At 42.2% G+C, this 72,089-nt stretch overlaps 1 protein-coding gene and 2 pseudogenes across 1 annotated transcript; 2 read left to right on the top strand and 1 right to left on the bottom strand.

Annotated features, from left to right (window-relative positions):
* Nucleotides 1–42,287: 42,287 nt before the first annotated feature.
* On the bottom strand, nt 42,288–56,490 carry LOC107012756 (geranylgeranyl diphosphate reductase, chloroplastic-like). Its single transcript, XM_015212680.2, has 2 exons — nt 54,980–56,490; nt 42,288–42,546 (listed from the first exon to the last, which is right to left on the bottom strand). The coding sequence occupies exon 1, from the start codon at nt 56,333–56,335 to the stop codon at nt 54,980–54,982; it is 1,356 nt and encodes a 451-aa protein (XP_015068166.1). The 5' UTR covers nt 56,336–56,490; the 3' UTR covers nt 42,288–42,546.
* A 5,757-nt stretch (nt 56,491–62,247) lies between these two features.
* Nucleotides 62,248–67,962, top strand: LOC107029969 (annotated as a pseudogene).
* A 3,838-nt stretch (nt 67,963–71,800) lies between these two features.
* The window catches only part of LOC107025004, a 5,896-nt pseudogene continuing 5,607 nt past the window's right edge, over nt 71,801–72,089 (top strand).

Here is a 72,089-nt window from a genome sequence, read left to right as displayed (position 1 = left end):
GCCCGCTTCGGGGCTCGTTTGACCTTCAAAATGGGGCGGACATGCCGTGAAGGGCCAACCGGCTGATAGACAAGGGCTTAACAGACGTCCATAAAAACAATTGGCATTTTTGCCGTCGGAATCCGGATCACCCAAAAAATGGTGTGCTATAGTACACGAACAATCGTCGAAATGAAGGGTATGCCCGCTTCGGGGCTCGTTTGACCTTCAAAATGGGGCGGACATGCCGTGAAGGGCCAACCGGCTGATAGACAAGGGCTTAACAGACGTCCATAAAAACAATTGGCATTTTTGCCGTCGGAATCCGGATCACCCAAAAAATGGTGTGCTATAGTACACGAACAATCGTCGAAATGAAGGGTATGCCCGCTTCGGGGCTCGTTTGACCTTCAAAATGGGGCGGACATGCCGTGAAGGGCCAACCGGCTGATAGACAAGGGCTTAACAGACGTCCATAAAAACAATTGGCATTTTTGCCGTCGGAATCCGGATCACCCAAAAAATGGTGTGCTATAGTACACGAACAATCGTCGAAATGAAGGGTATGCCCGCTTCGGGGCTCGTTTGACCTTCAAAATGGGGCGGACATGCCGTGAAGGGCCAACCGGCTGATAGACAAGGGCTTAACAGACGTCCATAAAAACAATTGGCATTTTTGCCGTCGGAATCCGGATCACCCAAAAAATGGTGTGCTATAGTACACGAACAATCGTCGAAATGAAGGGTATGCCCGCTTCGGGGCTCGTTTGACCTTCAAAATGGGGCGGACATGCCGTGAAGGGCCAACCGGCTGATAGACAAGGGCTTAACAGACGTCCATAAAAACAATTGGCATTTTTGCCGTCGGAATCCGGATCACCCAAAAAATGGTGTGCTATAGTACACGAACAATCGTCGAAATGAAGGGTATGCCCGCTTCGGGGCTCGTTTGACCTTCAAAATGGGGCGGACATGCCGTGAAGGGCCAACCGGCTGATAGACAAGGGCTTAACAGACGTCCATAAAAACAATTGGCATTTTTGCCGTCGGAATCCGGATCACCCAAAAAATGGTGTGCTATAGTACACGAACAATCGTCGAAATGAAGGGTATGCCCGCTTCGGGGCTCGTTTGACCTTCAAAATGGGGCGGACATGCCGTGAAGGGCCAACCGGCTGATAGACAAGGGCTTAACAGACGTCCATAAAAACAATTGGCATTTTTGCCGTCGGAATCCGGATCACCCAAAAAATGGTGTGCTATAGTACACGAACAATCGTCGAAATGAAGGGTATGCCCGCTTCGGGGCTCGTTTGACCTTCAAAATGGGGCGGACATGCCGTGAAGGGCCAACCGGCTGATAGACAAGGGCTTAACAGACGTCCACAAAAACAATTGGCATTTTTGACGTCGGAATCCGGATCACCCAAAAAATGGTTTGCTATAGTACACGAACAATCGTCGAAATGAAGGGTATGCCCGCTTCGGGGCTCGTTTGACCTTCTAAATGTTTCGGACGTGCCATGAGGTCCAACCGTCTGCATTGAAAAGGTCTTGACGGACGTCCACAAAAAAATTTGGCATTTTTGACATCGGAATCCGGAATACCCAAAAAATGGTTTGCTATAGCACACGAAAAACGTTGAAATGAGGGGTATGCTCGCTTCAAGGCTCGTTTGACCTTGAAAATGAGTTGGATTGGCCGTGATGGACAACAAGTTGCATAGCCAAGGTCTTGACGGACGTCCAGAAAATTTTTTGGTATTTTTGACATCGGAATCCAGATCACCTAAAAAATGGATTGCTATTGATTACGAAAATCGTCGAAATTAAGGTATGCTCGCTTCGGGGCTCGTTTGACCTTGAAAATGAGTTGTATTGGCCGTGATGGCCAACTGGCTGCATATCCAAGGTATTGACTGACGTCAACAAAAAAAATTGGCATTGTTGACGTCAGAATCCGGATCACCCAAAAAATGGTTTGCTATAGCACACGAAAATCGTCGAAATGAGGCGTATGCTCGCTTCGGGGCTCGTTTGACCTTCAAAATGTGTCGGACGTGCCGTGAGGTCCAACCGTATGCATAGACAAGTTCTTGACGGACGGCCAAAAAAAATTTGGCCTTTTTGACATCGGAATCCGGATCACCCAAAAAATGGTTTGCTATAGCACACGAAAATCGTCGAAATGAGGCGTATGCTCGCTTCGGGGCTCGTTTGACCTTCAAAATGTGTCGGACGTGCCGTGAGGTCCAACCGTATGCATAGACAAGTTCTTGACGGACGGCCAAAAAAAATTTGGCCTTTTTGACATCGGAATCCGGATCACCCAAAAAATGGTTTGCTATAGCACACGAAAATCGTCGAAATGAGGCGTATGCTCGCTTCGGGGCTCGTTTGACCTTCAAAATGTGTCGGACGTGCCGTGAGGTCCAACCGTATGCATAGACAAGTTCTTGACGGACGGCCAAAAAAAATTTGGCCTTTTTGACATCGGAATCCGGATCACCCAAAAAATGGTTTGCTATAGCACACGAAAATCGTCGAAATGAGGCGTATGCTCGCTTCGGGGCTCGTTTGACCTTCAAAATGTGTCGGACGTGCCGTGAGGTCCAACCGTATGCATAGACAAGTTCTTGACGGACGGCCAAAAAAAATTTGGCCTTTTTGACATCGGAATCCGGATCACCCAAAAAATGGTTTGCTATAGCACACGAAAATCGTCGAAATGAGGCGTATGCTCGCTTCGGGGCTCGTTTGACCTTCAAAATGTGTCGGACGTGCCGTGAGGTCCAACCGTATGCATAGACAAGTTCTTGACGGACGGCCAAAAAAAATTTGGCCTTTTTGACATCGGAATCCGGATCACCCAAAAAATGGTTTGCTATAGCACACGAAAATCGTCGAAATGAGGCGTATGCTCGCTTCGGGGCTCGTTTGACCTTCAAAATGTGTCGGACGTGCCGTGAGGTCCAACCGTATGCATAGACAAGTTCTTGACGGACGGCCAAAAAAAATTTGGCCTTTTTGACATCGGAATCCGGATCACCCAAAAAATGGTTTGCTATAGCACACGAAAATCGTCGAAATGAGGCGTATGCTCGCTTCGGGGCTCGTTTGACCTTCAAAATGTGTCGGACGTGCCGTGAGGTCCAACCGTATGCATAGACAAGTTCTTGACGGACGGCCAAAAAAAATTTGGCCTTTTTGACATCGGAATCCGGATCACCCAAAAAATGGTTTGCTATAGCACACGAAAATCGTCGAAATGAGGCGTATGCTCGCTTCGGGGCTCGTTTGACCTTCAAAATGTGTCGGACGTGCCGTGAGGTCCAACCGTATGCATAGACAAGTTCTTGACGGACGGCCAAAAAAAATTTGGCCTTTTTGACATCGGAATCCGGATCACCCAAAAAATGGTTTGCTATAGCACACGAAAATCGTCGAAATGAGGCGTATGCTCGCTTCGGGGCTCGTTTGACCTTCAAAATGTGTCGGACGTGCCGTGAGGTCCAACCGTATGCATAGACAAGTTCTTGACGGACGGCCAAAAAAAATTTGGCCTTTTTGACATCGGAATCCGGATCACCCAAAAAATGGTTTGCTATAGCACACGAAAATCGTCGAAATGAGGCGTATGCTCGCTTCGGGGCTCGTTTGACCTTCAAAATGTGTCGGACGTGCCGTGAGGTCCAACCGTATGCATAGACAAGTTCTTGACGGACGGCCAAAAAAAATTTGGCCTTTTTGACATCGGAATCCGGATCACCCAAAAAATGGTTTGCTATAGCACACGAAAATCGTCGAAATGAGGCGTATGCTCGCTTCGGGGCTCGTTTGACCTTCAAAATGTGTCGGACGTGCCGTGAGGTCCAACCGTATGCATAGACAAGTTCTTGACGGACGGCCAAAAAAAATTTGGCCTTTTTGACATCGGAATCCGGATCACCCAAAAAATGGTTTGCTATAGCACACGAAAATCGTCGAAATGAGGGATATGCTCGCTTCGGGGCTCGTTTGACCTTCAAAATGTGTCGGACGTGCCGTGAGGTCCAACCGTATGCATAGACAAGTTCTTGACGGACGTCCAAAAAAAATTTGGCATTTTTGACATCGGAATCCGGATCACCCAAAAAATGGTTTGCTATAGCAGCACACTAAAATCGGCGAAATGAGGGGTATGCTCGCTTCGGGGCTCGTTTGACCTTCAAAATGGGTCAGACTAGACTTGAGGGCCAACCGGCTGCATAGACAGGGTCTTGACGGATGTCCACAATAAAATTTGGCATTTTTGACGTCGGAATCCGGATCACCCAAAAAATGGTTTGCTATAGCAGCACACTAAAATCGGCGAAATGAGGGGTATGCTCGCTTCGGGGCTCGTTTGACCTTCAAAATGGGTCAGACTAGACTTGAGGGCCAACCGGCTGCATAGACAGGGTCTTGACGGATGTCCACAATAAAATTTGGCATTTTTGACGTCGGAATCCGGATCACCCAAAAAATGGTTTGCTATAGCAGCACACTAAAATCGGCGAAATGAGGGGTATGCTCGCTTCGGGGCTCGTTTGACCTTCAAAATGGGTCAGACTAGACTTGAGGGCCAACCGGCTGCATAGACAGGGTCTTGACGGATGTCCACAATAAAATTTGGCATTTTTGACGTCGGAATCCGGATCACCCAAAAAATGGTTTGCTATAGCAGCACACTAAAATCGGCGAAATGAGGGGTATGCTCGCTTCGGGGCTCGTTTGACCTTCAAAATGGGTCAGACTAGACTTGAGGGCCAACCGGCTGCATAGACAGGGTCTTGACGGATGTCCACAATAAAATTTGGCATTTTTGACGTCGGAATCCGGATCACCCAAAAAATGGTTTGCTATAGCAGCACACTAAAATCGGCGAAATGAGGGGTATGCTCGCTTCGGGGCTCGTTTGACCTTCAAAATGGGTCAGACTAGACTTGAGGGCCAACCGGCTGCATAGACAGGGTCTTGACGGATGTCCACAATAAAATTTGGCATTTTTGACGTCGGAATCCGGATCACCCAAAAAATGGTTTGCTATAGCAGCACACTAAAATCGGCGAAATGAGGGGTATGCTCGCTTCGGGGCTCGTTTGACCTTCAAAATGGGTCAGACTAGACTTGAGGGCCAACCGGCTGCATAGACAGGGTCTTGACGGATGTCCACAATAAAATTTGGCATTTTTGACGTCGGAATCCGGATCACCCAAAAAATGGTTTGCTATAGCAGCACACTAAAATCGGCGAAATGAGGGGTATGCTCGCTTCGGGGCTCGTTTGACCTTCAAAATGGGTCAGACTAGACTTGAGGGCCAACCGGCTGCATAGACAGGGTCTTGACGGATGTCCACAATAAAATTTGGCATTTTTGACGTCGGAATCCGGATCACCCAAAAAATGGTTTGCTATAGCAGCACACTAAAATCGGCGAAATGAGGGGTATGCTCGCTTCGGGGCTCGTTTGACCTTCAAAATGGGTCAGACTAGACTTGAGGGCCAACCGGCTGCATAGACAGGGTCTTGACGGATGTCCACAATAAAATTTGGCATTTTTGACGTCGGAATCCGGATCACCCAAAAAATGGTTTGCTATAGCAGCACACTAAAATCGGCGAAATGAGGGGTATGCTCGCTTCGGGGCTCGTTTGACCTTCAAAATGGGTCAGACTAGACTTGAGGGCCAACCGGCTGCATAGACAGGGTCTTGACGGATGTCCACAATAAAATTTGGCATTTTTGACGTCGGAATCCGGATCACCCAAAAAATGGTTTGCTATAGCAGCACACTAAAATCGGCGAAATGAGGGGTATGCTCGCTTCGGGGCTCGTTTGACCTTCAAAATGGGTCAGACTAGACTTGAGGGCCAACCGGCTGCATAGACAGGGTCTTGACGGATGTCCACAATAAAATTTGGCATTTTTGACGTCGGAATCCGGATCACCCAAAAAATGGTTTGCTATAGCAGCACACTAAAATCGTCGAAATGAGGGGTATGCTCGCTTCGGGGCTCGTTTGACCTTCAAAATGGGTCAGACTAGACTTGAGGGCCAACCGGCTGCATAGACAAGGTCTTGACGGATGTCCACAATAAAATTTGGCATTTTTGACGTCGGAATCCGGATCAACCAAAAAATGGGTTGCTATAGCACACGAAAATCATTAAAATGAGGGGTATGCTGGCTTTGGGGCTCGTTTGACCTTTAAAATGGGTCGGACGTTCCGTGAATGCCAACCGGCTGCATAGACAAGGTCTTGACGGACGTCCACAAAAAAATTTGGTATTTTTAACGTCGGAATCCGGAATACCCAAAAAATGGTTTGCTATAGCACATGAAAATCGTTGAAATGAGGGGTATGCTCACTTCGGGGATCGTTTGACCTTAAAATGGGTCGGACTAGACGTGAGGGCCAACCGGCTGCATAGACAAGGTCTTGACGGACGTCCACAAAAAATTTTTGCATTTTTGACGTCGGAATCTGGATAACCCAAAAAATGGTTTGCTATATCACACGAAAATCGTCGAAATGGGGGGTATGCGCGCTTCCAGGCTCGTTTGACCTTGAAAATGATTTGGATTGGCCGTGATGGCCAACAGGCTACATAGCCAAGGTCTTGACGGACGTCCACAAAATTTTTTGCATTTTTGACATCGGAATCCGGATCACCTAAAAAATGGTTTGCTATTGCTTACGAAAATCGTCAAAATTGGGATATACTCGCTTCGGGGCTCGTTTGACCTTGAAAATGAGTTGGATTGGCCGTGATGGCCAACTGGCTGCCTAGCCAAGGTATTGACAACGTCAACAAAAAGTTTTGGAATTTTTGACGTCTTAATCCGGATCTATCAACAAATGGTTTGCTATAGCACACGAAAATCATCGAAAAGAGAGGTATGCTCGCTTCAGGGCTCGTTTGACGCCGGAATCTGGATAACCCAAAAAAATTTCGCATTTTTGATGTCGGAATCTGGATCACCCAAAAAATGGTTTTCTATAGCACACGAACATCGTCGAAATGAGGTTTATGCTCGCTTCGGGGCTGGTTTGACCTTCAAAATGGTTCGGACTGGCCGTGAGGATCAACCGGACGCATAGACAAGGTCTTGATGGACGTCAACTAAAACAATTGGCATTTTTGACGTCGGAATCCGGATCACCGAAAAAATGGTTTGCTGTAATACACGAAAATGGTCGAAATGAGGGGTATGCTCGCTTTGGGGCTTGTTTGACCTTCAAAAAGGGTCAGACGTGCCGTGAGGGCCAACCGGCTGCAAAGACAAGGTCTTGACGGACGTTCACAAAAAAATTGGCATTTTTAACATTGGAATTCGGATCACCCAAAAAATGGTTTGCTATAGCACACGAAAAATCGTCGAAATAAGGGGTATGCTCGCTTCGGGGCTCGTTAGACCTTCAAAATGGGTCGGAGTGGACGTGAGGGCCAACCGTCTGCATAGACAAGGTATTGACGGATGTTTACAAAAAAATTTGGCATTTTTGACGTCAGAATCCGGATAACCCAAAAAATAATTTGCTATAGCACACGAAAATCGTCGAAATGGGGGGTATGCGCGCTTCGAGGCTCGTTTGACCTTGAAAATGAGTTGGATTGGCCGTGATGGGCAACTGGCTGCATAGCCAAGGTATTAACGGATGTAATCAAAAAATTTTGGAATTTTTTACGTCTTAATTCGGATCACCCAAAAAATGGTTTGCTATAGCACACGAACATCGTCGAAATGAGGGGTATGCTCGCTTCAGGGCTCGTTTGAACTTCAAAATGGGTCGGACGTGCTGTGAGGGCCAAACGTGCATAGACATGGTCTTGACGGACGTCAACAAAAAATTTGGCATTTTCGACGTCGGAATCTGGATAACCCAAAAAATGGTTTGCTATAGCACACGAAAATCGTCGAAATGAGGGGTATGCTCGCTTCGAGGCTCGTTTGACCTTCAAAATGGGTCGGACTGACTGTGAGGGCCAAGTGGCTGCATAGACAAGGTCTTGACGGACGTCCACAAAAAAATTTGGCATTTTTGACGTCGGAATCCGGATCACCCAAAAAATGGTGTGCTATAGCACACGAAAATCGTCGAAATGAGGGGTATGCGCGCTTCGAGGCTCGTTTGACCTTCAAAATGGGTCGGACGGGAAGTGAGGGCCAACCGACTGCATAGACAAGGTCTTGACGGACGTCCACAAAAAAATTTGGCATTTTTGACGTCGGAATCCGGATCACCCAAAAAATGGTGTGCTATAGCACACGAAAATCGTCGAAATGAGGGGTATGCGCGCTTCGAGGCTCGTTTGACCTTCAAAATGGGTCGGACGGGAAGTGAGGGCCAACCGACTGCATAGACAAGGTCTTGACGGACGTCCACAAAAAAATTTGGCATTTTTGACGTCGGAATCCGGATCACCCAAAAAATGGTGTGCTATAGCACACGAAAATCGTCGAAATGAGGGGTATGCGCGCTTCGAGGCTCGTTTGACCTTCAAAATGGGTCGGACGGGAAGTGAGGGCCAACCGACTGCATAGACAAGGTCTTGACGGACGTCCACAAAAAAATTTGGCATTTTTGACGTCGGAATCCGGATCACCCAAAAAATGGTGTGCTATAGCACACGAAAATCGTCGAAATGAGGGGTATGCGCGCTTCGAGGCTCGTTTGACCTTCAAAATGGGTCGGACGGGAAGTGAGGGCCAACCGACTGCATAGACAAGGTCTTGACGGACGTCCACAAAAAAATTTGGCATTTTTGACGTCGGAATCCGGATCACCCAAAAAATGGTGTGCTATAGCACACGAAAATCGTCGAAATGAGGGGTATGCGCGCTTCGAGGCTCGTTTGACCTTCAAAATGGGTCGGACGGGAAGTGAGGGCCAACCGACTGCATAGACAAGGTCTTGACGGACGTCCACAAAAAAATTTGGCATTTTTGACGTCGGAATCCGGATCACCCAAAAAATGGTGTGCTATAGCACACGAAAATCGTCGAAATGAGGGGTATGCGCGCTTCGAGGCTCGTTTGACCTTCAAAATGGGTCGGACGGGAAGTGAGGGCCAACCGACTGCATAGACAAGGTCTTGACGGACGTCCACAAAAAAATTTGGCATTTTTGACGTCGGAATCCGGATCACCCAAAAAATGGTGTGCTATAGCACACGAAAATCGTCGAAATGAGGGGTATGCGCGCTTCGAGGCTCGTTTGACCTTCAAAATGGGTCGGACGGGAAGTGAGGGCCAACCGACTGCATAGACAAGGTCTTGACGGACGTCCACAAAAAAATTTGGCATTTTTGACGTCGGAATCCGGATCACCCAAAAAATGGTGTGCTATAGCACACGAAAATCGTCGAAATGAGGGGTATGCGCGCTTCGAGGCTCGTTTGACCTTCAAAATGGGTCGGACGGGAAGTGAGGGCCAACCGACTGCATAGACAAGGTCTTGACGGACGTCCACAAAAAAATTTGGCATTTTTGACGTCGGAATCCGGATCACCCAAAAAATGGTGTGCTATAGCACACGAAAATCGTCGAAATGAGGGGTATGCGCGCTTCGAGGCTCGTTTGACCTTCAAAATGGGTCGGACGGGAAGTGAGGGCCAACCGACTGCATAGACAAGGTCTTGACGGACGTCCACAAAAAAATTTGGCATTTTTGACGTCGGAATCCGGATCACCCAAAAAATGGTGTGCTATAGCACACGAAAATCGTCGAAATGAGGGGTATGCGCGCTTCGAGGCTCGTTTGACCTTCAAAATGGGTCGGACGGGAAGTGAGGGCCAACCGACTGCATAGACAAGGTCTTGACGGACGTCCACAAAAAAATTTGGCATTTTTGACGTCGGAATCCGGATCACCCAAAAAATGGTGTGCTATAGCACACGAAAATCGTCGAAATGAGGGGTATGCGCGCTTCGAGGCTCGTTTGACCTTCAAAATGGGTCGGACGGGAAGTGAGGGCCAACCGACTGCATAGACAAGGTCTTGACGGACGTCCACAAAAAAATTTGGCATTTTTGACGTCGGAATCCGGATCACCCAAAAAATGGTTTGCTATAGCACAAGAAAATCGTCGAAATGAGGGGTATACTAGCTTCGGGGCTCGTTTGACCTTCAAAATGGGTCGGACTGGAAGTGAGGGCCAACCGACTGCATAGACAAGGTCTTGACGGACGTCCAAAAAAAAATTAGGCATTTTTGACGTCGGAATCTGGATAACCCAAAAAATGGTTTGCTATGGCACACGAAAATCGTCGAAATGAGGGGTATGCTCACTTCGGAGCTCGTTTGACCTTCAAAATGGGTCGGACTGACCGTGAGGGCCAACTAGCTGCATAGACAAGGTCTTGACGGACGTCCATAAAAAAATTAGGCATTTTTGACGTCGGAATCTGGATAACCCAAAAAATGGTTTGCTATAGCACACAAAAATCGTCTAAATGAGGGGTATACTCGCTTCGGGGCTCGTTTGACCTTCAAAATGGGTCGGAATGGCCGTGAGGGACAACTGGCTACATTCACAGGGTCTTGACGGACGTCCACAAAAAAATTTGGCATTTTTGACGTCGGAATCCGGATCACCCAAAAATGGTTTGCTATAGCACACGAAAATCGTAGAAATGAGGGGTATGCTCGCTTTGGGGATCGTTTGACCTTCAAAATAGGTCGTACTGGCCGTGAGGGCCAACTTGATGCATAGACAAGGTCCTGACGGACGTCCACAAAAAAATTTCGCATTTATGACGTCGGAATCCGGATCACCCAAAAAATGGTTTGCTATAGCACACGAAAATCGTCGAAATGAGAGGTATGCTCGCTTCGGAGCTCGTTTGACCTTCAAAATGGGTCGTGCGTGCTGTGAGGGCCAACCGGCTGCATAGAAAAGGTCTTGACGGACGTCCACAAAAATTTTTTGCATTTTTGACGTCGGAATCCAGATAACCTAAAAAATGGTTTGCTATAGCACACGAAAATCATTGAAAGGGAGGGTATGCGCGCTTCGAGGCTCGTTTGACCTTTAAAATGGGTCGGACTGGCCGTGATTGCCAACTGGATGCATAGACAAGGTCTTGACGGACGTCCACAAAAATTTTTGGCATTTTTGACGTCGGAATCAGGATCACCTAAAAAATGGTTTGCTATTGCTTACAAAAATCGTCGAAATTGGGGTCTGCTCGCTTCGGGGCTCGTTTTACCTTGAAAATGAGTTGGATTGGCCGTGATGGCCAACTGGATGCATAGCCAAGGTATTAACGGACGTCCACAAATTTTTTTGGAATTTTTGACGTCTTAATCCGGAACACCCAAAAAATGATTTGCTATAGCACACGAAAATCGTCGAAATAAGGGGTATGCTTGCTTCGGGGCTCGTTTGGCCTTCAAAATGGTTCGGACGTGCCATGAGGGTCAACCGGCTGCATAGACAATGCCTTGACGGACGTCCACAAAATAATTTGGCATTTTTGACGTCGGAATCTGGATCAGAAAAAAATGGTGTGCTAAATAGCACACTAAAATCGTCGAAATGAGGGGTATGCTCGCTTCGAGGCTCGTTTGACCTTCAAAATGAGTTGGATTGGCCGTGAGGGCAAACTGGCTGCATAACCAAGGTATTGACGGACGTCCACAAAAAATTTTGAATTTTCAACGTCTTAATCTGGATCACCCAAAAAATGATTTGCTATAGCACACAAAAATCATCGAAATGAGGGGTATGCTTGCTTCGGGGCTCGTTTGACCTTCAAAATGGGTTGGACTGGACGTGAGGGCCAACCGGATGCATAACCAAGGTCTTGACAAACATCCACAAAAAATTTTAGAATTTTTGACGTCATAATCTGGATCACCCAAAAAATGGTTTGCTATAGCACACGAAAATTGTCAAAATGAGGAATATCCTCGCTTCGGGGCTCTTTTGACCTTGAAAATGAGTAGGATTGACCGTGATGGACAACTGGCTGCATAGCGAAGGCCTCGACGGAATTCCACAAAAAAACTAAGAATTTTGGACGTCTTAATCCGGATCACCCAAAAAATGGTTTGCGATAGCACACGAAAATCATCGAAATGGGGGGTATGCTCGCTTTGGGGCTTGTTTGACCATCAAAAGTAGTTGGATTGGCATGATGGACAACCGGCTTCATAGCCAAGGTATTGACGGACGTCCACAAAAAATTTTGGAATTTTTGACGTCTTAATCCGGATCACCCAAAAAATGGTTTGCTATTGCACACAAAAATCGTCAAAATGGGTGGTATGCATGCTTCGAGGGTCGTTTGACCTTGAAAATTGGTCAGACTGGCCGTGAGGGCCAACCGACTGCATAGACAAGGTATTGACGGATGTCAACAAAATAATTTGACATTTTTGACGTCGTAATCCGGATCACCCAAAAAATGGTTCGGTATAGCACACGAAAATCATCGAAATGAGGGGTATGCTCGCTTCGGGGCTCGTTTGACCTTCAAAATGGGTTAGACTGGCCGTGAGGGCCAACAGGCTGTATAGACAAGGTCATGACAGACGTCCACAAAAAAATTTGGCATTTTAAACGTCGGAATCCGGATAACCCAAAAAATGGTTTGCTATAGCACACGAAAATCGTCGAAATGAGGGGTATGCTCGCTTCGGGGCTTGTTTGATTTTCAAAATGGGTCTGACTGGCCGTGAGGGCCAACCGGCTGCATAGACAAGGTCTTGACGGATGTCCACAAAAAAATTTGACATTTTTGACGTTGGAATCCGGATCACCCAAAAAATGGTTTGCTATAGCACACGAAAATCGTCGAAATGAGGGGTACGCTCGCTTCGGGGCTCGTTTGACCTTTAAAATGGGTCGTACTGGCCGTGAGGGCCAACTGGCTGCATAGACAAGGTATTGACGGACGTCCACAAAAAAATGGCATTTTTGACGTCGGAATCCGGATCACCCAAAAAATGGTTTGCTATAGCACACGAAAATCGTCGAAATGAGGGGTACGCTCGCTTCGGGGCTCGTTTGACCTTTAAAATGGGTCGTACTGGCCGTGAGGGCCAACTGGCTGCATAGACAAGGTATTGACGGACGTCCACAAAAAAATGGCATTTTTGACGTCGGAATCCGGATCACCCAAAAAATGGTTTGCTATAGCACACGAAAATCGTCGAAATGAGGGGTACGCTCGCTTCGGGGCTCGTTTGACCTTTAAAATGGGTCGTACTGGCCGTGAGGGCCAACTGGCTGCATAGACAAGGTATTGACGGACGTCCACAAAAAAATGGCATTTTTGACGTCGGAATCCGGATCACCCAAAAAATGGTTTGCTATAGCACACGAAAATCGTCGAAATGAGGGGTACGCTCGCTTCGGGGCTCGTTTGACCTTTAAAATGGGTCGTACTGGCCGTGAGGGCCAACTGGCTGCATAGACAAGGTATTGACGGACGTCCACAAAAAAATGGCATTTTTGACGTCGGAATCCGGATCACCCAAAAAATGGTTTGCTATAGCACACGAAAATCGTCGAAATGAGGGGTACGCTCGCTTCGGGGCTCGTTTGACCTTTAAAATGGGTCGTACTGGCCGTGAGGGCCAACTGGCTGCATAGACAAGGTATTGACGGACGTCCACAAAAAAATGGCATTTTTGACGTCGGAATCCGGATCACCCAAAAAATGGTTTGCTATAGCACACGAAAATCGTCGAAATGAGGGGTACGCTCGCTTCGGGGCTCGTTTGACCTTTAAAATGGGTCGTACTGGCCGTGAGGGCCAACTGGCTGCATAGACAAGGTATTGACGGACGTCCACAAAAAAATGGCATTTTTGACGTCGGAATCCGGATCACCCAAAAAATGGTTTGCTATAGCACACGAAAATCGTCGAAATGAGGGGTACGCTCGCTTCGGGGCTCGTTTGACCTTTAAAATGGGTCGTACTGGCCGTGAGGGCCAACTGGCTGCATAGACAAGGTATTGACGGACGTCCACAAAAAAATGGCATTTTTGACGTCGGAATCCGGATCACCCAAAAAATGGTTTGCTATAGCACACGAAAATCGTCGAAATGAGGGGTACGCTCGCTTCGGGGCTCGTTTGACCTTTAAAATGGGTCGTACTGGCCGTGAGGGCCAACTGGCTGCATAGACAAGGTATTGACGGACGTCCACAAAAAAATGGCATTTTTGACGTCGGAATCCGGATCACCCAAAAAATGGTTTGCTATAGCACACGAAAATCGTCGAAATGAGGGGTACGCTCGCTTCGGGGCTCGTTTGACCTTTAAAATGGGTCGTACTGGCCGTGAGGGCCAACTGGCTGCATAGACAAGGTATTGACGGACGTCCACAAAAAAATGGCATTTTTGACGTCGGAATCCGGATCACCCAAAAAATGGTTTGCTATAGCACACGAAAATCGTCGAAATGAGGGGTACGCTCGCTTCGGGGCTCGTTTGACCTTTAAAATGGGTCGTACTGGCCGTGAGGGCCAACTGGCTGCATAGACAAGGTCTTGACGGACGTCCACAAAAAAATGGCATTTTTGACGTCGGAATCCGGATCACCCAAAAAATGGTTTGCTATAGCACACGAAAATCGTCGAAATGAGGGGTACGCTCGCTTCGGGGCTCGTTTGACCTTTAAAATGGGTCGTACTGGCCGTGAGGGCCAACTGGCTGCATAGACAAGGTATTGACGGACGTCCACAAAAAAATGGCATTTTTGACGTCGGAATCCGGATCACCCAAAAAATGGTTTGCTATAGCACACGAAAATTGTCGAAATGAGGGGTACGCTCGCTTCGGGGCTCGTTTGACCTTTAAAATGGGTCGTACTGGCCGTGAGGGCCAACTGGCTGCATAGACAAGGTATTGACGGACGTCCACAAAAAAATGGCATTTTTGACGTCGGAATCCGGATCACCCAAAAAATGGTTTGCTATAGCACACGAAAATCGTCGAAATGAGAGGTATGCTCGTTTCGGGGCTTGTTTGACCTTTAAAATGGGTCGGACTGGCCGTGATGGATAACTGGCTGCATATCCAAGGTATTGACGGACGTCCACTAAAAATTTTGGCATTTTTGACGTCGGAATACGGATCACCTAAAAAATGGTTTGCTATTGCTTACGAAAATCGTCGAAATAGAGGTATGCTCGCTATGGGTCTCGTTTTACCTTGAAAATGAGTTGGATTGGCCGTGATGGCCAACTGGATGCATAGCCAAGGTATTGAGGGACGTCAACAAAATTTTTTGGAGTTTTTGACGTCTTAATCCGGATCACCCAAAAAATGGTTTGCAATAGCACACGAAAATCGTCGAAATGAGGGGTATAATCGCTTTGGGGCTCGTTTGACCTTCAAAATGGGTCAGACTGGCCGTGAGGGCCAACTGGATGCATAGACAAGGTCTTGACGGACGTCCACAAAAACATTTGGCATTTGTAACGTCTGAATCCGGATAACCCAAAAAATTGTTAGCTATAGCACACGAAAATCATCGAAATGAGGAGTATGCTCGCTTCGAGGCTTGTTTGCCCTTCAAAATGGGTCGGACTGGCCGTAAGGGCCAACCGGCTGCATAGACAAGGTCTTGACGAACGTCCACAATAAAATTTGGCATTTTTGACGTCAGAATCCGGATCACCCAAAAAATGGTGTGCTATAGCACACGAAAATCGTCGAAATGAGGCGTATGCTCGCTTCGGGGCTCGTTTGACCTTCAAAATGGGTCAGACTGGCCGTGAGGGCCAACTGGATGCATAGACAAGGTCTTGACGGACGTCCACAATAAAATTTGGCATTTTTGACGTCAGAATCCGGATCACCCAAAAAATGGTGTGCTATAGCACACGAAAATCGTCGAAATGAGGCGTATGCTCGCTTCGGGGCTCGTTTGACCTTCAAAATGGGTCAGACTGGCCGTGAGGGCCAACTGGATGCATAGACAAGGTCTTGACGGACGTCCACAATAAAATTTGGCATTTTTGACGTCAGAATCCGGATCACCCAAAAAATGGTGTGCTATAGCACACGAAAATCGTCGAAATGAGGCGTATGCTCGCTTCGGGGCTCGTTTGACCTTCAAAATGGGTCAGACTGGCCGTGAGGGCCAACTGGATGCATAGACAAGGTCTTGACGGACGTCCACAATAAAATTTGGCATTTTTGACGTCAGAATCCGGATCACCCAAAAAATGGTGTGCTATAGCACACGAAAATCGTCGAAATGAGGCGTATGCTCGCTTCGGGGCTCGTTTGACCTTCAAAATGGGTCAGACTGGCCGTGAGGGCCAACTGGATGCATAGACAAGGTCTTGACGGACGTCCACAATAAAATTTGGCATTTTTGACGTCAGAATCCGGATCACCCAAAAAATGGTGTGCTATAGCACACGAAAATCGTCGAAATGAGGCGTATGCTCGCTTCGGGGCTCGTTTGACCTTCAAAATGGGTCAGACTGGCCGTGAGGGCCAACTGGATGCATAGACAAGGTCTTGACGGACGTCCACAATAAAATTTGGCATTTTTGACGTCAGAATCCGGATCACCCAAAAAATGGTGTGCTATAGCACACGAAAATCGTCGAAATGAGGCGTATGCTCGCTTCGGGGCTCGTTTGACCTTCAAAATGGGTCAGACTGGCCGTGAGGGCCAACTGGATGCATAGACAAGGTCTTGACGGACGTCCACAATAAAATTTGGCATTTTTGACGTCAGAATCCGGATCACCCAAAAAATGGTGTGCTATAGCACACGAAAATCGTCGAAATGAGGCGTATGCTCGCTTCGGGGCTCGTTTGACCTTCAAAATGGGTCAGACTGGCCGTGAGGGCCAACTGGATGCATAGACAAGGTCTTGACGGACGTCCACAATAAAATTTGGCATTTTTGACGTCAGAATCCGGATCACCCAAAAAATGGTGTGCTATAGCACACGAAAATCGTCGAAATGAGGCGTATGCTCGCTTCGGGGCTCGTTTGACCTTCAAAATGGGTCAGACTGGCCGTGAGGGCCAACTGGATGCATAGACAAGGTCTTGACGGACGTCCACAATAAAATTTGGCATTTTTGACGTCAGAATCCGGATCACCCAAAAAATGGTGTGCTATAGCACACGAAAATCGTCGAAATGAGGCGTATGCTCGCTTCGGGGCTCGTTTGACCTTCAAAATGGGTCAGACTGGCCGTGAGGGCCAACTGGATGCATAGACAAGGTCTTGACGGACGTCCACAATAAAATTTGGCATTTTTGACGTCAGAATCCGGATCACCCAAAAAATGGTGTGCTATAGCACACGAAAATCGTCGAAATGAGGCGTATGCTCGCTTCGGGGCTCGTTTGACCTTCAAAATGGGTCAGACTGGCCGTGAGGGCCAACTGGATGCATAGACAAGGTCTTGACGGACGTCCACAATAAAATTTGGCATTTTTGACGTCAGAATCCGGATCACCCAAAAAATGGTGTGCTATAGCACACGAAAATCGTCGAAATGAGGCGTATGCTCGCTTCGGGGCTCGTTTGACCTTCAAAATGGGTCAGACTGGCCGTGAGGGCCAACTGGATGCATAGACAAGGTCTTGACGGACGTCCACAATAAAATTTGGCATTTTTGACGTCAGAATCCGGATCACCCAAAAAATGGTGTGCTATAGCACACGAAAATCGTCGAAATGAGGCGTATGCTCGCTTCGGGGCTCGTTTGACCTTCAAAATGGGTCAGACTGGCCGTGAGGGCCAACTGGATGCATAGACAAGGTCTTGACGGACGTCCACAATAAAATTTGGCATTTTTGACGTCAGAATCCGGATCACCCAAAAAATGGTGTGCTATAGCACACGAAAATCGTCGAAATGAGGCGTATGCTCGCTTCGGGGCTCGTTTGACCTTCAAAATGGGTCAGACTGGCCGTGAGGGCCAACTGGATGCATAGACAAGGTCTTGACGGACGTCCACAATAAAATTTGGCATTTTTGACGTCAGAATCCGGATCACCCAAAAAATGGTGTGCTATAGCACACGAAAATCGTCGAAATGAGGCGTATGCTCGCTTCGGGGCTCGTTTGACCTTCAAAATGGGTCAGACTGGCCGTGAGGGCCAACTGGATGCATAGACAAGGTCTTGACGGACGTCCACAATAAAATTTGGCATTTTTGACGTCAGAATCCGGATCACCCAAAAAATGGTGTGCTATAGCACACGAAAATCGTCGAAATGAGGCGTATGCTCGCTTCGGGGCTCGTTTGACCTTCAAAATGGGTCAGACTGGCCGTGAGGGCCAACTGGATGCATAGACAAGGTCTTGACGGACGTCCACAATAAAATTTGGCATTTTTGACGTCAGAATCCGGATCACCCAAAAAATGGTGTGCTATAGCACACGAAAATCGTCGAAATGAGGCGTATGCTCGCTTCGGGGCTCGTTTGACCTTCAAAATGGGTCAGACTGGCCGTGAGGGCCAACTGGATGCATAGACAAGGTCTTGACGGACGTCCACAATAAAATTTGGCATTTTTGACGTCAGAATCCGGATCACCCAAAAAATGGTGTGCTATAGCACACGAAAATCGTCGAAATGAGGCGTATGCTCGCTTCGGGGCTCGTTTGACCTTCAAAATGGGTCGGACTGGCCGTGAGGGCCAACCGGATGCATAGACAAGGTCTTGACGGATGTCTACAAAAAAATTTGGCATTTTTGACACCGGAATCCGGATAACCCAAAAAATGGTTTGCTATTGCACACGAAAATCGTCGAAATGGGGGGTATGCGCGCTTCGAGGCTTGTTTGACCTTGAGAATGAGTTGGATTGGCCATGATGGCCAACCGGCTGCATAGCCAAGGTATTGACGGACTTCTACAAAAATTTTTGGAATTTTGGAGGTCTTAATCCGGATCACCCAAAAAATGGTTTTCTATAGCATACGGAAATCATCGAAATGAGGGGTATGATCGCTTCGGGGCTCGTTTGACCTTCAAAATGGGTCGGACTGGCCGTGAGGGCCAACCGGATGCATAGTAAAGGTCTTGACGGACGTCCACAAAAAAATTTAGCATTTTTGACGGCGAATCGGGATAACCCAAAAAATGGTTTGCTATATAGCACACGAAAATCGTCGAAATGGGGGGTACGCGCGCTTCGAGGCTCATTTGACCTTGAAAATTGGTCGGACTAGCCGTGATGGCCAACTCGATGCATAGCCAAGGTATTGACGTATGTCCACAAAAAATTTTGGAATTTTTGATGTCTTAATCCGGATCACCCAAAAAATGGTTTGCTATAGCACACGAAAATCGTCTAAATGAAGGGTGTGCTAGCTTCGGGACTCGTTTGACCTTCAAAATTGGTCGGACTGGCCGTAAGGGCCAACTGGATGCATAGCCAAGGTCTAAACAAACGTCCACAACAAAAGTTTGGCATTTGTAACGTCTGAATNTTGACGTCGGAATCCAGATAACCCAAAAAATGGTTTGCTATAGCACACTAATATCGTCTAAATAGGGGGGTATGCGCGCTTCGGGGCTCGTTTGACCTTGAAAATGGGTCGGACTGGTCGTGATGGACAACTGGATGCATAGTCAAGGTCTTGACAGACGTCCACAAAAACAATTGGCATTTTTTACGTCGAAATCTGGATAACCCAAAAAGTGGTTTGCTATTGCACACTAAAATCGTCTAAATAGGGGGTATGCGCGCTTCGGGGCTCGTTTGACCTTGAAAATTGGTCGGACTGGCCATTATGTCCAACTGGATGCATAGCCAATGTCTTGGCGGACGTCCACAAAAAATTTTGGCATTTTTGACGTCGGAATCCGGATCACCTAAAAAATAGTTTGCTATTGCTTACGAAAATTGTCGAAATTGGGATATACTCGCTTTGGGGCTCGTTTGACCTTGAAAATGAGTTGGATTATCCGGATAGACAACTGGCTGCATAGCCAAGGTGTTGAAGGACTTACACTAAAAATTTTTGTATTTTTGACGTCGAAATCTGGATCACCTAAAAAATGGTTTGCTATTGCTTACGAAAATCGTAGAAATTGGGGTATGCTCGCTTCGGGGCTCGTTTGACCTTCAAAATGAGTCCGATTTGCCGTGTTGGCCGACCGGCTGCATAGACAAGGTCTTGACGGACGTCCACAAAAAAAATTGGCATTATTAACGTCGGAATCGAGATAACCCAAAAAATAGTTTGCTATAGCACACGAAAATCATCGAAATGGGGTGTATGCGCTTCGAGGCTCGTTTGACCTTAAAAATTGGTCGGACTGGACGTGAGGGCCAAATGGATGCATTGCCAAGGTCTTGACGCATGTCCACAAAAAAGTTTGGCATTTTTGACGTCGGAATCCGGATCACCCTAAAAATTGTTTGCTATAGCACAAGAAAATCGTCTAAATAGGGGGGTATGCGCGCTTCGGAGCTCGTTTGACCTTGAAAATGGGTCGTAGTAGCCGCGATGGCCAAGTGGATGCATAGACAAGGTCTTGACGGACGTCCACAAAAAATTTTAGCATTTTTGACATCGGAATCCGTATCACCTAAAAAATGGTTTGCTATTGCTTATGAAAATAGTCGAAATTGGGGTATGTTCGCTTCGGAGCTCGTTTGACCTTGAAAATGAGTTGGATTGGCCGTGATGGCCAACTGGCTTCATAGCCAAAGTTATTGACGGATGTCCACAAAAATTTTTGGAATTTTTGACATCTTAATCCGGATCACCCAAAAAATAGTTTTCTATAGCACACGAAAATCATCGAAATGAGGGGTATGCTCGCTTTGGGGCTCATTTGACCATCAAAATGGGTCGTACTGGCCATGAGGGCCAACCGGCCGCATAGAAAAGGTCTTAACGGACGTCCACAAAAAATTTTGGCATTTTTGACTTCGGAATCCGGATAACCCAAAAAATGGTTTGCTATAGCACACGAAAAATCGAAATGTGGGGTACCCGCGCTTCGAGCCTCGTTTGACCTTGAAAATTGGTCGGACTGGCCGTGATGGACAACTGGATGCATAGCCAAGGTATTGACGGATTTCCACACAAAATTTTGGAATTTTTGACGTCTTAATCCGGATCACCCAAAAAATGGTTTGCTATAGCACACGAAAATCATTGAAATGAGGGGTATGCTCTCTTCGAGGCTCGTTTGCCCTTCAAAATGGGTCGGACTGGCCGTGAGGCCCAATCGGCTGCATAGACAAGGTCTTGACGGGCGTCTATAATAAAATTTGGCATTTTTGGCATCGGAATCCGGATAACCCTACGCTTCGAGGCTCGTTTGACCTTCAAAATGGGTCGGACTGGCCGTGAGGCCCAATCGGCTGCATAGACAAGGTCTTGACGGGCGTCTATAATAAAATTTGGCATTTTTGGCATCGGAATCCGGATAACCCTACGCTTCGAGGCTCGTTTGACCTTCAAAATGGGTCGGACTGGCCGTGAGGCCCAATCGGCTGCATAGACAAGGTCTTGACGGGCGTCTATAATAAAATTTGGCATTTTTGGCATCGGAATCCGGATAACCCTACGCTTCGAGGCTCGTTTGACCTTCAAAATGGGTCGGACTGGCCGTGAGGCCCAATCGGCTGCATAGACAAGGTCTTGACGGGCGTCTATAATAAAATTTGGCATTTTTGGCATCGGAATCCGGATAACCCTACGCTTCGAGGCTCGTTTGACCTTCAAAATGGGTCGGACTGGCCGTGAGGCCCAATCGGCTGCATAGACAAGGTCTTGACGGGCGTCTATAATAAAATTTGGCATTTTTGGCATCGGAATCCGGATAACCCTACGCTTCGAGGCTCGTTTGACCTTCAAAATGGGTCGGACTGGCCGTGAGGCCCAATCGGCTGCATAGACAAGGTCTTGACGGGCGTCTATAATAAAATTTGGCATTTTTGGCATCGGAATCCGGATAACCCTACGCTTCGAGGCTCGTTTGACCTTCAAAATGGGTCGGACTGGCCGTGAGGCCCAATCGGCTGCATAGACAAGGTCTTGACGGGCGTCTATAATAAAATTTGGCATTTTTGGCATCGGAATCCGGATAACCCTACGCTTCGAGGCTCGTTTGACCTTCAAAATGGGTCGGACTGGCCGTGAGGCCCAATCGGCTGCATAGACAAGGTCTTGACGGGCGTCTATAATAAAATTTGGCATTTTTGGCATCGGAATCCGGATAACCCTACGCTTCGAGGCTCGTTTGACCTTCAAAATGGGTCGGACTGGCCGTGAGGCCCAATCGGCTGCATAGACAAGGTCTTGACGGGCGTCTATAATAAAATTTGGCATTTTTGGCATCGGAATCCGGATAACCCTACGCTTCGAGGCTCGTTTGACCTTCAAAATGGGTCGGACTGGCCGTGAGGCCCAATCGGCTGCATAGACAAGGTCTTGACGGGCGTCTATAATAAAATTTGGCATTTTTGGCATCGGAATCCGGATAACCCTACGCTTCGAGGCTCGTTTGACCTTCAAAATGGGTCGGACTGGCCGTGAGGCCCAATCGGCTGCATAGACAAGGTCTTGACGGGCGTCTATAATAAAATTTGGCATTTTTGGCATCGGAATCCGGATAACCCTACGCTTCGAGGCTCGTTTGACCTTCAAAATGGGTCGGACTGGCCGTGAGGCCCAATCGGCTGCATAGACAAGGTCTTGACGGGCGTCTATAATAAAATTTGGCATTTTTGGCATCGGAATCCGGATAACCCTACGCTTCGAGGCTCGTTTGACCTTCAAAATGGGTCGGACTGGCCGTGAGGCCCAATCGGCTGCATAGACAAGGTCTTGACGGGCGTCTATAATAAAATTTGGCATTTTTGGCATCGGAATCCGGATAACCCTACGCTTCGAGGCTCGTTTGACCTTGAAAATTGGTCGGACTGGCCGTGATGGACAACTGGATGCATAGCCAAGGGATTGACGGATTTCCACACAAAATTTTGGAATTTTTGACGTCTTAATCCGGATCACCCAAAAAATGGTTTGCTATAGCACACGAAAATCATTGAAATGAGGGGTATGCTCTCTTCGAGGCTCGTTTGACCTTCAAAATGGGTCGGACTGGCCGTGAGGGCCAATCGGCTGCATAGACAAGGTCTTGACGGGCGTCTATAATAAAATTTGGCATTTTTGACATCGGAATCCGGATAACCCTACGCTTCGAGGCTCGTTTGACCTTGAAAATTGGTCGTACTGGCCGTGAGGGCCAACTGGATGCATAGCCAAGGTCTTGACGCACGTCCACAAAAAAAGTTTGGCATTTTTGACGTCGGAATCTGGATCACCCTAAATATGGTTTGATATAGCACACCAAAATCGTCTAAATAGGGGGTATGCGCGCTTCGGGGCTCGTTTGACCATGAAAATGGGTCGGACTGGCCATGATGGAAAACTGGCTGCAAAGCCAAGGTCTTGACGGATGTCCACAATAAATTTGGCATTTTTGACGTCGGAATCCGGATAACCTAAAAAATGGTTTGCTATTGCTTACGAAAATCGTCGAAATTGGGGTATGCTCGCTTGGGGGCTTGTTTGACCTTGAAAATGAGTTGGATTGGCCGTGATAGCCAACTGGCTGCATAGCCAAGGTATTGAAGGAAGTCCACTAATAATTTTGGTATTTTTGACGTCGGAATCCGGATCACCTAAAAAATGGTTTGCTATTGCATATGAAAATCGTCGAAATTGGGGTATGCTCGCTTCGGGGCTCGTTTGACCTTCAAAATGAGTTGGATTGTCCGTGATGGACAAATGGATGCATAGCCAAGGTACTGACGGACGTCCACAAAAATTTTTGGAATTTTTGACGTCTTTATCCAAATCACCTAAAAAATGGTTTGCTATAGCACATGAAAATCGTCGAAATGAGGGGTATGCTCGCTTTGGGGCTCGTTTGACCTTTAAAATCGGTCGTGCTGGCCGTGAGGGCCAACCGGCTGCATAGACAAGGTCTTGACGAACGTCCACAAAAAAATTGGCATTTTTGACGTCGAAATCCGGATAACCCAAAAAATGGTTTGCTATAGCACACGAAAATCATCGAAATGGGGGGGTATGCGCACTTCGAGGCTCGTTTTACCTTGAAAATTGGTCGGACTGGCCGTGAGGTCCAACTGGATGCATAGCCAAGGTCTTGATGCATGTCCACAAAATTTTTTTGGCATTTTTGACGTCGGAATCCAGATAACTCAAACTATAGCACACTTAAATCGTCTAAATAGGGGGTATGCGCGCTTTGGGGCTCGTTTGACCTTGAAAATGGGTCGAACTGGCCGTGATGTCCAACTGGCTGCATAGCTAAGGTCTTGACGGACGTCCACAAAAAAATTTGGCATTTTTGACGTCGAAATCCGGATAACCCAAAAAATGGTTTGCTATAGCACACTAATATCGTCTAAATAGGGGGTATGCGCGCTTCGGGGCTTGTTTGAGCTTGAAAATGAGTCGGACTGGCCGTGATGGCCAACTGGATGCATAGACAATGTCTTGACGGACTTCCACAAAAAATTTTGTCATTTTTGACATCGGAATCCGGATCACCTAAAAAATAGTTTGCTATTGCTTACGAAAATCGTCGAAATTGGGGTATGCTCGCTTTAGGGCTCGTTTGACCTTGAAAATGAGTTGGATTGGCCGTGATAGCCAACTGGCTGCATAGAAAAGATATTGAAGGACGTCCACTAAAAATTTTGGTATTTTTGACATCGGAACCCGGATCACCTAAAAATGGTTTGCTATTGCTTACGAAAATCGTTTAAATTGGGGATGCTCGCTTCGGGGCTCGTTTGACCTTCAAAATGAGTCGGACTGGCCGTGAGGGACAACCGGCTGCATGGACAAGGTCTTGACGGACGTCCACAAAACAAATTGGCATTATTGACGTCGGAATCCGGATAACCCAAAAAATGGTTTGCTATAGCACACGAAAATCATCGAAATGGGGGGTATGCAAGCTTCTAGGCTCGTTTGGCCTTGAAATTGGTTGGATTGGCCGTGAGGGCCAACTGGATGCATATCCAAGGTCTTGATGCATGTCCACAAAAAAGTTTGGCATTTTTGACGTCAGAATCCGGATCACCCTAAAAATAGTTTGCTATAGCACACAAAAATCGTCTAAATAGGGGGTATGCTCGTTTCGGGGCTCGTTTGACCTTGAAAATGGGTCGTACTGGCCGATATGGCCAACTGGATACATAGCCAAGGTCTTGACGGACGTCCACAAAAATTTTTGGCATTTTTGCCGTCGAAATTCGGATCTAAAAAATGGTTTGCTATTGCTTACGAAAATCGTCGAAATTGGGGTATGCTCGCTTCGGGCCTCGTTTGACCTTGAAAATGATTTGGATTGGCCGTGATGGCCAACTGGCTGCATAACCAAGGTATTGACAGACGTCCACAAAAAAATATGGAATTTTTGACGTCTTAATCCGGAATACCCAAAAAATGGTTATCTATAGCACACGAAAATCATCGAAATAAGGGGTATGTTCGCTTCGGGGCTTGTTTGACCTTCAAAATGGACTGGCCGTGAGGGACAACCGGCTGCATAGACAAGGTCTTGACAGATGTCCACAAAAAAATTGGCATTTTTGACGTCGGAATCCGGATCACCCAAAAAATGGTTTGCTATAGCACACGAAAATCGTCGAAATGAGGGGTATGCTCGCTTCGGGGCTCGTTTGACCTTCAAAATGGGTCGGACTGGCCCTGAAGGACAACCGGATACTTAGACAGCGTCTTGACGGGCTTCCAAAAAAAATTGGCATTATTGACGTCGGAATCCGGATAACCCAAAAAATGGTTTGCTATAGCATACGAAAATCGTCGAAATGGGGGGTATGCGCGCTTCGAGGCTCGTTTCACCTTGAAAATTGGTTGGACTGGCCGTGAGGTCCAATTGGATAAATATCCAAGGTATTGATGCATGTCCACAAAACAATTTGGCATTTTTTACGTCGGAATCCGGATCACCCTAAAAATTGTTTGCTATAGCACAAGAAAATCGTCTAAATAGGGGGTATGCGTGCTTCAGGGCTCGTTTGACCTTGAAACTGGATCGTACTAGCCGCGATGGCCAAGTGGCTTCATAGACAAGGTCTTGACTGACGTCCACAAAAATTTTTGGCATTTTTGACGTCGGAATCCGGATCACCTAAAAAATGGTTTGCTATTCCTTACGAAAATCGTCGAAATTGGGGTATGCTCGCTTCGGGGCTCGTTTGACCTTGAAAATGAGTTGGATTGGCCGTGATGGCCAACTGGCTGCATAGCCAAGGTATTGATAGACGTCCACAAAAATTTTTGGAATTTTTGACATCTTAATCCGGATCACCCAAAAAATGGTTTGCTATAGCACACAAAAATCGTCGAAATGAGGGGTATGCTCGCTTCGGGGCTCGTTTGACCTTCAAAATGGGTCGGACTGGCCGTGAGGTCCAACCGGATGCATAGATAAGGTCTTGACTGACGTCCACAAAAAAAATTGGCATTTTTGACGTCGAAATCCGGATAACCAAAAAAATGGTTTGCTATAGCACACGAAAATCATCAAAATGGGGGGTACGCGCGCTTCGAGGCTCGTTTGACCTTGAAAATTGGTCGGACTGGCCGTTATGGCCAACTGGCTGCATAGAAAAGGTATTGATAGGCGTCCACAAAAAAATTTGGCATTTTTGACATCTTTATCTGGATCACCCAAAAAATGGTTTGCTATAGCACACGAAAATCGTCGAAATGAGGGGTATGCTCGCTTCGAGGCTCGTTTGACCTTCAAAATGGGTCGGACTGGCTCTGAGGGCCAACCGGCTGCATAGACAAGGTCTTGACGGACGTCCACAAAAAAATTTGCATTTTTTACGTCGAAATCCGGATAACCAAAAAATGGTTTGCTATAGCACACGAAAATCGTCGAAATGGAGGGTATACGCGCTTCGAGGCTCGTTTGACCTTGAAAATGAGTTGAATTGGCCGTGATGGCCAACTGGCTACATATCCAAGGTATTAATGGACGTCCACAAAAAATTTTGGAATTTTGGACGTCTTAATCCGGATCACCAAAAAAATGGTTTGCTATAGCAGACGAAAATCATCGAATGAAGGGTATGCTCGCTTCGAGGCTCGTTTGACCTTCAAAATGGGTCGGACTGGCCGTGAGGGACAACCGGCTGCATAGAGAAGGTCTTGACGGACGTCTACAATAAAATTCAGCATTTTTGACGTCGGAATCCGGATAACCCAAAAAATGGTTTGCAATAGCACACGAAAATCGTCGAAATGGGGGGTATGCACGCTTCAAGGCTTGTTTGACCTTGAAAATTGGTCGGACTGGCCGTGAAGGCCAACTGGATGCATAGCCAAGGTCTTGATGCACGTCCACAAAAAAGTTTGGCATTTTTGACGTCGGAATCTGGATCACCCTAAATATGGTTTGATATAGCACACGAAAATCGTCTAAATAGGGGGGTATGCGCGCTTCGGGGATCGTTTGACCTTGAAAATGGGTCGGACTGGCCGTGATGGCCAAGTGGCTGCATAGCCAAGGTCTTGACGGACGTCCACAAAAAAATTTGGCATTTTTGACGTTGGAATCCGGATCACCAAAAAAATGGTTTGCTATTGTTCACGAAAATTGTCAAAATTTGGGTATGCTCCCTTCGGGGCTTGTTTGACCTTTAAAATGAGTCGAATTGGCCGTGATGGCAAACTGGATGCATAGCCAAGGTATTGACGGACGTCCACAAAAAATTTTGGAATTTTTGACGTCTTAATCAGGATCACCCAAAAAATGGTTTGCTATAGCACACGAAAATCTTCGAAATGAGGGGTATGCTCGCTTCGGGGCTCGTTTGACCTTCAAAATGGGTCGGACTGGCCGTGCGGGCCAACTGGATGCATAGCCAAGGTCCTGACGGACGTCCACAAAAAATATTGGCATTTTTTACGTCGAAATCCGAATCACCTAAAAAATGGTTTGCTATTGCTTACGAAAATCATCGAAATTGGGGTATGCTCGCATCGGGGCTCGTTTGACCTTGAAAATGAGTTGGATTGTCCGTGATGGACAACTGGCTGCATAGCCAAGGTATTGACAGACGTCCACAAAAAAATATGGAATTTTTGACGTCATAATCCGGATCACCCAAAAAATGGTTTGCTATAGCACACGAAAATCGTCGAAATGAGGGGTATGCTCGCTTCGGGGATCGTTTGACCTTTAAAATGAGTTGGATTGGCCGTGATGGCCAATTGGCTGCATAGACAAGGTATTGACCGACGTCCACAAAAAATAATGGAATTTTTGACGTCTTAATCTGGATCACCCGAAAAATGGTATGCTATAGCACACGAAAATCGTCGAAATGAGGGGTTTGCTCGCTTTGGGGCTCGTTTGACCTTCAAAATGGGTCGGACTATCTGTGAGGGCCAACCGGCTGCATAGACAAGGTCTTGACGGACGTCCACAAAAAAATTTGGCATTTTTGACGTTGGAATCCGGATAACCCAAAAAATGGTTTGCTATAACAACACGAAAATCGTCGAAATGGGGGGTATGCACGCTTCGAGGCTCGTTTGACCTTGAAAATTGGTCGGACTGGCCGTGAGGGACAACTGGATGCATAGCCAAAGTCTTGACGCACGTCCACAAAAAAATTTTGGCATTTCTGACGTCGGAATCCGGATCACCCTAAAAATGGTTAGATATAGCACACGAAACTCGTCTAAATAGTGGGGTATGCGCGCTTTGGCGCTCGTTTGACCTTGAAAATGGGTCGGACTGGACGTGATACCCATTTGTCTTCAATGGATAAGGTCCTGACGGACGTCCACAAAAAATTTGGCATTTTTGACGTCGTAATCTGGATCACCTAAAAAATGGTTGGTTATTGCTTACGAAAATCGTCGAAATTGGGGTATGCTCGCTTAGGAGCTCGTTTGACCTTGAAAATGAGTTGGATTGGCCGTGATGGCCAACTGGCTGCATAGCCAAGGTATTGACGGACGCCCACCTAAATTTTTTTGGAATTTTTGACGTCTTACTCCGGATCACCCAAAAAATGGTTTGCTATTGCTTACGAAAATCGTCGAAATTGGGGTATGCTCGCTTCGGGGCTCGTTTGACCTTCAAAATGGGTCGGACTGGTCGTGAGGGCCAACTTGCTCCATAGCCAAGGTCTTGACGGATGTCCACAAAAAATTTTGGCATTTTTGACGTCGGAATCCGGATAACCCAAAAAATGGTTTTCTATAGCACACGAAAATCATCGAAATGGGGGGTATGATCGCTTCGGGGCTCGTTTGACCTTCAAAATGGGTCGCTCTGCCGTGAGGGCCAACCGGCTGCATAGACAATGTCTTGAACAACGTCCCCAAAAACATTTTGCATTTTTGACATCGGAATCCGGATCACCCAAAAAATGGTTTGCTATAGCACACGAAAATCGTCGAAATGAGGGGTATGCTCGCTCCGGGGCTCGTTTGAACTTCAAAATAGGTCGGAATGGCCGTGAGGGACAACCGGATGCATAGACAAGGTCTTGAAGGATGTCCACAAAAAAATTTGGCAGTTTTGACGTCGGAATCCGGATCGCCCAAAAAATGGTTTGCTATAGCACACGAAAATCGTCGAAATGAGGGGTATGATCGCTTCGGGGCTCGTTTGACCTTCAACATGGGTCGGTCTGGCCGTGAGGGACAAACGGTTTCATATCCAAGGTATTGACCGACATCCACAAAAAATATTGGAATTTTTGAAGTCTTAATCTGGATCACCCAAAAAATGGTTTGCTATAGCACAGGAAAATCGTCAAAATGAGGGGTTTGCTCGCTTCGGGGCTCGTTTGACCTTCAAAATGGGTCGGACTAGCTGTGAGGGCCAACCGGCTTCATAGACAAGGTCTTGACGGACGTCCACAAAAAAATTTGGCATTTTTGACGTCAGAATCCGGATAACCCAAAAAATGGTTTGCTATAACACACGAAAATCGTCGAAATGGGGGGTATGCACGCTTCGAGGCTCGTTTGACCTTGAAAATTGGTCGGACTGGCCGTGAGGGACAACTGGATGCATAGCCAAGGTCTTGACGCACGTCCACAAAAAAGTTTGGCATTTTTGATGTCGGAATCCGGATCACCCTAAATATGGTTAGATATAGCACATGAAAATCGTCTAAATAGTGGGGTATGCGCGCTTTGGCGCTCGTTTGACCTTGAAAATGGGTCGGACTGGACGTGATACCCATTTGGCTACAATGGATAAGGTCCTGACGGACGTCCACAAAAAATTTTGGCATTTTTGACGTCGGATACCGGATCACCTAAAAAATGGTTTGTTATTGCTTACGAAAATCGTCGAAATTGGGGTATGCTCGCTTAGGAGCTCGTTTGACCTTGAAAATGAGTTGGATTGTCCGTGATGGCCAACTGGCTGCATAGCCAAGGTATTGACGGACGCCCACCTAAATTTTTTTGGAATTTTTGACGTCTTACTCCGGATCACCCAAAAAATGGTTTGCTATTGCATACGAAAATCGTCGAAATTGGGGTATGCTCGCTTCGGGGCTCTTTTGACCTTTAAAATGGGTCGGACTGGTCGTGAGGGCACACTGGATCCATAGCCAAGGTCTTGACAGATGTCCACAAAAAATTTTGGCATTTTTGACGTCGGAATCCGGATAACCCAAAAAATGGTTTGCTATAGCACACGAAAATCATCGAAATGGGGGGTATGATCGCTTCGGGGCTCGTTTGACCTTCAAAATGGGTCGGTCTGGCCGTGAGGGCCAACCGGCTGCATAGACAATGTCTTGAACGACGTCCCCAAAAACATTTGGCATTTTGACATCGGAATCCGGATCACCCAAAAAATGGTTTGCTATAGCACACGAAAATCGTCGAAATGAGGGGTATGCTCGCTCCGGGGCTCGTTTGACCATCAAAATAGGTCGGACTGGCCGTGAGGGAACACCGGATGCATAGACAAGGTCTTGACGGACGTCCACAAAAAAATTTGGCATTTTTGACGTTGGAATCTGGATAACCCAAAAATGGTTTGCTATAGCACACGAAAATCGTCGAAATGAGGGGTATGCTCGCTTCGGGGCTCGTTTGACCATCAAAATAGGTCGGACTGGCCGTGAGGGAACACCGGATGCATAGACAAGGTCTTGACGGACGTCCACGAAAAAATTTGGCATTTTTGACGTCGGAATCCGGATCACCCAAAAAATGGTTTGCTATAGCACACGAAAATCGTCGAAATGAGGGGTATGCTCGCTTCGGGGCTCGTTTGACCATCAAAATAGGTCGGACTGGCCGTGAGGGAACACCGGATGCATAGACAAGGTCTTGACGGACGTCCACGAAAAAATTTGGCATTTTTGACGTCGGAATCCGGATCACCCAAAAAATGGTTTGCTATAGCACACGAAAATCGTCGAAATGAGGGGTATGCTCGCTTCGGGGCTCGTTTGACCATCAAAATAGGTCGGACTGGCCGTGAGGGAACACCGGATGCATAGACAAGGTCTTGACGGACGTCCACGAAAAAATTTGGCATTTTTGACGTCGGAATCCGGATCACCCAAAAAATGGTTTGCTATAGCACACGAAAATCGTCGAAATGAGGGGTATGCTCGCTTCGGGGCTCGTTTGACCATCAAAATAGGTCGGACTGGCCGTGAGGGAACACCGGATGCATAGACAAGGTCTTGACGGACGTCCACGAAAAAATTTGGCATTTTTGACGTCGGAATCCGGATCACCCAAAAAATGGTTTGCTATAGCACACGAAAATCGTCGAAATGAGGGGTATGCTCGCTTCGGGGCTCGTTTGACCATCAAAATAGGTCGGACTGGCCGTGAGGGAACACCGGATGCATAGACAAGGTCTTGACGGACGTCCACGAAAAAATTTGGCATTTTTGACGTCGGAATCCGGATCACCCAAAAAATGGTTTGCTATAGCACACGAAAATCGTCGAAATGAGGGGTATGCTCGCTTCGGGGCTCGTTTGACCATCAAAATAGGTCGGACTGGCCGTGAGGGAACACCGGATGCATAGACAAGGTCTTGACGGACGTCCACGAAAAAATTTGGCATTTTTGACGTCGGAATCCGGATCACCCAAAAAATGGTTTGCTATAGCACACGAAAATCGTCGAAATGAGGGGTATGCTCGCTTCGGGGCTCGTTTGACCATCAAAATAGGTCGGACTGGCCGTGAGGGAACACCGGATGCATAGACAAGGTCTTGACGGACGTCCACGAAAAAATTTGGCATTTTTGACGTCGGAATCCGGATCACCCAAAAAATGGTTTGCTATAGCACACGAAAATCGTCGAAATGAGGGGTATGCTCGCTTCGGGGCTCGTTTGACCATCAAAATAGGTCGGACTGGCCGTGAGGGAACACCGGATGCATAGACAAGGTCTTGACGGACGTCCACGAAAAAATTTGGCATTTTTGACGTCGGAATCCGGATCACCCAAAAAATGGTTTGCTATAGCACACGAAAATCGTCGAAATGAGGGGTATGCTCGCTTCGGGGCTCGTTTGACCATCAAAATAGGTCGGACTGGCCGTGAGGGAACACCGGATGCATAGACAAGGTCTTGACGGACGTCCACGAAAAAATTTGGCATTTTTGACGTCGGAATCCGGATCACCCAAAAAATGGTTTGCTATAGCACACGAAAATCGTCGAAATGAGGGGTATGCTCGCTTCGGGGCTCGTTTGACCATCAAAATAGGTCGGACTGGCCGTGAGGGAACACCGGATGCATAGACAAGGTCTTGACGGACGTCCACGAAAAAATTTGGCATTTTTGACGTCGGAATCCGGATCACCCAAAAAATGGTTTGCTATAGCACACGAAAATCGTCGAAATGAGGGGTATGCTCGCTTCGGGGCTCGTTTGACCATCAAAATAGGTCGGACTGGCCGTGAGGGAACACCGGATGCATAGACAAGGTCTTGACGGACGTCCACAAAAAAATTTGGCATTTTTGACGTTGGAATCCGGATAACCCAAAAATGGTTTGCTATAGCACACGAAAATCTTCGAAATGAGGGGTATGATCGCTTCGGGGCTCGTTTGACCTTCAAAATGGGTCGGTCTGGCCGTGAGGGACAACCGGCTGCATAGACAAGGTCTTGAACGACGTCCCCAAAAACATTTGGCATTTTTGACGTCGGAATCCGGATCACCCAAAAAATGGTTTGCTATAGCTCACGAAAATCGTCAAAATGAGGGGTATGCTCGCTTCGGGGCTCGTTTGACTTTCAAAATGAGTTGGATTGGCCACGACGGCCAACCGGATGCATAGCCAATGTATTGACGACGTCCACAAAAATTTTGGCATTTTTGACGTCGCAATCCGGGTTACCCTAAAAATTGATTGCTATAGCACATGAAAATCGTCGAAATGGGGGGTATGCTCGTTTCAGGGCTCGTTTGACCTTCAAAATAGGTCGGACTGGCCGTGAGGAACAAACGGATGCATAGACAAGGTCTTGAAGGACGTCCACAAAAAAATTTGGCATTTTTGACGTCGGAATCCGGATAACCCAAAAAAATGGTTTGCTATAGCACACGAAAATCGTCGAAATGGGGGGTATGCGTGCTTCAAGGCTCGTTTGACCATTAAAATTGGTCGGACTAGCCGTGAGGGTCAACTGGATGCATAGACAAGGTCTTGACGCACGTCCACTATAAAGTTTTGCATTTTTGACGTCAGAATCCGGATCACCCTAAAAATGGTTTGCTATAGCACATGAAAATCGTCTAAATAGGGGGGTATGCACGCTTCGTGGCTCGTTTGACCTTGAAAATGGGTCGGACTGGCCGTGATGGACAACTGGATGTATAGACAAGGTCTTGACGGACGCCCACAAAAACTTTTGGAATTTTTGACGTCTTAATCAGGATCACCCAAAAAATGGTTTGCTAATGCTTACGAACATCGAAATTGGGTTATGCTCGCTTCGGGGCTCGTTTGACCTTGAAAATGAGTTGGATTGGCCGTGATAGCCAACTGGCTGCATATCCAAGGTATAGACGGATGTCCACAAAAAAAATTTGTATTTTTGACATCGGAATCCGGATCACCTAAAAAATGGTTTGCTATTGCTTACGAAAATCGTCGAAATTTGGGTATGCTCGCTTCGGGGCTCGTTTGACCTTGAAAATGAGTTGGATTAGCCATGATGGCCAACTGGATGCATAGAAAAGGTCTTGACGGACGTCCACAAAAAATTTTGGAATTTTTGACGTCGGAATCCGGATCACCCTAAAAATGGTTTGCTATAGCACACGAAAATCATGTAAATAGGGGGTATCCGCGCTTTGGGGCTCGTTTGACCTTCAAAATGGGTCAGACTGGCCGTGAGGGCCAACCGGCTGCATAACCAAAATCTTGAAGGACGTCCACAAAAAATTTTGGCATTTTTGACGTCGAAATCCAGATCACCCAAAAAGTGGTTCGCTAGAGCACACGAAAATCGTCTAAATAGGGGGTATGCGCGCTTCGGGGCTCGTTTGAACTTGAAAATAAGTTGTACTGGCCATGAGGACCAACCGGATGCATAGAAAATGTCTAGACGGACTTCCACAAAAAATTTTTGCATTTTTCCGTCGGAATAGGGATCATCCCAAAAATGGTTTGCTATAGCACAGGAAAATCGTCTTAATAAGGGGGTATGTGCGCTTCATGGATCGTTTGTCCTTGAAAATGGGTCGTACTGGCCGTAAGGTCCAACCATCTACATAGACAAGGTCATAAAGGACCTCCACAAAAAAATTTGGCATTTTTGACCTCGGAATCCGGATCACCCAAAAGATGGTTTGCCATAGCACATGAAAATCGTCGAGATGGGGGTATGCCCCTTTCGGGGCTTGTTTGACCTTTAAAATAGATCGGAATGTCCGTAAGGGCCAATCGGATGCATAGGCAAGGTCATGACGAACGTCCACAAAAAATTTTGGCATTTTTGACGTCGGAATCTGGATTACCCAAAAAATGGTTTGCTATATAGCACAGGAAAATAATCAAAATAGAGGGTACGCGCGCTTCGAGGTTTGTTTGATCTTGAAAATGGGTCGGAATGGCCGTGAGGGCCATCCGGTTGCATATCCAAGGTCTTGAAAGACGTCCATAAAAAATTTGGGCATTTTTGACATCGGAATCCAGATCACCCAAAAAAGAGTTTGTTATAGCACACAAAAATCGTTGAAATGGGGGTCTGCGCGCTTCGGGGCTCATTTGACCTCGAAAATGGGTCGGAATGGCCGTGAGGGCCAACTAGATGCATAGACAAGGTCTTGAGAGATGTACACAAAAAATTTGGGCATTTTTGACGTCGAAATCCGGATCACCAAAAAAATGGTTTGCTACACACGAAAATCATCGAAATAAGGGGTACGCGCGCTACGGGGCTCGTTTGACCTTGAAAATGGGTCAGAATGGCTATAAGGGACAACCGGATGCATAGACAATGTCTTGACAGACGTCCACAAAATATTTTTGCATTTTTGATGGCGGAATCCGGATCACCGAAAAAATGGTTTGCTATATAGCACACAAAAATCGTCAAAATGGGGGTCATGCGCTTCGAGGCTCGTTTGACCTTGAAAATGGGTTGAAATGTCCGTGAGGGATAACCGGATGCATAGACAAGGTCTTGACGAACGTCCAGAATATTTTTTTTGCATTTTTTAAGTCAGAATACGGATTACCCCAAAAAATTATGCTATAGCACACAAAAATCATAGAAATAGGGGGTATGCGCGCTTCGTGGCTCGTTTGACCTTGAAAATGGGTTGGAATGGCGGTGAGGGCCAACCAGATGCATAGCCCAAGGTCTCTATGAACGTCCACAAAAAATTTCTTATTTTTGATGTTGGAATCCGGATCACCCAAAAAATGGTTTGCTATAGCATACCAAAATCATCGAAATGGGGGGTATGTGCGCTTAGGGTCTCTTTTGACCTTGAAAATGGTTCGGAACGGCCGTGAAGGACAATGGTATGCATAGACAAGGTCTTTACTGACTTTCACAAAAACTTTTGGCATTTTTGACGCGGAATCTGGATCACCCTAAAAATGGTTTTCTATAACACACGAAAATAATTGAAATGGGGGGTATGCTCTCTTCGGGGCTCGTTTGACCTTTAAAATGGGTCAGAATGGCCGTGTGGGCCAACCGGATGCATATCCAATATCTTTATAGACGTCCACAAAAAATTTAGGCATTTTTGACATTGGAATCGGGATCACCCTACAAATTGTTTGCTATAGTACACAAAAATCATCGAAATGGAGAATATGCATGCTTCGGGGCTCGTTCGACCTTGAAAATGGGTCGGAATGGCCGTGAGGGCCAACTGGATGCATAGCCAAGGTTTTGACGGACGTCCATTAAAAATTTTTGAATTTTTGACATCGAATCCGAGTCACTCAAAAAATGATTTGCAACACAAGAAAATCGTTGAAATGGGGGGAATGCACCCTTCGGGGCTCGTTAGACCTTGAAAATGGGTCGAAATGGTCGCGAGGGCCAACCGGTTGCATAGCCAAGGTCTTGATGGCATCCACAAAAAATTTTGGCATTTTTGATGTCGTAATTCGGATCACCAAAAAAAATGGTTTGTTATAGCACACGAAAATCGTCGAAATATGGGGTATGTGCGCTTTGGGGCTTGTTTGACCTTGAAAATAGGTCCGAATGGCCATGAGGGCAAAACGAATGCATAGCCAAGGCCATGAAGGATGTCCGCAAAAATTTTGGAATTTTGGACGTTAGAATCCGCATCACCCAAAAAATGGTTTGATATAGCACTCAAAAACAGTCGAAAAAGGGGGTATGCGCACTTCGGGGCTTGTGTGATATTGAAAATGGGTCGGAATGTCCGTGAGATCCAACCGGATGGATAGCCAAGGCCTTGATGGACATCCACAGAAAATTTGGCATTTTTTATGTCTGAATCCGATCACCCAAAAAATGATTTGCTAAATCACATGAAAAACATTGAAATGAGGGTATGCGCGCTTCGGGGTTGTTTGTCCTTGAAAATGGGTCGCGATGGCTGTGAGGGACAACCGGATGCATAGAAAAGGTCTTGAAGGACGACCACTAAAATTTTTGGCATATTTGACATCAAAATCCGGATCACCCAAAAAATGCTTTGCAATAGCACACCAAAATCATTGAAATGGGGGGTATGCGCGCTCAGGGCTCGTTTGACCTTTAAAATAGGTCGGAATGGCCATGAGGGCCAACCGGATGCATATCTAAGGTCTTGATAGACGTCCACAAAAAATTTAGGAATTATTGACGTCGGAATCCGGATCACCCAAAAAATGGTTTTCAGCACACGAAAATCGTTGAAATAGGGGGTATGCGCGCTTAAGGGCTCGTTTGACCTTGAGAATGGGCCAATATCGCCGTGAGGGGCAACCGGATGCATAGCAAAGGTCTTGATGGGCGTCCACAAAAAATTTGGCATTTTTTATGTCGGAATGCAGATCAACCAAAAAATGGTTTGCTATAGCACACAAAAATAGTCGAAATGGGGGGTATGCGCGCTTCAGGGCTCTTTTGACCTTGAAGATTAGTCGAAACGGCAGTGAGGGCAAACTGTATGAACAGCCAAGGCCTTGACGGACATCCACAAAAAGTGTTTGCATTTTCGACGTCAGAATTCGGATCACCCAAGAAATGGCTTGCTATAGCACACGAAAATCGTCAAAATGGGGGTTATGCGCGCTTCGGGGCTTGTTTGACCTTGAAAAATGGGTCGGAATGGCCGTGAGGGAAACCAGATGCATAACCAAGGTCTTTAAGGACGACCACAAAAATTTTTGGCATTTTTGATGTCGGAATCCGGATCACCCAAAAAATAGTTTGCTATAGCACAAGAAAATCGTCGACATCGGGGGTATGCGTGCTTCGGGGCTCGTTTGACCTTGATAATGGGTGGGAATGGACGTGAGGGACAATCGGATGCATAGCCTAGGTCTTGAAGTACGTCAACTAAAATTATTGTCATTTTTGACGTCGGAATCCGGATCACCCAAAAAATGGTTTTCTATAGCACACGAAAATTGTCTAAATTGGGGGTATGCGCGCTTCCGGGCTCGCTTGAACTTGAAAATGGGTCGGAATGTCCATGAGGGTCAACCAGATAATATCCAAGGTCTTTACGGACGTTCACAAAAACTTTTAGCATTTTTGACGTCAGAATATGGATCACCCACAAAATGGTTTACTATAGCACACAATATCGTTGAAATGGGGGGTATGCGCGCTTCGGGGCTCGTTTGACCTTTAAAATGGGCCAAAATGGCCGTGAGGGCCAGCCGGATACATAGCCAAGGTCTTGATGGACGTTTACAAAAATATTGGCATTTTTTATGTCGGAATTTAGATCACCCAAAAACTGGTTTGCTATAGCACACGAAAATCGTCGAAATAGGGGGTATGGGCTTCAGGGTTCTTTTAGCCTTGAAAATCGGTCAGAAAGGCTGTGAGGGCCAACCGGATGAATTTTCAAGGCCTTGATGGACGTCCAAAAAATTTTTGGCATTTTTGATATCGGAATACGGATCACCAAAAAAATGGTTTGCTTTAGCACATGAAAATCATCGAAATGGAGGGTATGCGTGCTTCGGGGCTCGTTTAACCTTGAAAATGGGTCGGGATGGCCGTGAGGGCCAAACGTATGCATATCCATGGTCTTGACGGACGACCACAATTTTTTTTTGCATTTTGACGTCGAAATCGAGATCAACCAAAAAATGATTTGCTATAGCACACGAAAATCATCGAAATGGGGGTATGCGCGCTTCAGGGAGCGTTTGACCTTGAAAATTGGTCTGAATGGTCGTGAGGGCCAACCAAATGCATATCCAAGGTATTTATGGATGTCCACAAAAACTTTTGTCATTTTTCACGTAGGAATTCGGATCACCTAAAAAATGGTTTGCTATAGAAGACGAAAATTTTAAAAATGGGGGGTATGCGCGCTTCGGGGCTCTTTTGACATTGAAAATGGGTCGGAACGGACGTGAGGGCCAATCGTATGCATAGATAAGGACTTGAAAAACGTCCACAAAAAATTTGGCATTTATGACGTTAGAATCCGGATCACCCAAAAAATAGTTTGCTATAGCAAATGAAAATCGTCGAAATGGGGGGTATGCGCGCTTTGGGGCTCGTTTGACCTTGAAAAAGGGTCGAAATGGCCGTGAGGTCCAACCGAATGCATAGCCAAGGTTTTGACATACGTCCACAAAAAAATTGGGCATTTTTGACGTAGAAATCCGGATCACCAAAAAAATAGTTTGCAGCACACAAAAATCGTTGAAATAGGGGATATGCGCGCTTTGGGGCTCGTTTGACCTTTAAAATGGGTCGGAATGACCGTGAGGGATAATCAGATTCATAGCCAAGGTCTTAAAGGACGTCCACAAAATTTTTGGCATTTTTGACGGCGGAATATGGATCACCTAAAACATGGTTTTCTATAGCACACGAAAATCGTCGAATTCGGGGGTATGCGCGCTTCGGAGCTCATTTGACCTTGGAAATGGGTCGGAATGGCCATGAGGGATGTATGTGACTTTTTATAGGTAATATTAGGGGTTGTTTAGGCACATCTAGAGAGGGTGTATGGGAGGTCTCTCTTTGTATGACTTAAGTGAATCTTAGGATGACTTTAAGTGAGGGAATCACATGCTAGAAGTTGAGTTTTAAGAGGATTTAGTAATTCTATGTACAGTGAATATAGTTCACTATAAAGTGATCTTTAAATTTGATATTGTTGATTTATTATTATCTTATGTGTTTCTAAATTAATTAATGATGTTATTATGATTAAAATAGGGAAAATGCACAAGTACCCCCTCAATCTATGCACGAAATCCCAGAGACACACTTATACTATATTAAGGTCCTATTACCCCTCTGAACTTATTTTATAAGTAATTTTCTACCCCTTTTTAGCCTACGTGGCACTAGTTTGAAAAAAAAGTCAATCATCGTTGGGCCCACAAAATAGTGCCACGTAGGTCGAAAAGGGGTAAAAAATTATTAATAAAATAAGTTCAGAGGGGTAATAGGACCTTAGTATAGTATAAGTGTGTCTCTGAGATTTCGGGCATAGGTTGAGGGGGTACTTGGGCATTATCCCATTAAAATATAATTTTTAAATGAAAAGATGCATATTTCCAATAAAGTCAGTTTTCATGATTTTTATGCATAATGCCATACTAGTACATGTGATTGTACTAACTCCATGCTTTTATCTATCTATATAGTTCTCGGTAGGTGAGGAGCTTTGAGAAGTGAAGACTTGGACTTAGAAGATCTTTCAAGAGAAGTTGAAGTATCTCCTCACTTGACTCGAGGGCATATATATATTTTATGTTTTTATTCAAAGTTTTGTAATAGACTAAGTATTTCTATATTCGTATTTTGAAGTATGGGCTGTGTCCCACTTTTATCTTAAGATGATGAGATTGAGACTTAGTATTTCCTATTACGTTTATATGAAAGAGATTTTGAAAACTATATTATGTTTTGTGAAAAGTTTTAATCCTGCACTACTTTTCACTATGTTTATGCGATGAATGATATGAAAGAGCTTGTGTTAGACCTCTGAAAGGTTGACGACGCCGGTTACAATCCAAAATTGTACCCTAACTTCTAGGTATGGTTTTGGGATGTGACAATTAGGCTGAACTTTCTCCTTCCCTTTTTTCTTGACCTCTCATATTCGAACAATCCTTCATCATGTGACCCGGTTTGCCACAACTGTAACAAGCGTTAGAGCCCATCCTACACTTTCCTCTATGCAGTTTGCCACACTTCCTACAAGGTGGCCTCTCCTGAGGTGTATCTACTTTATTGTTTCTCTTAACTCTAGGCTCGAAATCCCTATCAGAGAGACCCTTGGATGAACTTGACTCCCCTCGGTGGGAGAGTCCCTTCTTAAACCAGGGCTTATCCTTGATTTCAGTACTACTCTTCCTTGAAAAATTCTCCTCAACTTGCCTTGACCTGTTTACTGCCCTAGCGTGCCTCCTCTTCCTGCTTTCTTCCACTTTCTGAGCATGCACCATCAACCTGCCTAGATCCATGTTATCATGCAACTTGGCTGCCCGACAATCTTACACTAGATCCTCTGACACACCAGTCACAAACCTGCTCATTTCATCCCTGCTATTTACCATCAGAGAAGAAGCATACTTTGAGAGTTTAACGAATTTCAAAGAATACTCCTTGACTAACATACATCCTTGTCTCAGGTTGATGAACTCTTCAACCTTCGCTTCTCGTTTCTCTCTGGGGAAGAATCTCTCCAGAAAGGCAGTCTTGAACATCCCAAGTGATGGGAACATCTCCACGTGCTCGGCTATCAGCCCACATCTGGTACCAAATCTGTGCCACATCCTTGAGTTGATATGCAGACAACTCAGCCTTCGCCTCCTCATCTACTCCCATGGCACAAAGGATCTTGTGGACCTCATCCACGAACTTTTGGGGATCCTCATGGGTCTTGGATCCGTAGTAAACTAGGGGGTTCATTCTGGTGAAGTCCCTCAACCTGCTAGACATGGTGCTAGCATGAGGATTCTCTCTGGGAATACCCTCTCTAGTGGCTTGAGCCGTGATGGCTTGAGCCTGAGTAGTGATGGCATGTGCCATTTGTAGCAAGGCATTCCTTACTTCTCCATCTGTCAACCCAGGCATCTCTATTCCAGCAGCTTTAACTTGGGGAGGAACTTGATTTTGCCCCAGCAGCTGCTCCTTCAATCCCTCTTCCTGTGTTTCTCCTCGTATTCATCTTTCTGAAACACCAGAGTTGATGTTAGATACGCTCTTAATACCAAGTAATCAAAATTTCACAAGGCACGATAAGATTAGAATAAGGGAAAATTTCCTAAGCGTTATGCAGTCTCTAATTCATGATAATGGTGCACTTCACTAACATAACTTAGAAACTACTTAATGTGGTTGACATGAGCCTGATGTCTTGGATATTTAACCTTATGCTCTGATACCAAGTTTTTCACGACCTGGATTCTGGAACCCGTTTCGCAACCGGCGTCGTTGACCTCTCAGAGGTTGCAAACAAGCCTACTTACGTCGCCATTATATTCGTTTGGTTAATTTTAGCGGAAAATTTGAAACATTTTGTTTTGTTTGAAGTGTACATAGACTTCATAGTTATAGCATGCATACACGTATAAAGAAGTTCATTACTCATGTGCATCAACTATCTAATAAAGGATCATTCAATCTTGAAATAATAGTCTAATTGTATAGTAACAATTGCCAAAATGGGACCATTACATAAGTCTGATCAAAACAAAAAAGAAATACTAGTGGAACATGCTCCACAAGCCTAAATTTATTACTAAGCTAGAAACATAACGGCATGCATCCTCGAATGCATGAGGACCTACCAGGTTCGGATGAAAAGCTCTTATGTCCGAAGAGCTGCAATGAATGTCTTCAACGCCCTCCTGAACCTGCACCTAAAATAGTATAATGTATGGGATTAGTACACACTTGTACTAAGTATGGGTGTATGCAAGTATACACCAAGGACATGCATGATTAAGAAAAGCTCTCTCCTAACGATATGAGATATGGAAAGCCAAGTCAGTTGGACTTGCCAAATCAGATTAGGAAAGTCATGCTATGAGAGTAACATGCATCATCATTCTTTTCATATTGCACCCAGCACATAACATATTTCATATAGCACATACATATATCACATATCATTCATTTATATACCATGAGACCTTGGAATCACGGATTCAACATTAGCACTTCCCAAATGAGGGCTCAACATATGGGACTTAAACTTGAGAGCCTTCTTTAGCAAACACAGAGTCTGCTTCTTTCATTCATATGTACGTCACATTATTCATTTAATTCATTCATAGGCTGATATAAACACCAGCTATACCTAGGATGAAGTTTAAGACTGTCATCGGGATCATGAAGTGCAATGACCAAGAATGACCTAATGTCATTACCTGAATCTGGTTTCACCTCCTGATTGTCTTGCACATACATCTTCAGCATCATTCATTTCATTAACATTCATACTTTGAGGAACTTCAAGTTTAACCGACATAGATCATGTGAGCATCATGAAAACTGGTATTTTCCCCACACCGAAAAGCGGTGGAGTCACTGGCCAAGGTGAAACCAAAACATCCCTAGCTCGCTTAGGTGGAAAACAACTGGCTAGTTCCCTATGTTGGCAGCATAGTTCAAAGACTAGGAGATTTAGGGAGACCCATACCCACCTTGGTGGACAGTCTCATCTCATGAGAATTACGTGAACCTCCCTTCCTAAAAAAGGGCATCACCACTCATAGCTAGCCTATCGGTGCTCCGTTTAAAGTTCCTATTTACATTCAACTCATACATCATCGAAGCTTGCTTCTAGCATGAGATAGTCATAGCTCATTAGATGATTTATCATCTCTTCTTTACGTATTAAGTGTGAATTGTCCTTACACTTACATATAGAGTTTTATTGAGACTTGACTCTTAATATTCAACACTCTCTTAGGTGAATACTTTTGGTGACATTATATTGGTGTAGGTACAGCTTGTCTCACTTGCACTAGCCTCATATTGTGGTGTCATCCTATTTTTTCTTAACATCTTTTTATTTCATCTTTACTCACCTTTCATTATTTGCTCACCGTATAACATACATATGCTCTCTTGGAATTTACATTGAGGGACATTGATTCCAGGCGTAGATACAACTTGTCTCACTTGTACTAGCCTATCCTTATGTAGCCACTCTTTCTTTGCTTATTCATCGTTTAGCATAAATATACTCTCTTAGAAATTTCATTTAGTGACATTGATTTTTAGGCGTAGATGCAGCTTGTCTAACTTGCACTAGCCTATAGTCATGTAGTCACTCTTTCTTTGCTTATTCACTATGAATTCATTCTTAACACTTTCTCTTGGAGTATGCTTGAGATTTGACTCTACATCATTCTAAACTCCCATAGGTGAGTACATTTGGTAACATTTTCCTAGGCTTGGTTGAGACTTGCCTGACCATTCATCTTAGCCTCTTATCATGTTGTCACTATTTTCATTAACTTTAGAATATTTGTTCTTCATAATTACTCACCCCATTACGTGAATGTTCATTTCGTCATATGTCAATGCACTTGGCCTTTTAGTGTGTTTCACACTCTTACTTAACCCCCCTGGAGTCACATCAATTCATCACATACATCTTAAGTTCACTTACGTTTAAACGTACGCTGGACTTATGAATCCATACGTACAAGCCATGAGACTTCATTCATAATTCGTCTAAGTGACTTATACTTACCCAAGATTATGCGGTACAAGACTTATGCATCTTGTAAGTATGCCAAAGTCCCGAGTTTGATTCCTATGGGCAGCATTCATTAAATATTTATTCACGTAAGACTTATGTATCAATACGGAATTGGGCAAGGGAACCCGACACTTAGCCTCATATTAAATTTTTTATTTATATTTTTCAGCTTAAAGACTTGAGGTCGAATCCCAACACCTACACTTCTTTTTCCTTTCTTTTTCTTTCCTCTCTTTTTCGATGGAGACCAAGAGGATGTGGGATCGATCCCCCACAACCTCATTTTATTTTTCTTTAATTTTTCTCCTAACTTCCTCACCTATCCGAGAGGTTGTGGGTTTGATTCCCACACCCCTCATTTTATTTTTCTTTCATTTTTCTCCTATCTCCCTCACCTATCCAAGAGGTTGTGGGTTCGATCCCCACACACATCATTTTTTTAATTCTTTTCCTCTTTCATTCCTTCACTTGAGCCTTACCCCATTTTGAATCCCCCTAACCTCATTTTTATTATTGAATTTTTAATAGCTTTCATATGGTGAGATCTTGGGTTCAATCCCTAATGACCTCACATCTTAAAAAAATTTAAAAAATTTCAGCATCTCACTAATTGCTTAGCCCAGACCAAATTTTCAGATTTTTTTTTCTGGAAATTTGGTCTCGATGTTAGTCCATTTTTTTCCATCATTTGTACGTTAGATTCTTAGGTAATTCGCTGGATATTTCGTACATTATTATGTGCATATTTTCCAAGCAATATTATACAAAAAAAACACAAGGCTTTAACATGCCATTTTCATGCTCCAAAACATGCCCAAGAACACGGCTACACCACATTGAACACATTTTCATCATCACATAAATCCAAACATACATACATGAACATAATCATCACGAAAACACATTATATTCCTAATTTCTACCAGCAAACATACACAACCTACAACAATCAATGGGAGCTAGTGACAGGTACATGCAAAGGGGAACATTCCTAGTTTTCGGATTAGAATTCGACTGAATCTTAGGGATCTCTTGGGAAAGGGACCAAGAGAAAGAAAACCCATACCTTTTTTCGTCGTTTAACACCTTTCAAATCTGATCTCAAGTGCTACCAAATCCCACGAAAAACAAATGCTTCTCCAACAAAACTCACGCGCAAACCGTTTGAAAAATATTTTCGCCTTTCGTTTTTAGTTTAGTTTTTCTTTTGAGTTTTTGTGTGCAAGTTCTTCAAGTGATGAACTTTGATTTTTTGTTCCTTTTTGCTGATGATGGACGTGAGAATGCGAGTGAGAGACGTGAGAATGAGAGTGGAGAGAGATGAGAGTAAGTTTAAGAGTAGGAGTTTTAGTTGAAGACTTAGTCAAACTAGGACTCTTTGTTATTTATTTATTTTATTATTAATTTCTTATTAAAAATCTGATTTTCGCTTACTTAAATCAGAAAGTTAAATGCCAATTAATTCAACTTAATTATTAAATACCAATTAATTCAATTTAATCATTGCTTCCACAAATGATCGAACTCAGGTGAAGCCTAACTCACGAAAATGAGTCAATTCGGGTCAACCCTACCCGAATTGTCCACTCCTTATATTAATTAAATAAATAAATAAATAAATATTTAGGGTATTTACAATACTATCCTTAGCCTGGAAAATACCATTTTACCCTTAGACCCTCCAAACTTAAGATTACCCCTTTCAAGTCCAGTTAAAACTCATCCGGGTGAATCTTAATATTTGGGTGTCCTACATGGCTGGACCCAACCTTGCCTAGCTCAACTCACTCACTAAGTTGGTTGGCTTGGCTGATGCATAGGTTCAGAGGTCTAGTTACACGCGCATCAATCCGTGTGAACCCGATCTAATCAAGGCATTCTAGGTACGTTAAGCATTACTTAGCATAGTCAATTTCGGGTTGTTACACTAGCCGTGAGGGCCAACCGGATGCATAGCCAAGGTCTTGACGGACGTCCACAAAAATTTTCGGCCTTTTTGACGTCGTAATCTAGATTACCCAATAAAATGGTGCGCTATAGCACACGAAATAGTTGAAATGGGGGGTATACGCGCTTCAGGGCTCTTTTGACCTTGAAAATGGGCCGGACTAGCCGTGAGGGCCAACCGGATGCATAGCCAAGGTCCTGACGGACGTCCACAAAAATTATCATCATTTTTGACGTCGGAATCCGGATCACCCAAAAATTGGTGTACTATAGCACATAAAAATCGACGAAATACGGGGTATGCGCGCTTCGGGGCTCATTTGACCTTGAAAATGGAATGTCCTGGCCGTGAGGACCAACCTAACTGCATAGTACAGGTCTTCACAGAAGTCCACAAAAAAATTTGGTATTTTTGACATCGTAATCCGGATCACCCAAAAAATGGTATGCTATAGCACACAAAAATCGTCGAAATTAGGGGTATGCGCACTTCGGGGCTTGTTTGACCTTGAAAATGGGTTGGCCAGGTCGTGAGAGCCGACCGGCTGCATAGCCAAAGTCTTGACGGACATTTACAAAAAATTTCAGTATTTTTTCATTGAAATCCTGATCATCGAAAAAATGTTGTGCTATAGCACACGAAAATCGTCGAAATGTGGGGTATGCGCCCTTCAGGGCTCGTTTGACCTTGAAAATGGGTCGGACTGGCCGTGAGGACCAACCGACTGCATAGACAAGGTCATGACGGAAGTGCACATAAAAGTTTGGCATTTTTGACGTCGTCATCCGGATCACCAAAAAAATGGTGTGCTATAGCACACGAAAATTGTCAAAATAGGGGGTATTTACATTCGAGGCTCGTTTGACCTTTAAAATAGGGTTGGAATAGCCGTGAGAGACAATCGGCTGCATAGCCAAGGTCCTGACGGATATCAAAAAAAAATTTCAGCATTTTTGAAGTGGAAATCCGGATCACCAAAAAAATAATGTGTGCATATGAAAATCGTCAAAATGGTGAGTATGCGCGCTTCGGGGCTTGTTTGACCTTGAAAATGGGTCAGACTGGTCGTGAGGGCCAACCGGATACATAGCCAAGGTCTTGAAGGAATTCCACAAAAAATTTCGGCATTTTTAACGTCGGATTCCAGATCACCAAAAAAAAGTTTGCTATAGCACATTAAAATCGTCAAAATGAGAAGTATGCGCGCTTCGTGGCTTGTTTGACCTTGAAAATGGGTCGGACTGGCCGTGAGGGTCAACCGGAAGCATAGCCAAGGTCTTGAGGGACGTCCACAAAATTTTTTGGCATTTTTGACATCGAAATCCTGATCACGAAAAAAATGGTGTGCTATTATAAGCACACAAAAATCGTGCAAATAGGAAGTATGCGCGCTTCGGAGCTCGTTTGACCTTGAATATGGGTCGGACTGGCTGTGAGGGACAACCGACAGCATAACCATGGTCTTAACGAAAGTCCACAAAAGATTTTGGAATTTTTGACGTTGCAATCCGAATCATCAAAAAAATGGTGTACTATAGCATACAAAAATCGTCGAAATGGGGGGGGTATGCACGCTTCGGGACTCAATTTGACCTTGAAAATGGGTCGTACTGGCCGTGAGGACCAACAGCTGCATAGCCAAGGTCTTGACGGAAGTCCACCAAAAAAATCGACATTATTTACGTCAGAATCCAGATCGCCAAAAATGTCGAAATAGGATGTATGCGCGCTTCAGGGCTCGTTTGACCTGGTAAATGGAATGGACTAGCTGTGAGGTCCAACCAGCTACATAGCCATGGTCTTGAAGAATGTCCTACAAAAAATTTTGGCATTTTCAACGTCGGAATCTGGATCCCCAAAACAAATATTGTTCAATAGCACACGAAAAATGTCGAAATGGGGGGTATGCGCGCTTCAGGACTCGTTTGACCGTGAAAAGGGTGGGACTAGCTGTGAGGGCCAACCGTCTGCATAGCCAAGGTCTTGACGGACATCCACAAATAATTTCGGCATTTTTTACATCGGAATCTGGATCACCAAAATAATGGTGTGCTATAGCACACGAAAATTATCGAAATAGGGGTATGCGCGCTTCAGGGCTCGTTTGACCTTGAAAATGGGTCGGACTGGCCGTGAGCGCCAACTGGCTGCATAGCCAAGGTCTTGACGGACGTCCATAAAAAAATTTGACATTTTTAACGTCGGAATCAGGATCACCAAAAAAATAGTGTGCTATAACACACGAAAATCATCGACTTAAATATAGGCCGGACTGACCGTGAGGGCCAACCGGCTGCATAGCCAAGGTCTTGACCCACGTTTACAAAAAAATGGCATTTTTGAAGTCGAAATCCGAATCACCAAAAAAATGGCGTGCTATAACACAAAAAAATCATCGAAATCGGGGGTATGTGTGCTTTGAGCTTGTTTGACCTTGAAAATGGGTCGGACTGGCCATGAGGGCCAACCAACTGCATAGCCAAGGTCTTGACGGACGTCCACAAAACATTTCGGCATTTTTGATGTCGAAATCAGGATCACAAAAAATTGTGTGCTATAGCACACGAAAATTGTCAAAAGTGGGTGTATGCGCGCTTCGGGACTCGTTTGACCTTAAATATGGGTCGGACTAGCGGTAAGGCCCAACCGAATGCATGGCCAAGGTTTTGACAAACGTATACCAAAAATTTGGCATTTTTTATGTTGGAATCAGGTTCACCAAAAAAATGGTGTGCTATAGCACACGAAAATCGTTGAAATGGGGTATGCGCGCTTCGGGGCTCGTTTGACCTTGTAAATGGATGGGACTGGCCGTGAGGGTCAACCGACTACATAGCCAAGGTCTCGACGGACGTTCACAAAAAAATTCGGCATCTTCGACATCAGAATCCGAATCACCAAAAAATGGTGTGCTATAGCTCACGAAAATCATCGAAATAGGAGGTATGCACGCTTCAAAACTCGTTTGACCTTGAAAATGGGTCGTACTAGCCGTGAGGGCCAACCGATTGCATAGCTAAGGTCTTGACGAACGTCCACAAAAAAATCAACACTTTTTACGTCGGAATCTGGATCAACAAAAAAATAGTGTGCTATAGTACACGAAAATCCTCGATATGGGGGTATGCGTGCTTCGGGGCTTTACGGACGTCCACAAAAAAATTCAGCATTTTTGACGTCGAAATTCGGATCACCAAAAAATGGTACTTGAATGATATTGGATAAATAATATAATGAATGTTGTATCTTGATTGGTAGACTTAGGTCCTTCTACTTGATGCATAAGAGTTATGTGAATACATGATCTCTTGACTTGTTAGGTTTAGGCACCCTTGTCAAGTATGTGTATGAAGGAATGAAAGTCTAAGATCGGTAGACCTATAGTACTTGACCTTCTAAGGATGACTATATAGAGCCTTGAATAAGAAAAGAAGGCTAAGAATGTGAAACCTTGAATATGAAAAGAAGGTTAATATTGAAGCCTTGATAGGTAGACCGTAGTGGTGCCCTTCTTGAGCAGAATGATGGACTTAGAGGTAGGTTGGTTGGAACGACATGAAACCATCTCTAAGAAAGTCATAAGAGCTATCCTAATAGATCTTGAGTGGCAGCACTCGTGGACCCATTCTTGTTAGGGGTATTATGAGTTAGTAGGACTAAGAAATGGTACCTTCTTATATACCTTTACGTGAATGAAATTACTCTATGATAACCAAGGCAAAGCACCGAGTGGACATGTTTGTGGTAGTAGTTCTACTTGAGTATGAGACTAGAGTACAAATAAGCCCTTGATATCCCTTAACCATGTGCCAACATGGGATGTGTACTAGTTCTACCTTTAGCAAGTAGAACACCCTCCACGGGGTAGGGTAGACTCCGGATTCCATATCTAGCTAGTATGGTTTATGTCAGTTAATGCCTATTCTCATCATATGGGATGTACACTCTAGTTATTGTATAGGTTCTACAACGTGTAGGTAGTAGAATGGAATGTTATCTATACATTGCACGAGTAGGCTTTGAAGATGCTAGGTGAGTTCCCTCGGTCCTTCAAGACCATTATGTGAAGTCCTCTATTTGATTATGTGTCTCTTAAAATGGTTTCGATGAATAATGTTCACTTAAGAAAGAATATTGAATAGAAAGATCCTTATCTAGGGTAGCTTTGAGGAGTGCTTAGGTGTGTTTGAAGAGGGTGTATGGGCAGTCTCTTCATGTCTTACCTATGTGAGTCTTAGAGTAACCTTAGGTAGAAAGTTTAAATGATGTAAAGGTTTACTTAATGAATATGGACTTAAGTGTTATCTGATGAAAATGAAATATCTTTACTTTAGGTAGTCTTAAGGATCATCTAGGTGTGTGTGAAGGGGTTGTATGGGTGGTCGCTTCATATCTTACTTATGTGGGTCTTAGGATAACTTTAGTAGGGGATATAAATGTTTAAATATATTCTAAGTGATAATGTTCATATGTTGTGGATTATTTGGGTATTGTATTATATGTTATTGTTGAATTGTATTATATGTTATTGTTGAATTGTATTATATCTCTTAAACTCTTAGTATGATGGTTTTTATCAAAATGTTATGAAAGCATGCTTTTATACTAATGTCCCTTTTTCATGATTTTCGCATAGCTTCTATAGTTAGTGCATTCAATGTTTTAACCCCTTATTTTTTCCTTTTTGACTAAAGTGTAGGGATTGGAAGTCTTGATATGTCTTGGATGATGAATAAGTTTATAAGGGTTGAAGATGAAGTTTTGGTGAGTCCTCGTAGATTTAAGGACAAGATCCACATGTTCCTTTTACGTATTTTAGTCTTGTTGGGCTTAGTCCCTATGATGTACTCTAAAGTATTAGATGGTTTATGAGACAAAAGTGTTGTAAAGTTAAATGTTTTTAAAGAAGTCTTCTGCTAGCTAGTTAATAAAAGTATTCTTCGTGTGCGAAGAAAGTTTTAAATTCTTACTTATTTTGAGTATATTATGCAATGAATGATCTAAAAGGCTTGTATGAGACTTTTCAGAGTCTTGTACGCCCGTAACTTCTAAGGGGGTGCTCCCCGATCGTTACAACTAGGTCCATAGCTAAGGTCTTACCGGGCGTCCATGAAAAATTTTGGCAAAAATGACATCGGAATTCTGGATCACCAAAAAAGATGATAAACTATAGCACACGAAAATCGGTAAAATGGGGGGTGTACCTACTCCGAGGTTTTTTTGACCTTGAAAATGGATCGTTTGGGTCATGTGGGCCAACTAAGTCTATAGCTAACGTCTTAATGGGCGTCCATGAAAATTTGGCAAAAAGAACGTCAGAATTCCGAATCACCAAAAAAGATGGTGAACTGTAGCACACAAAAATTGGCAAAACAGGGGGTGTACCTGCTTGGAGGCTTGTTTGACCTTGAAAATGGATCGTTTTGACCGTGTGGGCCAACTAGATCCATAGCTAAGGTCTTATCAGACGACCATGAAAATTTTAGCAAAATGATTTCGGAATTCCAGATCACCATGGCTTGTTTGACCTTAAAAATGAGTCTTTTTGGACGTGTGGGCCATGGAGGTCTCGTGGTCATGACTTGGCTTCATAAAGGCTTGGCAAGTTGAAGGAGGCTATTTCCTAGAGGACCACGGGCACCACCACAGGTCGTGATCCCCCTTCACGAGTCGTGAACTAGGGCGTGGTCCCTGGATGGGACAACCTAGTTAAGGGCTTTTTTCGTAATTTCCTATTTTAATAATTAGTTAATTTGGTTGTTTCTAAACGATATATATCATAAATATAAATAGTTTTAAGCCTTTAAATACTTCGTTATTCCTTTATTCTCCAAAACCCAAATCAAATCAAAAAGTTTTTCTCCGTCTCAAAAATTTCTCTCTCTAGACTCCATTGTAAAACAAAAAAAGAAGGTCAAGATTAGGGTTCAAGCTCCAAGCTATTCACTCTAATTTCGTGGGAAAACATCAATTAAGTTATGGGAACCTTGATTCATGGAATACTTTTCTCCATGAAGCCTTTCAACTCTAATTTCGAAATTTGGGATATTGTTCAAAAACTAGGGTTTTCATTCTAGCCATGGGTTCTTCTTAAAACGAATTTTTATGAGTTAATTGTCCTATATTATGAATGGTTCATTGTTTGATTGTGATTTTTATCGTAAATTCCCCATGAACCCATGTACTCCCCCATGACTCCAATTTCATGGATTGTGATGGGTTTATTGATGCAAGATGAATATTATGAGTGTGTTTATGAATTTAGTTAATTAATCTTATTTTATTCATGCTTAAATTAAAGTAGTAATTCTAAGTGTGATTGTTAGACATGATTTATGACCCTTGAAGGGGTAAATTGCTAGGGTTTGTATATGTTTATGGAAGTTATATATGAATCTATGTTTCACGTAGAAAGTGAAGATCCTATTACTATTGTGTGAATTGTGATATTGTTGAAAGATTTGTCTCACTTACCCTTACACGTGATCTTTTATGAATTGTCTATGATTATGCTAATGATGTTGTGTTAATAGAAAGGTTATTCTCATGAAAACACTATGAATGTAATGTGAAAGGATTTCTTACATGAGTATGATATCTAAGGTTGAGAGGTAGTTCTCACTTTATTGAATCAATGATTCATGATATGAGTTGTATTGAATGAAGGGTAAAGTACCCCTTCACATATGCAAAAACAATTTACACTATCTATGTTTAATTTGGGGAATAATGCTTAGCACCGAGAATATTTGGTAAATGAGGCAGAGGTCTTCCCGTTAATACAATAGGTCGGGTCTTCTTCGTATGTTCTCATAAGATGGAAATTCTCCCGCTAATACAATAGGCCAGGTTTCTAGAAGCAATCTCTCTATCTCATAACTATGTGCCCGTAGATAGTGGATCCACCTTGTAGCTATATATGTCCAGTTCTACCTTAGGCAAGTAGGACACCTTCTTTCTATGTGGTGTTATATGACACCGGATTCCATGTAACTCATATGGTCTATGTTGGTTATTGTTATCCTCCCTATGTAATAAGATAATGAATATGACTTAAACTATACTTGTGATTTCTTGATAAGTTCTACTTAGTGGGAGTGGGGGTAGGGATGTCACTTTTACATTGCACAAGTGGTCTTTGAAATGGGTTACTGGTTGGTTCCTTATGCTACGGTAAGACACGGAGGTATGTAAGTATGTTCAATGGATTGTTGTTAATACATGACTTTCCTTATGTTTAAGTAATGTACATGATTATCTCTCTATTAGTGACTATCGATTATGATGAGGTCTAAAATGATATGTGTTACTAAGGTGACTTTAAAGAGGTACTTAGTATAGTTGGTATCATGGGATGTCAACTATACATTGCACAAGTATACTTTTAGGATTGCCAAGATTTATATATATATATATGTATATATATATGTATATCTATATGTATATATATGTATATCTATATGTATATATATGTATATATATGTATATCTATATATATATATATATATATATATATATATACATATATATATGTATATATATGTATATATATGTATATATATATATGTATATATATATATGTATATATATATGTATATATATGTATATATATGTATATATATATATATGTATATATATATAATGATACCAACTATACTAAGTACCTCTTTAAAGTCATCTTAGTAACACATATCATTTTAGACCTCATCATAATCAGTAGTCACTAATGTTATGTTACACTACTATTATCATATACATACATACATATATATATATATATATATATATATATATATATGATAATAGTAGTGTAACATAACATTAGTAATGTAACAAATTAGTATTTAGATTAATTTTTGAAAAATCATATTTGACAAGTGTAACACAACATTTATTTTTTATATAAATGCAATCAGATACTCTAAAATCCCAATAGACGTGATTTATGCAGAAATCATACAAATCTAAATTGAATATTTGAAAAGGGGATAAGAACGATTGAAAAATGAAATATTTAAAGAAGTTTTATCATATTAATATGAGAAAGAATAATAAGACGTGTTAATATATTTCATTAATATTTTTCAGTTACTTCACAATATAATTCTTAGATACTTGACGCATCAGTTACATGATATATGTCAAATCTCGTCACTGGCGAACCATAATCTCTAGTGTTATCGACCTTTCGAAAAGGTTGACTTGAACACAAAGCCAATCTTCGAGAGTAGTGGATAAGAAAAAAGATACTTCAAAATCATTGATATTTTAATAAAATGTACAAAGTGACATTAAAATCTATTGTTAAATACTTGTTTAGTGCAATATAAATGAAGTAAAAAATTATTAAGAAAATACATCTTGACATATTGATTAAGAATGTACTATCCGTCATTTAATAGATTATAGATACTTAATTTGTGAAGTTTCATTTCAATCGGCATATCAAAACGATCTTCATAATTAATATATAAAATTTGAGAAAGTGATAATATTACGTTCGGACACGAATGTATTAATTAATTGAGAAAAAAATAATTCTTTAACAATTCTTTCAAAAACCGCAGGAAGCGCACCAAATTCACTAGTGACATAATAAACATAAACCAAATTGAAATATTTGACTACTAACCTATACTCTTGAGAGAATTTTTTGTGCAGATGCTTCCACTTCTCTCCCCATAATGTTACACCTAACCAAACTTGAAATTGTGTTCATCGCCATTTTAGCATCTTCCCACCTATTCCCACTAGCTAATTCCTTATACAAATAGCTATCAAATGTCATCCTTTGTACATATTCATCTCCACACAACTCCACCAATGCTTCTCTTGCTGCGTTATTACCATAAAACACTTTTTGTAGCACATCCAAGAACTTGAATGTAGAGAAATACTTGTCATCCCACTTCCTTAAATATTCCCTCTTCAGGTCGTCTTCATTGATCATGCTCTCTCCACCCTCTGAAGCCTTAACTATTGCTTCCCCACATATTCTTCCGCTTTTTGCCGCAAAGTATATTCCTTCGCCCGAACATTTTGTTACGTATCCGGCTGCGTCCCCTACTAGAGCAACCCGTCCGCGGACCCTAACGGGACGCGGATGCTCTGGTATGGGATGAGCCTCTACTTTGATTACTTTCCCTCCTTCGATTTTTGGTTTGACTCGTGCTCTGATAGCGTGTTGAAGTGATTTGATGTTGGACTTTGAGCAGACTGTGCCGGTCCCCACTGCCACGTGGTCACATTTAGGAAAGACCCACGCGTAAAAATCGGGCGACACGTCATTCCCTATGTACATCTCAGCTAAATTTTCGTAATACCCCATTTTGTCCTCGGGTAATTTGATCCTCTCTTGGAAAGCAATGGCAGTAGTGTAATTTCCAGCTTTGATCGATTTAGCTACACGGCTATTTGCTCCGTCGGCGCCGATGATGGCATCGACGGCGAGCTGATGCTGGCAGTTATCCATGGTGTAGTGAATGACGTACGGCTCGCGTGAGGATGTGGGGACCACGAGGTTGGTGACCAGTGCTTTGAGAAGATTGGCGCCGCTAGATTCAGCCCGCTGCCGGAGGAATGAATCGAGCACTTCTCGCCGGAGCATTGCGATGAATTCATGGGGTTTTAGGGTTTTACCGAAATCGACGACAAGATTTGATGGAGAAACGATTCGCATCTGAGTGACACGGCGATCGATGAGATTTAAAGGTATTGAGAATTCGTCGAGCATGCATAGTGGAATGGCACCGCCGCATGGCTTGGCTGTAGCTGGGCTTCGTTCAAAGAGGAAAGTTTCGATTCCGCCGGTGGCTAAAGCTTCTGCAGCTGAAGATCCAGCTGGACCGCCGCCGATTACAGCTACTCGAAGCTTGCAGACGACTGGATTTCGTTTGAAACGATGGGTTTGATTTTGTGGGTTTTGGATCTTGAGTGGAACTGGAAGACATCGAAGAGAGTGAAGATGAAAGTAAGTTTGGGCGGCCATTGCTGATAAAAAGGGGCTTTTTAGGGATTAAAGGTTTCAGATTTGGTAATGGTGATAGGTCAATTATAATGAGACTTTATAAACAAATTAAAGGGTAAAGATGCTAAGATTAGTATAAAGAACTGAACTTTTGTTTATTTTAATCATATTTAATGTTTGGGGTTTAACCTTACTGAGTTTAGTAGGTTCATATGATTTTTCAGTAATCAGATTAAATCAGGGCTCACGATAAGTGTCATTTGATAACTTTGAACTAGGTAGTTTTAGATTTTATTTTATTTGATTTGAAAAAGAGATAATTATTTGAAACATGTTGAACTTATGCAAAATATTAGTTTCGTCTTTCAATATTGATTGTTTCAAGAATATACTTTTACTTGACTAACTAAATTTGGATATAACTTTCAATCTTGCCAATACAAGTGAAATATGTCACGTGGTAGAGTTAAGATGTATCTAAATTCAATTAGCCAAATAAATAAACGTTTTTAAAGTTACTAATAGTTCTAGAATGAACTAATAATTCGCCAGAGTTTAAGGCTGTATAATAGCGCTCCATAGCAAACTTTATGTTTGTTATGTCTATTAATCTGCATATTTCGGTATACATATATATGAAAAATATTTATTTAGGTCTAATTGTATTCGATATACAGATGGGTCCTGCATTTGTATATTTTGGCATACAGATAAGTCCTGCATTTATGTATTTCAATATATTTGTATATTTCGGTATACAAACGGGTCCTACATTTGTATATTTCGGTCTATTTGTATATTTTGGTTATACAAATGGGATAGCAAAAAACATGAAATATTTTGCTGAGAATTACATATAAAAGAAACTATGACTATATTAAATTTGAATTAATAGTTGTTACTTCATACAATTTTTTCCTTTTTAAAAATAATATTTGAATTCGTGGTACTTTATTAACTTCTCGAAATCTAGTGGACTCAAATCAGTCCGGTAGCAATAAAGAAATAACCCAATGCGGGCCAAATTCCAAAACACACATTTTTTAACTCAAAATTCGATATCAATTTCAAAACTCATTCAAATGACTCGAGGTTGATATTGGGAGGGGCAAAATGATAATTTTATGAAAATTTCAAAGAATGAGCAACCGAATTGTTAGAGTTAGTGAAAATGCAATGCCTCTGTTTGGTTGCTTTATAAAGTTTGTGGATGTAAACAACATGTCTAGACTTAACACTCTTAGCATTTCAATTGTTCGTGCCTTGGAACCACATGATCTTCTTGCACTTCACCCGCACCCTCGAGGTACTGAGCTAATAACTATCTTGGAGAGTATTGTTTACGCAGGATTTCTTATCCTCGATCCTACAAACTTCAATAAGAGTTGTCTCTTCTCCAGAATCTTAAATTTTGGTGATGTGTTTTTTATCCCACAAGGTCAAAATTTGCTTCGTGCATAATGTGGAACACAAAAAAGCTACTCCTCGCTAGTTTCAACTGTTGAAATTCTATACCCGTCATGATTCCAAGTTCAGTCCTCGCTTCAGAACCACCTATTATGGACGACATTCTTGCCAAAAACTTCTAACTTAGGTTTAATTTGTTTATATTTATTGGAGGTTTGGATCTAAATGAATCAGAAATTAGACGATTGAGTGAATTTATTTTCATTAAGATTTGCAATACTTAATTGTATAGAGTTGAACTATTAAGATGATCTAGAACGTAGTCTTAATATTACTAAGATGTATTCTTCTGCTTATATTATTCACCACCACTATATTCACAATCACCAGCTACCACCAGTGACAGAGTTAGTAATTCCGCCAAGGGTGTTTAAACTTTAAAAGAGTTGATAAATATGTTTTTAGCAGAGTGTGTGCACAAAATATTTATTTTTACGGATAAGGGGGTGCACCCAAATTTAAAAATTAAATTACAATGTATTTTACGATGTTAGTTAAACTATGAGAATTTTGACTAACATTTTAAGATGTATTTTTCATCATAATGATATGCAAAATTTGCAATTTATAGCACTTTTCGTATAACTTTTGAATATCTATTTTTTTTTAATTGAATATATTGGATTGGTGTTATCTAATTTAACTTTGAAAATCATCAAATTGACTCTTGAAAAATAAAACATGACAATTAAAAGTGGACGGAGGGAGTAATTATTTTTTATTACTTCCATGAATTGTCTAATAAATGTTTGTAACTTTTTAATATTAATTGCTCCTCTGTCTCAATTTATGTGACACAATTCAAATTTCGAGATTCAAACAAATTTTCTTTGATTGTAAATTTTTTATAATTTAAAATATTTTAAAATTATTGATGTGACTTATAGTACTTTTTGCATAGTGTACAAATATATAAATTTCATTTTAAAAATTTGAAAAATTCATAAGCAAGTTCTTGGTCAAACTTAAACTATTTAAATCTCAAAATACGAAATGTAGGAGTAATTACTTTGGCAACACTAGGGAGTGGGGACCATACTAACAGTTTCGTATGCTAATTAAGAAGTAAAACTCAGTAAAAACTTTGAGGAATCGACATAAGAATTAACCTAAGGAAGAAGAGAAGCTTCACTTGCACTTTACAGGAACTCTTCCCAACCATTATTAATCTTAGAATTAATACAAAGGAAGGATTCACGAATTTAGTCTAAGGCTAGAAAAACAATCTCTCTGCCTTAAACGAAATTTCCACCTTTAAAATTTCTGCACATGACAGTTACATGTGACGGTTACAAACGGCAGGTACAAGCAACACTTGTCATCGCAAGATTTAAACTAATGTTTCCAACAAATATATTTCCAATAGATAGAATATAATTCAAATTACATCCTTATCCAAATGAAATAGTAATATTCTAACACTTAGAATATTTCAGCCTACATTCTAACACTTAGAATATCTCAGTCAGCTTCCAACACTTAGAATATTTCAGCCTACATTCTTATTGGTCTATCTATCTATCTTTCTCTCTCTCTCTCTCTCTGTTTATATATATATATATATATATACTGCGTGCTGCTCACTCTATCTGCCCCTCAAAGTATGAAGAAGATGGTTCAAGAAAATTCGGAAGAAAGAAGTATACCTTTGATTAAAAGTCAAATCAAAATCTTCTTTTAGGGAAATTCAGTAGTCAGAATTCTGAGATATCAACAACGTTACGACGTCATAAAAACTCAATAAGTTCTCACAACTTTAGGTTGGGAATCATGTTAAGACGTCATAAAAACTCAACAAGTTCTCACAACTTAAGGGTAGGAATTCAAGAGTCCCATCAAATGATCAAAAGATATTTCAAGGACACGTAGTGTATTAAATCACGAAAGACATTAGCTAACGATAGAAAATAAACATAAATGGTTAAAGACATACTCCCTCCGTTTTAGTTTGTTTGTCCTACTTTCCTTAAATTCAACTTTCCACATGACATGTTTAAGACCACTAGATTAAATGACATTTTGGTACATTCTACGTATCTTTTTGATTTAAGACCACAAAATTCAAAAGTACTCTATACTTTCTTAAACTCCATGTCAAGTTAAAACATGACAATCAAATAGAAACGGAGGGAGTCGTTCATTTAGTGGGCAATGCATGTGTAATATGCTGGTAGAAAAGGTCCAGATCTGGAACCCCCGTAAAAACGAATTTGAAGATCATAAACAAAGTTAGTCCATTTTTAAGCATTTGCAAACACCTTTTTAACTTCATTCCACATGTCTTTTGCTGTAATACCCTGGGNAAAACTCTCTTGCATCTATGAATTACCTTTAATGTATCATATTTTATGTTATTCTTTAGAAATACAATAACTTAAATTTATGAATAAATGTGATTGCATGTTTGGAGCTACAAGCTTTAAAAAAAAAGTATATTCAAGGTTTTAATATGTATCTATTTAGTGTTGGAATTTTACACTCTTCAATCAAGTGGCTATTAGTTAAACATTGAAGTAGCTACATAAGTTGTGCAACCTTTGGGACTCAGACTTTGGGCCTCAGACGTGGGACTTAAATGAAAGTACTGGGCTTCAGAATATACTCTCTTCTAGAAATCAATTAAGACATATATCTATATTTTCTGTATTTATCCCATATCCCTTAGTTTGTTATAGATAGACCAATAAGAATTTGCCAGCTGTGCAGTTAGGTAGCAAGACGCTTGTATAAATATAGGTAGATTGTACGAAGCATTATTCATTCAGAAAGGAATTTTTCACAATTCAGTCTTCTATTTTAAATCTATACTATTAGATAAATAGAATATCTTAAACTAAAGTAATTAAAAATTAAATAAATTCTATCAAATTGAATGTCAACATAAAGTTTAAAGACATTTTTTATTCTTCGATCAAATTCCTTTTTTTTTTTGATATTTTGGTGGTAGTTTACCCCCGAGTGATATTGATTAGTAAAGTTGTTATTTCTTGATGCTATTAAGCTTTAATTTGGGTTACACTTAAGAATGTGTAATTGCATGAATTACTATAGATAATTTTTATTATATATGAGATGATATATTGTAGATGAACTTGTATTTTAGAGGATTAATTTATTGTTTGAAGTTCTCTGTCTAATTTGATGTGGCATCGCATGAAGCATGTTAATCTTAATAGCTTGTCATGTTAAATTTGATATTATACATTTTAACTAATTATTTCTTTTAAATTCGATTATGAAAGGACTCTGAAGTTTAATTCAGCCAAGATAACCTATCCCTTTCAAAAGTTCTAACCTATCCCTTTCAAAAGTTCATATAACTTATCACACATTAATTCTAATATTATTTTAATAAACTATTACTTAGCCTGAAATACACGTGCAACGCACGTGCTCGAAAACTAGTTATTAAAAAAATGAAGAAGGGACTTAAATTTCATCCACCTTTCAACTTCCAAATACCTCTTATGTCAATATTTTGATTCAAAAAATAGCCTCGATATTAATCTTTTGGTTCATATTTGCTCTTAATTTTAATAGTACTAGTAAAGTAAAATCATTGAATATTTATTTATTATGTTGCCTTATCCGATTGGTCCAAATTTAAATTCTTATCAAATAAATAATAAAATCTCCTGTGGTTCATATTTTGACGTGATTATACTTGAAAATAATATTCAAAAATTTATTAATTTCATGTTATCTTTCTATTGGTCTATTTTAAATCAACCTTCAATTTATTTATAACTAAACTCATAACTAGAAATTCGATTAAAATTCATACTCGTCACGTTCAATTGTTCATCTGTTTTTTTTGTTTATATAAAGTTTCAATCAGTTATTTAATTATCATGTTCATTCTCTCTTTTATTCTTTTTGTAATCTCTTATCTTTAATTAAGATATCAGTGACTCATACTTAAAATGAACTTATGCGTTCTTATTCTTTTGATTTGTATTATTATCATGATTGGAGTGGGAAAAGGAGAAAAAATTATTTTCATTCTTTAATTTTAAATTTTGGTTACACTCAAAGGAAAAATGTAGGTACACGTGTACACAATTGCTTGATTAAATCATCTCCTATTGAATTAATTATTTTTATAAGGATAAGACATAAATATCTCCTTAAATGATAATCGAAATTTTAAAGACACGTCTTATTAAGTATAAATGACACATTTATACACTATATTATGGCTTTCTAAACCTGAAATGCTTTTTTATGTGAGTATCTTCTTGCCAAATGAACTAGTTTCTTCTATCTATTGGTCCCTCAACACCCAACCTATTATTTTCTAACCTAAAATTACCCCTCTTCCTAACTGAAAGATCTGTGAATCTCTACATAATTTTGTGACACCACATACCTTACCAAATTTACTCGACGCTGAATTTTCAGCACCTTTTGTTTTTTTCTTAGTATAATAGTCACACCTTTCTTGTTTGTTTGAAAAAAAAAACATAACAATCCAAAGAAAACAGAACTTTGTTATAACAATGAGCATGTTGTGGTTCATAACAATTTTAGTCATCACTGTTTTCATTTCTTATTCCTGAAGGAATATTGATTGTATTAAAGTGTTAACCTAATAAGGGAATACATGAGATATATATAGGAGATATAGAAAGGAGTACTAATCCTAATAGGACTAGGATTAAGGAGTACTAATCCTAATAGGACTAGGATTAGTACACAGTAAATACTAATATTATTTAATACTATTTATTTAATACTATCTGTTATTATCCCCCCTCAAGCTGAGCTGAGCGGAAGCGAACGGAAGCTTGGAACTGAGGTAATCGTGCTGTCGGCTCGGAAGAGGCTTGGTGAGAATATCAGCCGGTTGTTCTTCAGTGGGTACATACTGCACAGTCATGGTGCCGGCCTGAACTTCATCGCGAACAAAGAGACAATCGGTATCAACATGCTTCATTCTGGTGTGTAGGACGGAATTCTTGGCCACACAGATGGTTGATTTGTTGTCACAATAGAGAGCAGGAACAGTGTGAGTGGCGCGGAGTTCGCGAAGAATATATGTGACCCACATGGTCTCAGCAGCAAGAAGAGCAAGGGCGCGGTATTCAGCTTCAGTCGAGGACCGAGAGACCTTGGGTTGTTTTTTTGTACACCAGGAGATCAGGTTCGGCCCCAAAAAAACGAGAAACCCCGATGTAGATTTTCTGTCATTTTTATCATTCGCCCAATCTGAATCTGAGAAACCCCGAAGCTCCAAGTCCCCGGGTCGAATGAGTAAACCACGACCAAGAGTGCCAAAAATGTACCTGAGAATGCGTTTTAGACAATGGTAATCATGTTCACTTGGTTGATGCATGCGCTGAGCAACTCGGTTGACAGCAAACTGGATGTCAGGACGGGTAATGGCCAGATACTGTAGAGCCCCAATGAGGCTGCGGAAGTGGGTGATATCGGCAAAGGGGGTGTCGGCTCCATTCGTAGACGAAGAGACTGCCATCGGTGTTGGTTGACTGGTGCATTTTTCCAGTCCAGCTTTCTGCAACAGATCTCGAGCATATTTTGACTGATGAAGAAACAAGCCGCTGCCTGTCCGAGAAACCTCCATTCCCAGAAAATAATGTAACGGGCCAAGGTCCTTCATTTTGAAGGTAGTATGCATAGCTCGAGTGACATCCTGAATGAGAGCTGCAGTAGAGCCTGTAATAATGATATCATCTACATAGACAAGAAGAATGACTGTACCGTGTGCTGAATGTCGAGTAAACAGACTCGTGTCGTGTACGCAACACGTGAAGCCGAGTCCCTGGAGGAACGTTTTCAGACGTGTGTACCAAGCACGGGGGGCTTGCTTGAGCCCATACAGAGACTTCTGGAGTTTGCAAACATGTTGAGGGAAGCGGGGATCAACATAGCCCGGTGGTTGCGTCATGTAGATAGTTTCATCAAGCATGCCATGAAGAAAAGCATTGGAAACATCCAACTGATTGATGAGCCAATTGTTGCGCACGGCGAGTGACAGTACCAGGCGAATGGTTTCCTGCCGAATAACAGGACTGAATGTCTCGGAGTAATCAAGCCCATACTCCTGATTGTAGCCTTTAGCAACCAAACGAGCCTTGTACCTGGAAATACTGCCATCTGCATTGTGTTTAATTTTGTACACCCATTTACAGCCCACTGGGTGCCGCCCATGGGGCTTAGGTACAAGAACCCAAGTTTTCTGATCAGTCAAAGCCTTAAACTCGTCATCCATAGCATGACGCCAATAAGCATTTTTTGAGGCAACAGAGTAGGTTGTTAGTTCACTATCGGGAAGGGGTGTATTTGGTAGTATGGTAGCCTGAAAGGTTTTGGGTTTAAAGATACCGGCTTTGCCACGGGTTAACATGGGATGAGTATTGGGGGGTGGCACGGGCGGTGGTGATTCGGGGGTGGCCGGGAAGGACCCAAAACGGATCGGGCTGGAGATGTTGTGGGTATGGGGTGGTTCGGGTTGGTTGTGAGTGTGGGTGGTGGTTGCGGGTGTATTGTGGGTGACGGTCGAAGGGGTGATGAGGGGTGGTTGGGTAGTGGGTGGAGGTGTGGGGGAAGGTGGTGAGGGACCCTGTGAGTATGTTGGAAAAAGGGGAAGGACGCCAATGAATGATGTATTTGTGGAGGAGGAAATAGACTCGTAGGGAAACTCATTTTCGACAAATTTGACATGACGAGATATGTAGACTTTATGAGTTTGTGGGTCAAGACAGCGATAACCCTTGGAGGTAGGATGATAGCCCAAAAAAATACAAGGACGGGATCGGGGTTGTAATTTGTGAGTAATATGAGGGCGTAGCCAAGGGTAGGCAAGACACCCAAAGACGCGGAGGTTGGTATAATTGGGAAGTTCTTGGTAAAGGAGTTGATAGGGTGATTTGTTGGAGAGAGTGTGACTGGGCATTCTGTTAATGAGGTAGTTTGCGGTGGCTAGAGCTTCTACCCAAAAGGAGACAGGGAGATGAGATTGATGTAGAAGAGTAACCACCGTTTCAATGAGATGGCGATGCTTACGCTCAGCCACCCCATTCTGTTCGGGAGTGTATGGACAGGAGGTTTGATGTATAATTCCCAGGGATTGCAGAAACTGGCCAAAGATGTTATTGACATATTCCTTTCCATTGTCACTTCGAAAAAGTTTAACATGAGAATTGAATTGTGTTTTGACCATTTTTTCAAAAGTGACAAAGGTGGTGTATGCCTGTGATTTGTGTTTTAGTGGGTACAACCAAGTGTATTTTGTAAAATCATCCACAAAACAAATATAATAGCGAAAACCAGCAAATGAAGGAACAGCAGTAGGACCCCATAGGTCAGAATGAATAAGTTGAAAAGGTGCAGTTGTACGCTTCTCAGATAAAGTAAAAGGTAATTTATGAGATTTAGCAATTGAACAGGAGTCACAATTGTTTACATGAATGGAAGAAAAACCTAATTGAGACATTAAAGAATTTATTATTTGAGTAGACGGGTGACCCAGACGACTGTGCCACAACAGACTGTGGCCATCAGCCGAAAGAGCCACCGGAGCCACAGGAACGCTTTCTGAAACTGGGTGGGCAGACGAACTTGTGCCAGGAAGAACGTACAGACCATGCTCACAGGGGCCCTGAAAAATCACCCTCTTGGTAGTATTGTCTAGGATCTGAAAATCATTAGAGGTGAACAAGAGTGAGCAATTATTGTCTTTTGTGAATTGGTGAACTGAAAGGAGATTGGATTTAATAGAAGGGACGTGGGTAAGGTTACCTAGGTGAAAGATAGCGGTGGGGGTTTTAATGGTACCCGTGCCAGTGTGAGAAATATTAAGGGACTCACCGTTGCCAACAGTAATACCATTGGAGCCATGATATGGATTTGGAGCGTTAAGCTTGGATAGATCAGAAGTAACGTGCATGTTGGCCCCAGTATCCAACAGCCATTCAGAGGAAGGGCCGGCTTGAGATGCATAATTGGCACGGTTATCACTATTTCGGCTCTCCTCATACCGAAACCAGCAACGAACAGCGGTGTGTCCTGTTTTCTGACAGATTTGACAAGTTGGACGATCCCGCTCGTAAGTGCCCTGCCCGCCGCTGGAAGATGACTGCCCGCCGCTGCCGAAGGAGTGCAGGCTGTTGTTGCTGCCGTGCTGCTGACCGTCGTACGGCGGACGACTGCCCTGCCGACCGCCGCGCCCGCGGCCTCCGCTGTTTCTGCCGTAGCCGCCGCGGCTCCCCTGCCGGCCGCCACCACGCCCCCCGCGATAGTTCTGGCTTGCGGTGAGGGCGGTGGCCGGCTCCATAACAGCGGCTTCTCGGAGAAGAAGTTTGCTCTCCAGATCCACGTTGATTTCTTCACTTTTTAGCCACGAGGAGAGAGTAGCCAGGTCAACGGGCGTTGGACTGATGCGAACCGCCTGTTTAATGGAGGAGTAAGCTGATGGGAGCCCCCGAACGACGCACATGACGAGATCTTTTTCGGGAATGATTTCGTTCACGGTGTCGAGGGCTGTGATGATGGTGGAGACCTCGTCTAAATACTCCGCCATAGTTTTCGTGCCTTTGGTAATTGTGTGGAGACGATCACGCAATTGAAAAATATGAGAGTGGGAAATTGATGCATAGCGTGTTGCGAGGGCCGTCCACAGGGCTGAAGCAGTTGTGTAGGATCGGACGTGTTTCTGAACCGTGGGAGAGATGACCGCAATCAAACATGATCGGATCTGGCCATCCACGGCTTTCCAGGCGGCATGGGCCGGATTGGTTTTTTCTGATTTGTCCGTGGCGGTGATGACTGCCGGCGGCGGTTCTGTGCTTCCATTGACGTATTTGAGAAGGTAATTGGCCTCAAGGGCTGTAAGAACGGTGATTTTCCATGTAGGGTAATTTATGTCTGATAATTTTTCGGGAATCAGGGCATGAAGATGCCTGAGAAGGAGTTTAACGCCAGAAGAAAGTGAATCGAGAGGATCCACCTCGGTTGTCATGGCTGCCGCCGCCCAAGAGAAAGAGAGGGAACGATCGGTGCCCTAAAGAGAGAAAAAAAAACCTAGAGAAAAGAAGATCTAGGTTTTCTGGCTCTTGATACCATGAAGGAATATTGATTGTATTAAAGTGTTAACCTAATAAGGGAATACATGAGATATATATAGGAGATATAGGAAGGAGTACTAATCCTAATAGGACTAGGATTAAGGAGTACTAATTCTAATAGGACTAGGATTAGTACACAGTAAATACTAATATTATTTGATACTATTTATTTAATACTATCTGTTATTAATTCCCCTGCTTATGCTTATGATAACAACCCTCTACAGGACATATGTGTTGCTGTTAACGACTCTCAGGCTGCAGGTAAATCATCCTTCTATAACACACATTTGTTTCGGAATGAGGCGTAGTTTTTGTATATATGTTGTATAATATGAATAATATGCTTAACTTAATTTTATTTCGCATGTGCAGTTTTCGTGAATGGAAAGATTTGCAAAGACCCAAAGTTTACAACAGCAAATGATTTCTTTGCTTCAGGTGTTAATGTTAGTGGCACTGCAGCACCCGGGTCTGGTGGTGCTGCTAAGTTTTTGACTGTCGACAACATACCTGGACTTAACACTCTTGGTATTTTTATTGGTCGTATTGACTTGGAACCTCAAGGTCTTGCACCACTTCACACGCACCCTCGAGCTACTGAGCTGATAACTGTCCTGGACGGTATTCTGTATGTGGGATTCCTTGTCCTGATGCTGCAAACTTCTTTAAGAGTCGTCTCTTCTCCAAAATCTTGTATCCTGGCGATGTGTTTTGTTCCCAATAGGTCTTATTCACTTCCAGTATAATGTCGGACACAAAAAAGCTACTTATCTTGCTGCTTTCAACAGTCAAAATCCTGGATTTATCTTTGTTCCTAATTCAATCTTTGGTTCAAATCCACCCATAACGGATGACGTTCTTACCCAAGGCTTCCAACTTAGTAAGACACAGATTGCAGAACTTCGAAGGAAATTCTCTTAGGCTATATTATATGTGTCTAAAAATGTGATTCTGTGTTTTTCTTTTTTTCTGAAAGTTGTTTGCAGCACTTTAGCTGAGCACCAACGTCTTATGAAAACGTTGGAATAATACTTTACTCCGAATAAAATCAAGTGACAATGTATGTAACTATGCTGTTTATTTGCAATATATACTAATCATATCATATTATTATAAGTGGAAGCTCCCAACTTAAAAGTTGAATTACTATTTTGCCCTTATTTTATCTCTAAACTAAATAAATATTAATATATAATTAATTTAATATTAAATAATATTTTTTTATTTTTTTTCATGCCTCTAGACACAATGGTTCAAATTCTTGGGAAATAGTTACAATGAAGAGGAAAGACCAAAAGTTGTATTTTCCTTAATAAATGTGTATATCAATTCTTCTTTATCAAAAATCAATTTAATTTTGGCTTGGGACTGTGTCAGTGATTATTTCTTATCACCTTTTGTTGTTAATAGAGAAAAGATATACAAGAAGTAGTATAGACACTAAAGGTAATTTCTTTCATATTGAATCTTTATGTTTTTTCTTTTTTATTATTTTATTTATTTAATCTTGATTTTGTTTATTGTATTTTAATATATTTTCTTTAAGTTTTTGATCTTGTTTTCATCAAATTGTGCTAAGAATCTGTAATACAATATGTTAATTTTGTGTGATCTTTGTAGTGTTATGTGCTTTTGATTCTTCTTTCTCAATATTAGATTTTGATGTATTCTTTGAATATCAATTTTTTATTGGTTTTATGGTATTTGATATGTGTAGCATCATTGTGGTTTCAATTTAGACTAGATTTTATACGTTATGTGATATTTTTCTATTTTTTATCTTGAAATTTCAATTTTTGTTGGTTCTTTGACGAACTTTTTCATCCAGAAATGTAGTTATTACTGTCAACACATAGTATAGGATCATAAAGACATTAACTTTCAGAAAGTCATCATAGTAATGCCACTTTTATGGTAACAATTAAACTAATAAGGTTGAACCTCACTTTTATGTTACCAATTAAATTAAAAAATCAAAAAGTCATACATATATATATAATACAAGTGTATGTAATACAAATGACAGTGAATTAATATATGGTTCTCATATCTATATTTGATAATAGGGTAATATTACTTGACGTTTCAATTTAATTCACAAAATTTGGAGTATACATATCACCCTTCTTTCTTTTAAGTTTATGAGTATTTTTCTAAAAATTCTACTTTATGCCTCATTTATATATTTTATACTTGTGTCATTTAAAAAAATGGAATATTAATTAATAGGGTACACGTGCGTTGCACGTGAGCAAAGACTAGTTAATGAATAAACACCTTGTATAATATGAGAGTGGAATTAACATACTTCATAGCTATGTATAATTTCTGAAATAAATCAACAACTTGATTAATCAAGTGATGCACATTGCTAAACCCAACAGCACATGTCTTATGTTACAAATTCAGCTGGATCCAAATTGGTACCTCTCTTTATATGTTTGAGTCAGGGTACGTTAATTAGATGTACATATTGAAACTTGAAACAATCATTTCCTGCATCTGAAAAGAATACCTGTGGAATAAGACATTTGTTTCAGCAAGCAATTCATCTGAAACTAGTAACTTTTATGTGTGCATTCACCCTGCTACCATTCAATTTATAGAGAAAAAACACGTTTAGAACTGATCATCGGTCAACATTAGTAGGTCTAATAATCATTCCTTACGCAAGAAGGTGATAGTCTCAATCTAGCTAGTGGCATGGTCCAAAACAAGCATTTATTGATTCAAGGATTTCTTGTTTTTATTACAAGAAGTGCTTCTTTATCCGCTCGCAACACTGACTTGAATTAGATTTCATTCAAATTGCATTCCAAGCTTTTGATATAGGTGTCCCGTGAGGGAATGTCATATCAATCAAAGATCATACTCGGAGAGGGGAGAACAAATCATTTTTAAAAAATTTCATTTTGTTTCAAGGCCCCATTATAGGCATAACACATAATTGTGATCTTTGACTTGAGCTCATTTCACATTTATGTCCTCCAATTTATGATGTGCATAAGTAGACACTTGAAATTGTATAAAGTTGAACAAGTAGAGATTCGAGTTCTATGTGACATAATACACGTAAGACATCAGGTAAGACACAAAATGTCATGTAGGATGTGTGTATTTTTGCTCAACTTTATACAAATTTAAGTATCTACTTATGCACATTCAAAATTGAAGAACATAAATATAAAATAATACATAAACAACATATTTATGTATTATGCCCTATTATATATATATATATTAGTGAAAAGGTCCAAATTTTTCCTGGTGGTTTGCAAAAAGGTTTGATTTTGCCCTCTGTTAAAGCTTAGGTCATTGTGGCCCTGCTGTTAATAGGTGGGCACAGATTTGCCCTTATTTTTCAACTTAGCCAAAAAAATTATTAAAAAGGATTAAATTTAAAAAAATGGAGATGGGCCTAAATGCCTCTCAACTACTCTCTCTGTCCGGAATTGTTTGCCATGTTGCGCTTATTAAAAGTTAATTTGACTAATTTTTAAAGGTGAATTAGATCATATTAATTCGATATTTTTTTAAAAAAAATTAAATATTCTAAAACTATATGAAAAGTACTATAAATTACAATTTTTTGCATATTAATATGATGAAAAAATACATCTTAAAATATTAGTCAATGTTTTTATAATTTGACTCTAAAAATAGAAACCATGACATGTAATACCGGACGGATAAAATATTTGAATTGGTACAAATTGAACAACCTTAACCATTGAGCTATCTTTCTTTAGTATGTCAAAATTGTTCAACAATTAGTTTATATCCAAAAATGTTGATATTTTTGACATATATGCTCATAAAAATATTCGACGAAGATCGTTCATCTGACCACTCATACTAAGTTATAGCTCCAACCCTGCCCTATACACCCTTGATGTAAATTTTTTGGCTCACATTTGATTTTATTTTTAATAGTACTCGTAAAGTAAAATCATTAAATATTTATTTATTATGTTTCCTAATATGATTGGTTTAAATTTAAATTCTTGTCAAATAAATAACAAAAATCCAATACGATTTATATTTTAAACCCGCTTAAAAATAATATTCAAAAAAATATTATTTTTATGTTATTTTTCTATTAGCCTATTTTAAATCAACTATCTTGTCCATCTATTTTTTTTCATTAATATTAATTTCTATCAAATTATCTTGTTCATTTCCTCTTTCCTTCTTTTTTGAACTCTTATTTTTAATTAAGAGATATCATAGACTCAAACTTGAAATAAACTTAACTTTGTGATTTTAGCCAAATATTGACTTTGGAGTATTTGGGGGAGGGGGGGGAGGAGGACAAAGGAAAATCTTGAGTACTGATCCATGATTTATTATATCGAGAATGGTCAAAGTCAAACCTATTGTATTTCAGTATGTTTTACTTTTACGCTTTTCAAAAGGGCATTATACATAAATATTGCATTTTAACTTGACTTCAGCGGACAATTATATGTGTTTTTCAACTTTGCATAATTTTGTGACACCATATATGGTAAATCCAGCTACTTAAGCTTTGCGATCACTATTAATGGTGATACTTGACTCCGTTGATAGTTAACACAGAAAGGAAAGAGAGGAAACTGCCTCAGATTTCCATATTCTGGAAAAAAGTGGTTAAGAATGCCATCTATTTATTATACATAGAGAAGAGAAAAATATGTATCCTAACTAACTTGATTTTTGCCGTTATACCGCTGGCAACAATAAGATAAAATATCTAACTAACTTGGAACTATAGTTTCAATAGTATATAATTGTCTCATGTACAACTCTATTCTAGACCTACCTAAGACACATGAATCGCTGAATTTTCAATACCTTTTTGTTTGTTTCTTGGTATAAATAGTCACACCTTTCGGGTTGTTTGGAAAATAAATCACAACAAATCCAAAGAAAACTAAACTTTGATATAATAATGAGCATGTGGTGGTTTATAATAACTTTAGCCATTACTGCTTTTTGGAGTAATAACAAGTTTTTGGATATACGTTGTATAATTTATGTCTGCTCTTAGTATCTGAGTAATATATATGCTCAGTTTCATTTTATTTCACCTGTGCAGTTTTCGTGAATGGAAAGATTTGCAAAGAGTCAAAGCTAGCAACAGCGAATGATTTCTATTTTTCAGGCCTTAATGTTTGTGGAAATGTAGTGCCTGGGCTTGGTTTTGCTTCAACTCGTGTGGATGTAAGCAACATGCCTGG

The sequence above is a fragment of the Solanum pennellii genome, chromosome 1 (assembly GCF_001406875.1).
Source record: "Solanum pennellii chromosome 1, SPENNV200".
NCBI classification, from domain to species: domain Eukaryota; kingdom Viridiplantae; phylum Streptophyta; class Magnoliopsida; order Solanales; family Solanaceae; genus Solanum; species Solanum pennellii.
Note: the sequence above shows the minus strand (reverse complement) of the source record. Positions and strands in the feature narration are given on the sequence as shown.

Coding starts and splice junctions, on each gene's coding strand:
- LOC107012756 (XM_015212680.2), bottom strand. CDS start 56,335: ATGGCCGCCCAAACTTACTTTCATCTTCACTCTCTTCGATGTCTTCCA.